Source organism: Quercus lobata, chromosome 8 (genome assembly GCF_001633185.2).
Source record: "Quercus lobata isolate SW786 chromosome 8, ValleyOak3.0 Primary Assembly, whole genome shotgun sequence".
Classification (NCBI taxonomy): domain Eukaryota; kingdom Viridiplantae; phylum Streptophyta; class Magnoliopsida; order Fagales; family Fagaceae; genus Quercus; species Quercus lobata.
In genome coordinates, this window is record NC_044911.1 from 51,277,382 (window position 1) to 51,328,031 (window position 50,650).

The following is a 50,650-nucleotide window of genomic DNA, read 5'->3' on the forward strand; positions in this document are numbered from 1 at the left end:
TACCCTAAATTCTCCTATAAAAATAAAATTATATCATATCCAATCTAGCACCTAATTCCAAACACAAAAAGTTAAGAAAAATAAACTTTTAGAACGAAAAAAAAATGATGAATTGTTGATATGAAGATGAAAGAAAAATATAATTTTGAGAAAAATGTAAAAACAGAGCAATTTAACATGAAAAATAAAGATTTCAATTCGGCTATATCCAAATACTCAATATTTTGTTTAATTCACCAAAACCACAAAGAAAAAAAAAATGATAGAGCAAGTTGTTATCCTTTTTTTTTTTTAACTAGATCAACACCCACATATGTATATGTGTGTGTGTATATAGTTAGCCACCACTTGCTTTATTTTTTTATTTGATTCTTATAACTGAAAATGGTAATATAACTAGGAAAATATAAAGAAAATAAAAATAAAGGATTTTTTTTTCTAATCACAAAGTTTAAGCATATAGTAGATAAGAAAACAAAATTATTAATAAGATCGTGCCTCCCCTTCCTCCACATATATACATGAATATAAATTAATTCCAAAGAGGGTGTGGAGGGATGAGGTACCTCGAGGTATTGGTGATCCATGGTTGAGTTAGAACACTTTTTGAGGTGGTTTACGTCTTCAATTAGGTATCACCACTTAGGTTTAGGTATTTTTTAAATAATTTTTATTTTATTTTATTTTTTTATTTCTTTAATGAGCGGGTCACAAGTGTGTGTTAGTTGGTCCTTTTATTTTGTTGATATCTTTGGATTAACTTAATTTTTGAGAGGGAATGATGTATATTTGAAACTCTAAACTTTTAATTTTAACTATATGTACTATTAGTGGGCTCCAGTTAGTTTAATTGATAAAATCTCTGATAGTTGTATAAGAGATCTGGGGTTCAATCCCCGCTTACATAAAAAACTGATTGATATTTTGGTCTTATGATAATGAGTTATCATTAAGAGTGGATGACATAAGTTGAAACTCTCTAAAAAAAAAAAAACTATACGTACTATTAAAAAAATATTTAACTTTACTATACATACATATTCAATCTCTTAATGGAGTTCAAGATGATTCATAAATCTATAATCAGGTGGTGATTTATTTCATACTTTTGTCTTAGAGGCATCAGTGTACTAATAAGGAGTTCGTTGTAGATAATGAGCTCAACCCGTAGAGAGAGATTGAGCGATTCATGTATCTTGCCTACTTGACAGGGTGGCCGAAGGGCACAAATAGAGGTGAGACCATGTCACTTATAGCTTGTTTTGGTATAAATTCCACTTTTTGTGTTTTGCTACTTGTTAGTTCTCTTTCCTCATTTAGAATTCCCGTGCTCTGGGCCCACCAAATTGATGCTCATCTCAATATCTTTTCGATGACATGGCTTTTGTACTAATTCGAGATCGTTTGATAATGCTTTGATCACGATTAGATAATTATTTAATCATGTGATAGGAGGAAATATGTCATTATTGTACTTTGATAATATTGTATTGTTACTCCTTTAAGACTCTGGTCATTGATAGTCATAATCTTGTTCTTAGGCTTTGGCATCCAAGAAAAAGATCAATCTTGTTCGGAGGATTTGTATAATTTATAGGTCTCCCACAAATTTTAACCAACATTATATATCCTATTATACAGCTTGCATATATATATATATATATATATATATATATATACACTATTTTTCTTTTTCTTTTTTTGAGACTATTTTTTGTTGTTGTTTCTCCTTTTTGTAGTCATATTAACTATTATAGATTATTTAAAAAAAAAAAAAATCTTCTTTAGTTTTCAATCACCATTTTTTTTTGGCACGACTTAAAAAAAAAATCCTATTATTATGGACTTGTGTAATGAAATCATCGATCAACAGTTTTTAATATAAAATGTCAGAAAAGTAAAGTATATGTAAACTACATATAATTGGAACCCACCACCAATTAAAAAAAAGAAAAAAAAAAAAAAAGATGAACTAATTAAAGCTTTCCATCTAAGCTGTTGGGAAATTTTTTGTATCTATAGTATTGCTAAAGAAAAAAATTGAGTGATAAAAGTTGTAACACAAAAATTGTCTTTCTAAACAATATTCTCTAACTTTAATTACTCTTCTCATTTATTCTTCTCCCGAAAAATTATTAGGTAATTCTAGAATATAGTAACGTGAACCATCGCGCACCCTTGGTGCGGTGGTCACTCCATAAATATATATAAATGCTTGTGGGATATGGGAGGTAAGTGTTGGGGTTCAAGTCTCTAGGATGGAGCTTTACATACATATACACTTAGATTAAGTTAGAGTAGAAATTCTATTTTATATATATATAAAAATATATATATATATATATATAGTAACGTGATGCTTTCATTTATTCTTCTCCCGAAAAAATTATTAGATAATTCTATAATACAGTAACATGATACTTTCTTCTTTTATATTTATGATAGTTCATATCATGAATTTAATTAGTGAGATCGGCCATAAGTATAAGAGAATAAGTATCACGTTACCATATTCTGAAAGTACTTTACTTTCTTTCCATCCACAATTTTTTTCTTTTTCTTCTCTCTCTTAGGGGAATTTTGACAAGCATGCCCCCATAAATCTAATATATATTAAGGCGATAGGTGGATTCATACAATAAAACAAGTAGTTTCCATGGCTGTTTAATTACTGAGCTTCCCCTTGAACGGCCTCGGCTTTTCTCTCCTCTTGCTGCCCCCCCCCCCCTAAAAAACCTTCCTTTTTTAAACTCTCTTTTCCTCTTTCCTCCTCCATTACCCCTCTCTCAACCAAAATAGTTATCCAATTCTTGGATCATAAACTTGTTGCACTTCAAACATGCCATTAATGCTTCCTAGTAAGCTTCCCTCACCAGCAAACGAAACAAATAATGAAAATGATAAAAAAAAAGCTCTGGTTTTTGATTCATCGGTTCTTCAATATGAATCGAACATACCATCACATTTCATATGGCCTGACCATGAAAAACCATGCGCTGAGTTGCCAGAACTTCTAGTTCCCCCTATAGACTTGAAGGCCTTCCTCTCTGGAGACCCACTAGCAGTCTCAAATGCTTCTCGGCTAGTCAACGAGGCATGCAAGAAGCACGGGTTCTTTCTAGTTACAAATCATGGCGTAGATTCAAGTCTATTACTTAAAGCACACGAGTACACGGACAACTTTTTTGGCATAAAACTCTCAGAAAAGCAAAGAGCTCAAAGAAAGCATGGTGAACACTGTGGTTACGCTAGTAGCTTTACTGGCAGGTTCTCCTCCAAGCTTCCATGGAAGGAGACACTTTCTTTCCGATATTGTGACAGTGATCACTCCTCCAAAATTGTCCAAGACTATTTATTGAATGTGATGGGAGAAGATTTCAGACAGTTCGGGTAAGAAAAAGAAAAAAAAAAAGAATTATATTATATAGAATACAAGAACATGTTTGATTCGTTATCAAAAATGTTTTCTCGATTTCAATTATGGTTTTCATTTCCCAGGAAAAGTGAAAAGCATCTTGCACTTTTCTTGGACCCATTTTCACATCATGAGTTTTCATGACTTTTTTTTTTTACTCTAATTACAACTAAATACATTTTCTACGTATCTATTATCCCATGAGTTTTCCTCATCTATGGGAACAAGCAGAGGGGTACAGATGATTTTTATTCGGTTAATTAAGTTATCTACCTATTTTGCTTTTTCGTTAAACTATCGGTTTGTTTTGTTTTAGGAGGGTGTACCAGGAATATTGTGAAGCCATGAGTACTCTATCTCTGGAGATCATGGAGCTTCTGGGAATGAGTCTTGGAGTTGGCCAAAAGTACTTCAGAGAATACTTTGAAGGACATGATTCAATAATGAGATTGAACTATTACCCACTATGCCAAAAGCCAGATCTAACCCTAGGAACGGGTCCACATTGCGATCCCACATCTTTAACAGTCCTTCACGAAGATCAAGTTGGCGGACTTCAAGTGTTCGTAGATGACAAATGGCACTATATTGGTCCCAACCCAGATGCTTTTGTTGTCAACATTGGTGACACATTTATGGTGAGATTATCAAGTTAATTTTTGAAGTTAAATTACATATAGTTTGCATGTTCCATGAAAAATTAAATTTTGTGATGCCTGTGTTTTGCATGCATCAAGAACATGTTGTGAGTTAATAGGAGCGAATCAAGAGAACAGCGATGGTAAAAAGTTTGGGTATATAAAGTCGCTCTTAGTTGACTACTTTTGATTATGTGATTCATGTTCCCTAGCCTTTCATTTTTAATAAAAAATTCTCCACCTAAGGGCCAGTTTGTACGTACCACATACTTTCATAACCGAAAGGTTATAAATATCATTTTGTTCCAAAATAGATTAGATGCTTCTTGTTTTTTTTCTGGATTGTCCCAATATATATGCATTTCTAAAAATGAAAGGATTTATCTATTTATCTTTTCATATTATCATCAAATATAGATGCACCCTTTTTTACCCACCTAAGGGTATTTTAGGAAGATTGTTATTTATAAAAACAGGTAAAAATTCTCATCTATATATATATATATATGTGTGTGTGTGTAAAAAAAAATGTATGAAAGATGTGAAATAAATTGTGTGAGAAAATCATTACCGATCTTATAATTTCTATTAAAAAATAAAATGACAATCTATGTGTATTGCAACTTTGAGCCTTGACAACTTAAAAGTTGAGATAGGGAGTAATAAAGGTTAAATGTGCAAACTTTCAGGCCCTTTCAAATGGGATTTACAAGAGTTGCTTGCACAGAGCAGTGGTAAACAACAGAAGTGTTAGGAAATCTCTTGCGTTCTTTTTATGCCCAAGGAGGGACCAAGTTGTGACTCCACCAGGAAGCTTGGTCAATGCTGAAAATCCAAGAGCATATCCAGACTTTACATGGCCGACTTTTCTCGAATTCACGCAGAAACATTACCGGGCCGACATGAAAACCCTTGATGCTTTCTCAAACTGGCTTCAACAGAATCATCATCACAAGGGTATCCAAGAAAACACAAAATGATAATTTTGAACTGTCCGTTACCCATTATGTTGACATGAATGGGCAGAGAGTGAGAAGTGAAGGATTTGGTGTTTTTTGGTGGGACTGTGAGGAAAAAGGTAACAGAAACACCAAAAAGGAGGCCTTTTTTTGGAATTAGCTTCTAGTGTGGTAGTGTTGGAAAGAATCATCAATCATGTATTGTGAACTAAGCAAATTATAGGAATAAAGAGCTTATAATGGGCTCCACATGCATGTTAAATTTTCGTTGTGTCAAAACAACTACGTATATATGTATGTTAAATGCGACCTAATAGGTGCATTTTTGTTGTATTACAATTTCCTTCACTTCATGCTAATTAAAATCTAACAAATTGTACGGATATAGTTCCTTTTAAGGGCATTTTTGCAATTCAATTTATGTATATTTTATTTTTTTAGTCTCTTGTACAGAGAGAATTAAAGTTAAAAATCTTCATTCCCACTTATTATAACTATTGAATAATAATAATAAAATCTCTCAAAAAGAACATTAGGGCTACCTTTTCAACCCATGAAAGGATAAGCCCGTTTCATTTGCATGGACTTAATTAATTTAATACAACAAAATATGTTCAAGTGATATATATATATATATATATATATATATATTGTGTTAGCATATTTGACTTTGAAATTTGCATAACTTTCCATTTTCCGTACAAAAGAAAAGGGAATAAATAAAAAGGTGCTTCAAGAACCAACAGGGGACTATTATTTGTTCTTCCAACCACAGTCACTTATCTTCACAGCTAAGATAATCTCCATCAAGGCCACAATGAAATTTTTATTTGATTAAATTAAGAGGAAAACAAAAATTGGTAATAATGGACCTGCAAATACTAGTTTAATAAGAAAAGACAGGCTCTATTGATGTTACAACTCAACATTTATACATTCGAATAGGATTATATACAACCTTTATGCAACACTATTGGTCTTCTTCATGCACTTACCTCAAGTTGCTATTCTGCTTTGATTGTGAGGGGGATAAAAGTGCCATCAACTTGCAGCTAAAATTTATCAAAAAAAAAATGAAAACTTACAACGGAAGGCTTTATTTACTAACTTGCAGCTTCAGTTAGTTTCAATCAAAAGAAACTAATTATTATTATTTTATAATAAATGAATATAATATATATTAGTGGATGCCTTATACTGTGAGGTTTTAATAAACTGTACATAAAACTTGAAAATTTAAAACTGATCAAATAAGCCAAGTGATACATAGATTAATGCTTAGTTTAGCTTAAAAAAATTAAGATAATTTATCTACTTATACTAGACACACATCCTCAGAAGTAGCCCTTTATGATCATTAATTGGATGAAACCTTGTAAAAGTAACCCTTAAATTTTTAGTTGAATTTTGTCTTCTGGCTAAGAGAGAGAGAGAGAGAGAGATGCTATGTTTTGAAAGCAAACTGGCTTTTTCTACAAATAAAGTTGCTTGAAGATTAAATGGTCCAAAAACCAAATCAATCAACATCATAAACAGAAATCTTCAACCGTGTAAAAACTAAAAACTTCACGTTTCATCTTTTCACGTGGAAATAAAAGCTTATGAGTTCATTGCTATTCTTGATCAAATTAAATATTGTTTTCTAGTCCACCAACTTGGGTCCCCAAAGGCCCAAACTCATCAACAAGTTCCTTTTATAGACACTCTCCCAACACTTCTTATAGTAAAATATTTTTCATGTTGTTATTAAAAGAATATATATAAGAGTTTTTCCAGAATTATGATCAAGGTCTAAAAGCCTGTCTTAATATTTCAATTTTTGAAACGCTCAAATATCGACATAAACAATTGGATTTTAAGTTTAACTAGCAATATAGAGTTAAAACAATCAAGAACAAAAGTCAATTTGGTAGGTATGATTAGTACTCCAAATATATAGGAAGATCTCATATATGACAGATTGATAGTTAATTTTCATATTTGTTGATCGACTCCAATAACAAGCTAGTTTTTCTGTTTCTGTTAAATTTATCATATATGCTCCTCGTTTGTATACTATTTTTTTCACCTATACAGCTATACTATCTTTTGTATTCTGTCCTAAGTTTAATTAATATAGTTTTTTTAGTTTGGTATGCACACCATGTTTGCCTTCTGTGGCTAATTAAAGATGAGATAGGCTACTACCGCGCATCCTTGGCGTGATGGACTGATAGTCACTCTATAAGTACAAAGTTCTTGTAAAGTGTAGGAAGTAAGGGTCGGAATTCAAGTATTTATAAAGGAGTTTTACACACATGTATATTTAGATTAGGTTAGAGTAGAAGAGAGTAGAATTTCTAATTTATATATATATAATAAATAAATAAATAAATAAATAAATAAATAAAGAAAAGAGAAGAAGGAAGATGAGATAGGTTTAGTCTGGCAGTGTCAACTTGCTGTACTAGAATCAAGTGGAAGAGTATCTGACCAACCCCTCTAAAAAGAAATGGTGAAAGAGTGTAGATACGACACTAATTGTTTAATGAAAGGTTACTTTCAGTAATAAACTTGGCAGAGATCGGTCCAAAACTCGTGCATACTGGATCCGTTGAGATATGGACATGAGATAACTTTTTCATATCTCAACGGATATAATACATAAGAGCATTGGACACAAGCAGATTCCACAATACACTTCTCATAACACAAATATCCACGTCTTTGTCATGACTCATGCAGAATTATCATCAACTTACTATGAAATGATTACCTTGTATTGGTTAAAGTTATCCTAATATAATATTGATGTCAAGAAGCAACGAAAAAAATAAGAGACTGCACCTTGATTAATGGTCCCATCACTTGAAAATTAACATTTTATTTGTCTTAATTGGACAAGAAGCTGATTTGTTTTCAGAAAACAGTTCTAACAAGAATGCGACTCCTATGACCTTGAGAATATACTATAATATAAGTTTGGCATTGCTTTATCACTCACATGAACCGCCAATCCACAAAAGTCACTGCAACTTCCATGTGTCTTTTTCATCCGACTAGGCAAACTTTGTTTTATTTAGAGAGAAAATGATGGATTTAGCCTATCACTAATTAGAGGCAGCTTCGTCAGTTTTCTCTCTGATAATGACCCAAATGTTAAAAACCAGGAAGTGATAACACCATGATTGAAAAGCAACATAAAAAATAAGTAAGAAGCATCGTTCAAGAATTCACCTATATAACTTTGGACCTGCTCCGATTGTTTTAATTGAAAATCTTGTATAAAGGTAGGTTTTTTTTTTTTTTTTTTTTTTTTTTTTTTTTGTATTTTATAGTGTTTAATAGCATCATAAATTATATTTAGAGATTGTGGGTTCTAGTTATCTCAACTGGTAAAGTCTCTTATGGTTATATAAGAGATTTGGAGTTCATAAGGAGCGGATCACGCCATATAAATTGAAACTCTCTTTAAAAAAATATATATATATATATATATATATTTTTTTTTTACAGATTGTTTTCTGCAGTTTTTTTTTTTTTTAAACAACTTTATCTTATAATAAGCTAAATAAGGGAAGTTATGAAATTGTTTTTCAATTCATTTAAGGTTACTACCAAACATAAGAAAATAAGATAGTTTTATAGGAAATATTTTTTGAAAAATGACTCATAAAGATGTGCATGCTTTACATCATCGCTGGAACAAGCAGAGTCAGAAGATGTACATGTGTCACATAATTATGAATGAATTTCATAAAGAGCAAATATGTACATCAAATGCTTAAAGATTTTATTCTGAATGCCACAGCAATTTCTTATTGCCTCGCGACATAATCAGAAATGGCTAAAGATAATCCGAACCGCTCGCATTGTGCATATATATTTAATCGATAGCGATTTTCACAAAGGTTTTTATTTTTTATCCCTGAAACAGCAGAATGACTAAACTACTCTAATGGCTGTCCAATTAGATTGGCACTGGCTTGATTCAACTTTTTTCTTTTATAGGACCAGGGCTTGATAGAAACTCTAATAAAATTTATAATAAGCTAAATAAGGGAAGTTATGAAATTGTTTTTCAATTCATTTAAGGTTACTACCAAACATAAGAAAATAAGATAGTTTTATAGGAAATATTTTTTGAAAAATGACTCATAAAGATGTGCATGCTTTACATCATCGCTGGAACAAGCAGAGTCAGAAGATGTACATGTGTCACATAATTATGAATGAATTTCATAAAGAGCAAATATGTACATCAAATGCTTAAAGATTTTATTCTGAATGCCACAGCAATTTCTTATTGCCTCGCGACATAATCAGAAATGGCTAAAGATAATCCGAACCGCTCGCATTGTGCATATATATTTAATCGATAGCGATTTTCACAAAGGTTTTTATTTTTTATCCCTGAAACAGCAGAATGACTAAACTACTCTAATGGCTGTCCAATTAGATTGGCACTGGCTTGATTCAACTTTTTTCTTTTATAGGACCAGGGCTTGATAGAAACTCTAATAAAATTTAAATAGGTACGGTAATATAGTCTTTATTTATTTGTTTGTTTTTTTTTTTTTTTTAATGAGAAAACATAGTCTTTAAAGTGTACACACACACTTGCATGCCAAACAGCCAAAGGATCTCTTGACCTAGTGGACTGGCGCCTCCAGCTTCTCCCAAAGGAATTTGACTTCTCAGAGCAAATTAAAGTCGTATCTATATATCTGTACTTGAATTACTTGGCCTTTCGATCGTTTCGTTAAGCAGAGTATGAAAGAGGACAAAACTCACTTTATAAAACTATATATTTATATCTATATATAGATATAACATATGTTATGATAATAACAATAACAATAATTACTTCTCTCGGAATTTAAAGGAATGAAACTTTTTCCCAAAATTTAAAGGGAATGACACTTTCCTTATTTGAGATTTGAAGAAATTCGACAAATTAATTAGTCACTCAGTTAACAACAGTAACAGAATATTCCAAGTTTAAGAAAAAAAAAAAATTGATCAAGCCCTAATTACCATGGTTAGTGAAAGCTTTTTGGATTAAATATTTCAATTCCTTTTCTCCAAAATTCTATATTAAAAAAAAATGAAAATTTATTTTGCACAATCCCAGTACTAGTAGCAAGCAACTCCAAGCAGGTATGGTGAACAACTGCTTTGGGTTTAAAGTTTATACACTAGTGTAATTTTTTTTTTTTTTTTTTGGTTTATTCCATTAGGAATTAGCGGGTGTTTTATGCTTTTTTTTTTCCCGACTTATTTAATAAATTTGAGTATTTTCTCTGATTTTTCTATTTTTTTCAAAAGCTTCATTCGGTTACTGTTCACCATAAATGCCTAGAGTTGCTTATTACTCGTGTTGTGCAAATAATTTACTAGTAGAAGTATTTTTTGTGGGTAAGTTTGTTGATAAGGAATGGTAATATTTAGCCCAAAAAACTCTTATGGATCATATATAACTATAGGGCTTGGTCAAGGAATGTTTTCAAATTTTGGAATATTTAGTTATTAATTTACAATAGAATGATTAATTAATGCGTAGATTTTCTTCAAATCGCAAGGAAATGGAATGTTATTTCCCTTAAGTTTTGGAGTGAAGTATCATTCCTTCAAATATTATGGAAGATTTTTGTAATATATCTTAATAATAATAATAATAATAAAATAAAAAAATAAATATTCTTTAATTTTCAAAGTTATAAAGAGTATTAAATTATTATATGTTACTCAAAACCAATTATAACTCACCCTTTTATAGGATTAAATGAATCCAACAATAAACAAATTCTATGTATAGTCTTTTTTACAATTCTCTTATTTGGAGTTTTTCTTAATATATTAATTAAAAGAGATGGGTTCAAGTTACACCTGGTGTAACTCTAAAGAGTTACATCTTTTTTAAATTATTGAATTTAAGTAGATCCAACGGTCAAATAAAGGCCTTAATTAATGCTAATATTTTGATTAAGATCTTATTAATTATCCCTCATTTATTATATTTTATATCTATCTCTAAACCCAAAAAAAGTGTTATATTTGACTCTCTCTCTACGTTTCTCTCACTGTCTATCATAACAAACCTTGAAGCCTGTTTATCCATAGATTCTTCAATACCCTATGAAATTTCAGATAGAGATGTAGAGTTCTTGTCACTCACAAGACCACTGACATAGCTTACAGTCACTCCAAAATTAGCACCAAAACTTCCAAAATTCAACTTGGTTATTTCAGACTCTCCATGGATGCTAAAGTTGGTTGTTGCTGCCTGTATTCCTTGAATTGGTAAGTCAGTCCGTATGTAATCTAGGGTAGATGATTTTTATTCTTATTTGGGGCATGTGTACTTTTAAATAAGAGTTTGTTGATTTGGTTATCTAATTAATTTAAAAAATAATAATAATAAAAGAAAAGAAAAAAGAAGAGTTTGCTTATTTGTAAGCTAAGTTATGGTTGTAATAATTATCTGATGTTTTCTGAACATTGTATATGTGTTTTGCTACTTGAAAACTATAGATTTTGTCATTTTCTGTCTCTATTGCCTAGTTGATTCTCTTTTGAATGAATTATTGCCATTGTAGGCATGTGTTTTTGTCAATCTTCTTGTTGGAGGAGTTACATCTTCCACAACGTCAGCTTGTTATTCTTCTAAACCATATCCATGTCCCTGAGTTTGAAAGAACCAAGTTGAGTTTTGGAAGTTTTGATGCTGATTTTGGAGTGACTACAAGCTGTGTTAGTGGTCCTGAGAGTGACAAGAGCTCTACATCTCTATCTGAAATTTCACAGGGTATTGAAGAATCTGTGGATGAAGAGGCTTCAAGATTTGCTATGATAGACAGTGAGAGAAACGTTGAGAGAGAGAGTCAGAAGTAACACTTTTTTAGGGTTTAAAGATAGGTATAAAATATAATAAATGAGGGATAATTAATGCAATCTTAATCAAAATATTAGCATTAATGAGGGTCTTTTTTTATCATTGGATCTATTTAAATCCAATGATTTAAAAAATGTGTAACTTGAACCTATCTCTAATTAAAAATATGCATTATATAAATACTTTTTCATGAAATTTATTGCACATTGTAAGGATTAGCGACTAGTAATAATAAAAGAGTAAGACTTAGGTACAGTATTTATGTGATGTTCCTTAGGTTCTCATCTTAAGATTCTGTCATATGGCTTTTTTTTCATGAGATGAAAATGTATTTTTTAGTTAAGTCTCCACATGGTAAAATCTTAAAATGAGAACTTAAAGAACAACACATAAAGTACTGTACATGAGTTTTGTCCATAATGAAAATAGAATCTTTTGAACTTTTCTTTAAATCCTCCTTATGATACTTGTAAGGACTCAATTTGTAACGACCACAAAATGATATTGAGTTCGTATATTAAAAGGCCCAAACAATATAATTTGTAGAGCGTTGGTTTGAAAGGTTAGGCCTTAGTCACTGGACGGTGGTTAGCCGTGGTGTTCATACAAAAGTAAGCCATGTTTGCTCGAGGAGTCATTCTCCTCGATACGGTCTGGGAGGCTCTAATTCTTGGCCTTTTTTCCCAGCCCCTTCTCTGGATTGCTTACTTCTCTTTTTATATTAGCTTGTATCCCTTATCCAACGTCCATGTGTAAGTTCGACTTTCCAGGACTGATACTTGTCCCATCAGCCCATATTCAAAGTGGTTGGGGGTGGTTGTAAAAACTGAAGAGCATAGTTGTGTCAGGTGCAGAGTATTCAATGGCAGTAATGGTAGCTTTCCCTTTGTCATTGGTCGCCATACTGTCCAGCGGTCATTTCTCTATCAACATAGATATTTTAGATTTTTCCCAAAACTATTCCTATATCGTTCTTGCCCTTTCTTTCTAGAGGGCCTCGGGGATGCCAAGGACAGAATCATCCTCGGCTATGTATCAAGATTACTTGGACTTTTATTATACGTCCTCGGCTATATCCCTCTTCGGCTCGGGCCTTGGGCCCCAATGTAAAAATGGGCCAGGGTCACAACTTATTGGGCCTCACAATAGCCTCTCAAAATCCTGCTGCCCCACCTCTTGGTCGATTTGGAGGATTTTACTGATGTCGGGCCTGTATCATGGCTTACCCAGCTTTGTCCCTCATTAATGTCAGTGTCTCTTCGTCTGCCTAGAAAATACGCCGGGTTACGAGACATTCTTTTAGATTTATTCACGATGCGCTTCTGCCGTTCCCGTGTACGAGGCGCGTCTTTAATAACTTTCCCTTACGAGGCCAATCAAATCTGACGGTTGTAGATAACGTTGGGGAGTTGAATGGACATTATCTTGTTTGCAGCTCTTCTTAGAAATCTGTATGGATTAAATGCCACTGAACTTACCTTCCATATAAGAAACAAGACAAGAGAGTACTTCCTTTGCACAGTGACCCTTTAAATTTTCTAAAGCCTTAAACCTCAAGCTATGCTCAAAGTTTTCCTTACCAGCACAATCAAAACTTCGAGCGTGACATGTCTGGGGTAAAAGTGGGGGTGAAGGAACCACATCCTTTCCAGAAGCACCGTGCCCCTCCGAATCTTAAGATGGCTCGGTCAGGGCAGGGTAGACAGAGACTCAAGATATTTCTCATCTTCCTTCAGCCAAAATCCGAAGCAGGTGTTAATCGCATCAAGCTTTTGATGCAACTGAGCTGGGGTTGCTCATCATCAGTGCCATCCGCTCTCCTTCGAGCATAGCTAATATGGCACCAGCGTGTTAGGAGTCAGGGCTGACGCAAGGACTTAGTATCCCTGCTTCTTCCTCTCTTCCTTCACTGGTGTCTCCTTTTGCCTCCTTTTCTTCTTCTTTCTCATCACTAGATCCATCTTGGTGCTTTTACTTCTTCCTCTTCTTCTCCTCATCCATCAAAGGAGGTCACCCTCTTATACATAATCGCCACTGGAGCAGAGTTTAGAAAGATCTGTCGTTTCATTGTACCTTTTTAGTTTTGCTTTTGTAATTAGCTTCTTGTATAGGATTGTTTAAGCCCCTTATTGTACGCTGTACTACCTCTTTACATTAATAAAAGTTGACATTATTTTATTCTATGTATTCTTTATTCTCTGCAATAGTTATGCTATGAATGGATGTGCCATTATATGACTTTTTATTATTATTATTCAGAACGATACTTAGGGCCGAAACTCCTGTTAAGGAAAAGATATCTTTATGAACTTATTAAAACTATTCGGCGCAATAATGCCGACCTGAAAAAACGATACTTAGGGCCGAGGCCCTTGTTAAGAAAAAGACATTATTCCGAGGTTATTAAAACTATACGGCACAATAATGCCGACCTGGAAAGATGATACTTAGGGCCGAGGCCCTTGCTAAGAAAAAGATATTATTCCGAGCTTATAGAAATTATCCGGCATAATAATGCCAACCTGAAAAAAAAGGTTACATACCCAAGATTAGCCAAGATGATAACTGAATGCTCGGCACTATGTAGGAGGTAACCATCCGAGGAGGGGTAACCCAAAATGAGCTGCCCATGCGGGTCGCTAAGTACTTGGGTGCTTTGCCACCTTCTTAATATCCTCCCTAGCTTTAGCCATTTTTGGCATCCGGTTCGAGGATTGAAGTACGATCGTACTGAGCTTAAACGCTCATTTGCATCAGTTCCCTTAAAAACTGAGGATCCGAGGACAGGTCGGGATCTTCATTCCGTCTAGGACTTAATCCGACTTTTAGTATATAATCATCCCGTTGGTCTGAGCAATCTAGAATTCTCCTTAAGTGGTTGATTTCTTCGTAGGTTTGAGTCCGAGGACCATGCAATACCTTGGTTCTGTCCAAAACTTGATTTTTAAAGTAGTTGGTTTCCCCATAAATTTGAGTCCGAGGACCATGCAATACCTTGGTTCTGTCCAAAACTTGATTTTTTAAGTAGTTGGTTTCCCCATAAGTTTGAGTCCGAAGACCATGCAATACCTTGGTTTTGTCCAAAAATTGATTTTTTAAGTAGTTGGTTTCCCCATAGGTTTGAGTCCGAGGACCATGCAATACCTTGGTTCTGTCCAAAACTCGATTTTTTAAGTAGTTGGTTTCCCCATAGGTTTGAGTCCGAGGACCATGCAATACCTTGGTTCTGTCCAAAACTCGATTTTTTAAGTAGTTGGTTTCCCCATAGGTTTGAGTCCGAGAACCATGCAATATCTTGGTTCTGTCCAAAAGTTGATTTTTAAGTAGTTGGTTTCCCCATAGGTTTGAGTCCAAGGACCATGCAATACCTTGGTTCTGTTCAAAACTTGATTTTTTAAGTAGTTGGTTTCCCCATAGGTTTGAGTCCGAGGACCATGCAATACCTTGGTTTTGTCCAAAACTTGATTTTTTAAGTTTGGGGAGATTAGCCCCTCGGCCAAGGTGTGGGACATTGGTTTGGTGGGAATTAGCCCCTCGGCCAAGCCCCTAAAACCATCCGTTCTACTAGCGCTTCGAAGCGTAGCCCCTAATGAAAAAGCATAGCCCCTAATGGAACTTTGTGCTAGAGCACTATAACGGGCCATTGTAAGTGACAGGGAGACTTTCTCGACCCACCGCCTGTGCCAACACACAAGCCTTCCTCACAGATGGCGTCAATTGTAAAGACTCAATTTGTAATGACCACAAAATGATATTGGGTTCGTACGTTAAAAGGCCCAAACAATATAATTTGTAGAGTGTGGGTTTGAAAGGCTAGGCCTTGGTCACCGAACGGTGGTTAGTCGTGGTGTTCATACAAAAGTAAGCCATGTTCGCTCAAGGAGTCATTCTCCTCGATATGGTCTGGAAGGCTCTAGTTCTTGGCCTTTTTTCCCAGCCCCTTCTCTGGGTTGCTTACTTCTCTTTTTATATTAGCTTGTATCCCTTATCCAACGTCCACGTGTAGGTTCGACTTTCCAAGACTGATACTTGTCCCATCAGCCCATACCCAAAGTGGTTGGGGGTGGTTGTAAAAGCTGAAGAGTATGGTTCTGTCAGGTGCAGAGTATTCAATGGCAGTAATGGCAGCTTTCCCTTTTTCCTTGGTCATCATATTGTCCAGCGGTCCTTTCTCTATTAACATAGATATTTTAGGTTTTTCCCAAAACTGTTCCTATATCGTTCTTGCTCTTTCTTTCTAGAGGGCCTCGGGGATGCCGAGGACAGAATCATCCTCGGCTATGTATCAAGATTACTTGGACTTTTATTATATGTCTTCGCTATATCCCTCCTCGGCTCGGGCTTTGGGCCCCAATGTAAAAATGGGCCAAGGTCACAAATTATTGGGCCCCACACCAATCATCACTATATGTAAAATAGGCAGTAACTCGTGTATTGCATGAGAAACTTGAACAAATTTTTTTTTTCATTTTATATTCGCTAAATATGGAATTTAATAACTATATTACTTATTAATTAGCATTTATTATAATTGAGTTTATATATCAAACTTTCTATTCCACAATTTAAAGAAAGTATAATGTGACAAGATTTTATTGAAGGGGGTAAGTATAGGAAGTTTTCTTGGTATCCTTATAGAATTTTAACTTGTTATATGTCAGTTCACACACCAATCAGAACTTATTGTTGTATTAGACTAAAATGATTGAACACTAATATTTTTTTATTTAATTGGTTTTTAGTTTTCAAAGATATATAAAGATTGTTGGAGGTAAACCCGTTAGAATTCACCAATATTCTATTAGTTCTATTAGTCTAAAGCAACTCATCCTAAACATATACTAAAAACTCATCGCTAGCTAAATTATTTATTCTCTTATATTTATTTACAAGGCCATGTTCAAGTTACATACAGTATTACCCATTAGAATTCACCATTATTCTATTATTTCACCTCCATCACCTTGAACCTGAATTGGTTGAGAGAGAACCCACAACATATTTTAAAACCCTTGAACCAAAGTGGTATAATGCTAGCAAAAATTTTACCAAAAACAAAAATGAAAATAATATTAGCAAAATTACACTAAGGAGAACAGAATCTATCAAGCAGCTGTAGGTATTACTTCTGCTAGAAAATTTAGTCACACTTCAAAATCAATGGGTAATGCACATCAGTAAAATATATAGAGAATTGTGTGTACATGTATCATTTTATGAATTATAAATTTTTTTTCCCTACATATTAGTTAGAACTGTGCATGATGCACCGTGCTATATTCTAGTCATAGAAAGGTCCCATCTGCTCATGTTAAGAATTAGTCTCAAAATTGGTTGCGACACCCAACTACCCAAGCGTAGCATGTGAACCTAGAATTGTCACTCAAGTAAATAGTATATACATTATGGTGCAAAAAATATAAGATTCATAAACTCTCTGCATTTAGAAAATGTCTCACATCAATGCGTTCCTATAGAAAATGCCAAACCTCTTTCTATGATGAGAGTCACATTCAGTTCTAATCAAGTTGACAGCTGAACCATGTTAAGTATGAAGTATGAACAGATTAGTGTCGTGGGTATTCATATTTGCTTTTGTAAACAAAGGCTAAAAAGCCACAAGCTGCGTATCTAATTGAAACTGGTTTTCTATAAATTTCCCTTAACCCCGCAAAGTCAGATATTGCCAATATTGCAATAGTATAAAGATGGAGAGCTTCCCACGTGGTACTCTCTTAATAAATTTCTCTTTATAATGATTAATGAACATAACTGTCCTAAGATTTTTTTTTTTTTTTTTTTTTTTTTTTTGGGGTGGCAACTAGAAGTTATTAAAAGCCATACATTTGTCAATATGTGAACGAAACAAAACATCAAATTAATACGAACATATAACAAAATAAGATGTCTATGTAGTATCTAAAGAGCACCAAGTTTATAAATTTAAAACTATCCAAATTTATAAGCATTTAAAAATATTTTATTTTTTCAAATTTTCAAATTTATTAATAATTATATGATGGTTCTTTATCAAAATTTCAAAACTATCAGCACTGAAATCTGCAAAAAGCTACAAACCCTGGGCAGCCATACCTACCAATATGAATCAACAAAAATGACTAACATATGCTAAATTTGCAATACATTGAAGTTTGAGATTCAAAACTTAATGAGAAATTCAAATTCATGTGAAGTCTAAACTACACCTTAGAGACTTGTTTTCATGACATATTGGCAAAAAATAAAACAAGAAAAAAAAGAGACCTAATTATCAAATGCATACTAGATATTTATTGCACTCTTTTTAAAAAAAAAAAATTATTACTTATCAATATAACTATAACTATATATAATATAAATATATATTCAAAAATGTAAAAAGTTTACTCATATAGTAGAACATATATTTTTTTATAAAACGTGAGATGTATATATAAATTTTCTGGAAATGTAGATGTAAAAGAAAGATTAGTGAAGCCGTGAATTAATCCAAATACTGTAATTCTTTAGTTGTTTTTGTGGGATCCTCGGCAACAACCGGCCATTAGCCTTTATCAAAAACCATGAATATATATATATATATATATATATATATTTATATATATGAAATCATTGAAGATATTTTTTTAGTAGAAGATCGATAAATACATACCTATAACGTTGCTAGGTATGGTAGGTAGAAGAAGAGGATTTGTCTTGAGAATTTGGGGATGGTGAATTTGACCACACCAAGAAAAATGTATAAAAGTTTCATTGGATAGAATTTAAAATTGTATTGAAATTAGATTTTTAATCAATTTAAGAATTATAAGAAAGGGCTAATTATTGATGGTGGTGGGAAGAAAAAGTTGATAAGAATTGTGGGAGGAGGAAGCCCGAAGAGAGGGAATCACCAAGTGGAATCCACCCGAGGGGCAATTGGGCCAAAGTTATTCATTAAATCAGGCTCAACTCAATCAGGACTATTAAGTTAGGGAAATAGAGGAGGACAATCCACCCGAGGAGCTTGAAGAGCAGACACTTCTCGGGAGGCCAGAGGCAAGCCACCAAGGCCATAAGGTTCAAGGCCGAGGAGAGGATCCTAGTGAAGTACAGGAAAGGACAGGAGGAAACTTCCAAATCAAGCATTCAACACCTCCACATTCGATACACTATACTAACTCAGCTTGCCGCATTAATGGCAAAATGACCCTTGAACTGTGCCCCCATAGCCTACAGCCTACTCTACCACCACCTGCAAGGCAAGGATTAGACAGATATCTTAGGAAAGGTTGATAGCCCTCTAAATGGAAGGCTGAGATGCAATCCAAACAACTATATATAGGAAGGGAGGTCCTTCTTGAGGGAGGATCAGAAAAAGTTCAAAGAGAGAAAGTAATCATTGTGAAACCAAGAAGTGTATTTCTAAAGAACCCTTGCTTCTCAACTAGCCCAAGGAAGAACTTAAATAAGAATTTCTCTCTCCCTGTTATAATTCTTTACATAAATTGTTATCCTTGCCACTTTTTTTTCTCTAATTACAAAATTGTGGCTACAAGAACTTGGCCAACCACTTTTACAAATTAGTTGTATTAGGCCTCCATCCTAACCCAGACTCATCCAAGTTGGGCCAGGTCGCTAGTTTTCCCCCTTACAGGAATAATAAAGGTGGGGCTTTATTAAAAAAAACATTTAAAAGAAGAAGAGATGCGTATTAAAACAAGTTGTTACATTTCTACGTAATACAGTAGTCGAAATAAAATAAAAAGGAACAAAAATCGATAAACTTCAGTTATAGATATAACCCTTAATAGAAAAAGAAAAAAAGTGATAGAAAAAAAATGTTGAAAATTTTCACAATGTGATATAGTAACCAAAAGAAATTAAAATTAAAATTAAAAAAAAAAAAAAAAAGCAAAGGAAAGGAAAAAAAATGATAAAATTCATTAATAAATTAACCTTAATAGAAAAAAAAAAATGTTGATAATAACAACAATTAAGTTTGTGTCATTCTAAAAAATTGATAAGGCATTAGAGGAAAGCTTGACAACTAAATAATAATTTGGCACTAATAGTTTTTAAGCCCAACTTTTATTATATAATATATGATATTTATCATTATTTGTAATTTCAATTTTTATTTTTATTTATAGCTATATTTGTATTTTTTTTTCTTTTTTGTAAGCTATATTTGTAAATTTAATTCTTCTATTGTTTATTATTTTTACTTTTATTTTCCTAGGGCTCTCAATTTCAACATGTAGTTTAAGAAAAACCAATTCACTTTTGCTCTCAATTTTACTTTGTGCTCGATTGTCTCATTTCTCTATGAGAATTGTAGTCCAACGGTTAGAAACGGGCCTTGGGAAATTAAATGAGAATTTGGATGTCGAAACAGGCCTGGGGCAGAGCCGCAAATAGAATGTTTTAACATTGGGTTTGGTCGAGTTCAACCTCATATGGGCTTTGTTAGGTTGAATCTGATTGGAGTTATTATAAATATGAATTGGGCTTCAGTTTAAATTGTCATTCTATTGCTAGTGCTTACCAAAGAGACATGACCAAAATAGAGCCTACATAGGCTATAATAACATTTAAGGGCCGAAGTACCTATTGACCGTAATAAAACTTACCAAAGTTCCTAATGCTTATTATTCTATTAGGCTTAAGTGATAGTCCAATGATAATAATATTTTTTATTGCATCCTAGCTATCCGTTTGTGTATATATTATATCTCTTTCAATTGATTTTAGTCTTTCATCAATTTTTTCCTTTAAACTATTATACTTCTTGTTTGTTTCTACTTTTACTACACTATCACTATTTGTCTTTTCTTTTAAATTACCATTATTATTGTTTTTCCTAACTTTGTTGACTTTTCCTATCTCATCCTTTATTTTAAGTTTCCTACATAGAGATTCTTTAAAAGCACTATTTTCTTTTAACATGTCATTTCTTATAACTTTCCCTACATCTTCTTTTGTCTTTAACTTTCTACATATCTTTTCACTATTCTGTCTTTCAGTTATTTCTTTTGTTTTGTCTTGTATTATAGTATTAGTCTTTTCTTGTTCTATCTCTTCTTTTAACTTCCTACGTGGAGATTCTTCAAAAGTACCATTTTCTTTCTTTTAACACTTCTTTTACTCTTTTTTCATTATTTATCTTTATTATGCTTTTATATTACTGTTGTGCTCTCTTCTAGATAGTTAATGGTATCAAAGTCATGGATGGTAGATGTATGAGTTTTATTTCTTTGCAATTAAGAAGTTATTAGGAATTTTATTACTGCATAACCACTACTTGCTCCTTGTTAACGTTGGTCAGCCTAAAGACTCTTTGGCAAATCATAGTTTCGCGTTGGTCAGCCCGTGATGTTAAGCCAACGGACAGGCGTTGTTTGGGTGGTTCCGCAATGGAGTTTCCCGGGGAGGTGGTCCCAATAGCAAGGATACTAGTGGTTAGTAATAGTTCCGCTAGTAATTATTAATTGCTTGGAAATAGAATAAATACATTTATTAGCTCATCATCTGTTTGCTTGTTCACACTTAGGTTAGACACACACTAATTTGAAACATGGACTATGATGATATAGATTATGATGAAGGTTATAGCATGAAAGATATAGATTATAATTGGTCAAATAGTGATATGGATTATGGTTCGAACCTATGTCAAACAAAAATTTACCATTCGACAATATATTTGTCCTTAGGAAAGTAACTTATGAACAAAAATTGTATAATATTATAAGATAGATAATCGAAATATGTGAATTATATAGAAAGGAAAATTCTAGCCTTCAGCACCTAAGGGCATAGAATCATCTCTTCCGAGAGTCTTTTTAATAGGTTTCAGGGATTATGTTAGGGTGCAATTACATCCCCAACAATCCTTAACTCATAATAAAACATTCAAGATCAAAATGTCAACTCATGAAATAATTTCTCTCCTAATACGTTCTGCATCAATTTCTTCTTACTTTCTTTCCAAATACGTGATCTAATTGAATCATGATCTAATTGAAATAGATTTTTAGGAACATCAAGCTCATTCTCAAACACATCCGAACCAGCACCTCCAACCTATCATTGCACTAGATTAAAGCCATTCCTTCTCATCGAATATAGCCCAACATCCTCTTTTAACAATGATTTATACCTTCTCAGGCTTCCCTAGTGCTGAAAATATATTGTTATAATGCCTTGTTTGGCCATATAATGTACAATACATGAAAATAGCTACATTATCTGCCATATTTAGGTAAAGGCTATAGTTTGTTGAAATGTTGCCATCTTTTGTTTTGTCCATAACCGCTCGATACATGGAATTAAAATTACGAGAATGTCTCCCTCACGAGACATACAAATGTCCCCCAACTTTAGGTACATGCATAGATTAATAAGTCACATTTATAGCAACAGCATAAAAGAGAGTGCTACATGAAAAATTGGCAATGATCCTTAGAATTTATTCCAAGAAATTTTACAGGCAATATGATGAGAATAGATTAAACATAAAGAGCTAGAGCATAATGATCAACTATTATGCTTCTTTGAAACAAATCATACTTACCTGTAGATGGTAAAAGTTTAACAAACTATGCAAGACTTAGACACCAAATAATGTTTTTAGTGAGTTTTCCACTCCATTCTTCCCCCATTTGGAACCATCAATGATCAAGTTCAATAAATATGTGTGAGAGAGAGAGAGAGAGAGAGAGAGAGAGAGAGAGAGAGAGCAGAATTCCAGTACTACAAACAATAATAAAGTGTCAAATTAATCAGTGGTATTACAAGAATTTTTTTTTTTTTTTTGGAGAAGAGTATTACAACAATATTTATATTTAGGTCCTGGCCGCATACAGGTTGAATAATTGTTTTATGGAGGCACGCACACTGACAATTGTGCTGTTTGTGAACCCTCAATAGATATAATGTGTAGCTAGAAGAGTGCTCTCTTTTTTAGTACTGCATTAGCCTATTCTACATTACCATAGCTTGCAACTCAGGCCCTAGTCATAGTCATCCCTGCCCTACCACTGACTTATTCACCATACCTATCCTTATATCCTGCATCCAGCGAATAAAGTATCAATCACCAAAAGGGATCAAACAAGCTTGGAATTTGAGATCCATTTAACATTTAACAACATGTTTCTGCATTAATCAGGATGCGGAAGACAGACAACAAAAAAAATAATATTAAGTACGATAACTGATTTGATGAATTCATTTATCTTTGTATCAGAAGAAGCAGAGAAATCGGTTATGTTGAAATAATCTTACACTAAACATGACATGTTATACAAAACTTAACAATTAGAAAAGTTCACAGTGCCCATAAAGAGCACCATATTCAGAACTTGTACACTAAGTTATCCAACTCAAAGAATATACTCTCATCCGGAATTTCACTTCCACGAAATTAGAGCCTTAATCAAAATCTTTCATAAAAAGATGGAGAAACTTACCAGCAAGTGAAATCCATAACTCATTCATTCATGACTAGAGAAAGCAATGGTTTCTTTGAAAAGAAAGCTTCCAAATTCCCAATCATTAAATCACACAAATCCTTAAAAGATTCTGTTGTAAAGACAGCCATGTGCGGTGCCAACACAACATTATCCAATTCAAAGAGCTCTTTAGGAACATCAGGCTCATTCTCAAACACATCCAAGCCAGCACCTCCAATCTCCCCTTGTACCAAACACTGCACCAATTCCTTCTCATGAATAATAGCTCCACGACCAATATTGACAATGACTCCCTCCTTCCCCAATGCTAATAAAACTTCCCTATTAATCATGTGCCTGGTTTGCTCAGTCAATCCACAACATATAATTAGGACATCACTATTAGCCGCTAGTTCACACACATTTGTATAGAAAGGGTATGACACAAAGTCCTTCCTCTTCCTCGAGTTATATGAGATGTTGCAACCAAAGGCCTCAAGCCTTTTTGCCACTTGAAAGCCAATGCTTCCCAATCCAACAATCCCAATTCGCTTCCCTCCTAACTGCAGTAACCAATCATCACCATTACACAGGATAAAACATAACATAAAAATCAAAACATAAATAAAGCAATTCAATTGCAAGAAGTAGATTGTATTCTGTAAATAAATTTTGACCCTGAAAGTTTGGGATTATTTTTATTCTAGTAATTTGAGATTTTTTCCATTTTGGCTCACAATTCTATTTCAAAATGTTCCTTCCATCCATGTCTGTGATTAATCTAACCGTTAAGAGAAAAAAAATTAAAATTAATAATAAAGAAATGATGTCAGTCACAAAGTTTAATTGAGTCTAGATTGTATATCATAAACATACCATCACACTAAAAGTACTGTAATTGACAGAGGAAATCCAAGAAAAGCAAAGAGAGAGTTCAAAAGTTAGAGAGTAAGACCTTAGACCCAAGTGGGTAATCTCCCTTAGTAGCCCAAAGCCCATGTCTGACATACCGATCAGAAGCAGAGATCTTTCTGAACACATCGATCAAAAGGCCCACAGCTAAGTCCGCAACATCCTCAGAAAACACTTCTCCAGCATTGGCTATAGAGATTCCACGGTTCCGGCACTCGGTGAGGTCGATGTGGTTGAGGCCGGCACTGGTGGTGACGACGAGCCTGAGCGATGGGAGAAGCCGTAAAATGTCGGCGGAGATGGGAGGGCCAGTGCCAGAGCAGAGCATGGCCTGAACCGAGTGTGCGTGGTTGGTCAAGAATTCGTGTCGAGGAAGTGGTGACTCCCAAGCTTTTAGGAGGTGGAATTTTTTGGAGAAAAGGTCCTTGAAATAGTTGAAAACAGGTGGAGGGTGCAGAACTATGACTTTAGGGAGGTCATGGGATTGGATTTCTGGTGGTGGTGGTGGTGGTGGAGTTGTAGCCTGATCTGAAGCCATCGACTGTGGATTTTTGTCAGTATGAGAGAGAGGTGACACTAGAGGAAGCGAGAGAGAATCACTTTTGGTTTGGCAAATGAACGTGATTTGAGGGATTCGTTTAATCACCGAAAATCGTGAAAAAAGAAAAAGAAAATAAGACGCGCTTGGTAGGAAATTTTATTTAGGAGTTCTTGTTATGTTTCTTATTTTAGGAAGTTTGAATTCTGAATTTAGGGAACTTTTATCGATTTTTAGTTTTAAAAAATAACATTAGTTAATGATACTTTTATAAATATTTTAAAAACAGTAGATTACATTAATTAGATTATATGTCATTATTTTTTTTTAAATACACATTTATACTAAATATACAATTATGTTTTTTTTCACTTTGAAAAGATTTTATTAAAAATATGATATCAAACACATTTTTACTTTCTTATAGTTTGTCTACTAAAGCATTTAACTTGAAGTATTTGAATTCATGAGTTTGAGTCATGACTTTTAAGTTGTGGTGGGTAAAGGCCTCTTTACCACTTCTATTTTTTTTCTTTGGTAGTCATTGGTTCACTTTGCTTTTTCTATCTATAGTTGTTTTTTTATGTCTCCGTCAAAACTCAAAAGTCATTGTCACCATTTTTACTTCTGGGTTTGGTTAATATATGCTCTTAAGGCACATATTTAATTATTTATTTATGAAAATATTTTTTTGGAAATTGATAAAATTATCAAAAAAGTTGGTAATTTTTTTTCATTTTTTCATAAAAAATTTCATAAAATGGTTTACTAATAAATGCTCTAATGACACATATTAATAAAACCTTTTACTTTTTAGATTCTAGTGTTGTCATAGCACATGTCATGTCAACCTCTTATAAAGGAAAATGCAGGAACACAAAAAGTTCTACCATTTTTGCAATAACTCACCACATGGTGTGTTATGAATGGTAAAGGTTAAATGGTAGATCCACACTTCCACCACTTATAACTTATCATATGACGAGTTGTAATAAAAGTTGTGAAATTTTATGTGTCTTTAGCATTACTCTTTAATAAATGGGTTATGTTAGAGGAATTTGACTTACCTCAACTACTTTTTTTATCTGAAATTACCTTTTATTTTAATGAGAAACTATCATATAATCTACTAACTAAATAAAATATAAAGATTAAAATCCATTGCCACATCATTCTACCTCAAGTTAAAACTAACTACATGTCCAATTGAAAAAGTACTAAAGGTAAGCTAAACCCATGTTAAGGTTGAGAAATTTTTGTACAATTATTAAATGGGTCCAGTCAAGCAGGACAATCCAATAAATTTGGAGGCCTAAGACAATATATTCAAATGAACATTTTTGTTATCACTTAAATAATATTTAATCAGTGTTTACTATTTAATATCATAATTTTTTCAATAAAAAAAAATCCATTCTTTTTTATTTTTTAATATGCTTTTTTTTTTTTTTTGGTGGAAAAATGCTAAAGTTATAGTAAATTTTTCTACAAATGTACACTTCAAGAAAATAATAAAGAAGTATTTGAATAAATGATATTAGGGATATTGTACATTTTACAAATATATCACCAATCACAAAAGGTAATTCAAAAATGCATTTAATAGGTTGTTGAGCATGAAGTCCACAAATTATATTAAATGTCACATCAATTTGTAAAGACTTATGAAGTAAAATTTATAGTATTTCTAACATTTTTCTATCTGAATTATTTTTTGTAATTAGTAACAGGTATATTTGTAAGACATATTTATTTAAAGTTGTTTTATCCCTAGCATTACTAAATTCTTTGGAACTTCTCAAAAATAGAAGAAAAATTGTAAAACTTTTTTTTTTTCTATATCTCCCAAAAAAAAAAAAAAATCAATTTTTACCCCAAAGTTTTGGGGCCTTTCTCTAGTAGGGGGCACAGGCGATGGCCTAGGCCTAGGGCCAACCCTAGAGTCAAGGTTTGACCTATATAGTTGAATAAATTTACCTTGCAAAAATTATCTCATGTGCCCACTACATAGAGCAAGCCCATGTGGATCCTATAGGAGTGGAATTCATACCCTTGTGAGAAGCTTAGTCTATGAAACAGGTAAATGAAATATTTTCTCCTTATCTTGATACAAGATGAATATAATTTATTTATTATTTATTTTTTTACACATTACATGAATACAAGTTGAAAAACAAATTCCTACCCTTACTTGCACAAGTGGTATGGTTAATAAGCTTTTGACATGCACAAGTGGTAACTATAAGCTTTTGGCATGCACAAGTGGTGTAGTTAATGAACTTTTTGCCAAAAACTTTGTTACCCAACTAGTATTTCTTAGTATTTCCAATAAAAGATGTTTAGGGTTCAAACCACCATCTCCTAACTATTGAATTAATAATAATAACATCTTCTTTTCTTTTCGTGAAATATCTACAGTATAATTAGTTTTATGAAATTATGGTGCAGTATAATGTCAAAGTGGAATTTGTACTAAGAAAACGAAAAACAAATACAGCTCCGCAGTTGGCAGTTCATACCAGCGGTAAAGTCATGCATCAGAAATTTAACTTTGGGGCAAAAATTGTGGGAATTTGCACTAATTGAACATAAAATCAAAAACTTAATGGCTACGAAATTTGAAATCAAAATATACAGATAAGAAATTAATAGTTGACTTATTTTTAAAGTCTGTAAATATGCTTATAAATACTTACCTAATTTTTTCCAAATATTTTGCCCAATTCCAAATTAAACTGCATCAGCATGTACCTCAACAAGGAATTTAACTCCTTTCATCCATATACATATATATTGAAAGAACCGTATTATACCATTATAAGATAAGATAAGATTCATACCAATTTAGAGAATCAATTTTGATGTTGAAGAGAATCAATTCCAAAGAAGCAGGATGACATGCATGTTCATATATTCATGACTGGAGAAAGTAACGGTTTATTCGAGAAGAAAGCTTCCAAATTCCCTTTCACATGTTCACACATTGCTGCTAATGTTTCTGGCGTACGGACAGCCCTATGTGGTGATAACACAACATTATCCATGGTTAAAAGCTCTCTTGGAACATGAGGCTCATTCTCAAACACATCCAACCCAGCTCCTGCCAGCTCTCGTTGCACCAAGCACTGCACTAACTCCTTCTCATCTATTATAGGCCCGCGTCCTATATTAATGACGACTCCTTCCTTTCCCAATGCTAACATGACATCCTTATTAATCATGTGGCGTGTTTGCTCGGTTAAACCACAACATATAATTAGCACATCGATATCAGCTGCGAGTTCAAGAACATTGGAGTAATAAGGGTATGAAACAAATGGCTTCTTGTTCCTTGATGTGTACATGATTCTGCAACCAAAGGCCTGGAGCCTTTTTGCAACTTCTTGGCCAATGCTTCCTAAACCAACTATCCCAACTCGCTTGCTGCACAACTGGAATTACCAATCACTAACATTAAACAGAAATAGAGAAAGAAGCATTGTAACAAGTGATTTCAGCAATGGTGATGTTATACTTGCACAAGCACAACATTTTAACATTAGAACAGTTGTCATTGGTGACAAATGTCAATCATAGGAACAACATGCAGAATCATTATTGTTTCTTTACCACTATTTTTAAGGCTCCATTTACATGGCAAGCTCTTATTCTCGTAAATTATTTTCTCAAAAAATGAAATCTAATCACTATCACTGATTCCTCAGCATAAAGCATTTTCCACTTTTTAATTTATGGTTTAAATTAAATGCAGAGCATAATTAAAATCGGATGCAGACAATATCCTATGCTATGCATGTGCCATTTCACCTGCGTCTTGAGGCAATTGAATCCAGAATCTCATCCCTACAAATAACTTAACTACTTTATTTGAGTCCATTGATATGCAGAAATTCTCAGGATAAGCATTAATAAAGTGGAAGCCACAACCCACAACTAGCAAAAACTTAAGGGTAGCTCAAAGCCGCAAACACCATAATTTCTTATACTTTTTGTGGTGAAAGGTGAAAGATATATCAAACATTGAATCATCCAAGAAATAAATAGAAATTTATTATTATAGTTGCAAGGAGTTTTCAATGAAAATATTTGATTTAATTTATCCCAAAAGAGAGAGAGACTCAACTTGCAGGCTTGCAGCAGACTCACAAACTTTAAATGACGTGACAGTAGATACATCTTTGGATTTCTATAATATTTAATCTGAACTATAAATCAAGAAAAAAAAATTTTGAACTATGAAATAGATCCATTTCAAACGGACAGGATCCTAACACTTAAAATTGCATAATTTTTCACTTCTATATAAGTTATATGTTTCAAGAGTCAAGACTATGAAAAGACAACATTCAAAAAGTGAATCAGAATTATTTTTCCCATTCAAAATCAAGTATATAAAAAGTACCCTATGCCAGTCACTCTACACCTGAAATTAGTATCCCACAAAAAGTATAGTTCCTAGTGATCAATGCAAGATGATGAAACAGAGGTGATTACCTTAGAGCCAAGAGGAAACTCTGCTTTTGTATCCCAAAGTCCCTTCCTCACATAGCGGTCAGCAGCTGATATCTTCCTCAACACATCAATCAATAATCCTACTGCCATATCAGCTACATCTTCGGAGTACACATCCCCAGCACTGGCTATAGCGATGCCCCGCCTCTGGAACTCCGGCAAGTCGATGTGATTAAGGCCAGCACTGGTGGTTACCACAAGCTGCAGTGAGGGGATCAGCTGGAGGATATTTCTGGTGAGCGGATAGCGGCCAGGAGTGAGGAGGGCTTTGACTGATTGTGCATGGATGCTCAAGAATTGGTCTAGAGGAAGTGGTGACTCCCATGCTTTCAACAATTGGAAGTCATTCAAGAACTGGTCTCCATATAATTTCATGATTGGCGGTGGTTCAAGGACTAGGACTTGTGAGAGCTCTTTTGACCGGTGGTCATGATTTCCCAGATGATTAGGAGTTGCCATTGCTATTTTGGGAATTCTAAGATCTGGAATTGAAGGAAGATGAGAGTAAGTTCCACCAACCACAACTCGTCCATGCGAGTTGTGACACCAAAATTATCCTAATTTATATTCATTTATAAATGAAAAAGTTGTCATATGACAAACATAACACTGCACGCAATAATTAACACTTATTGCCATGGATGTTTTGTAATTTTTTTTTTTTAGTTTTGTATTTAGTAATAGCTTGTGATGTTTTGTGATATTTTTTATAGTTTTGTCTTTAGTGTTTTTGTCAGTTAGTGTTTTTTAAAACATTAAAGTTAAGTAAATAATTAAAGAGATTATTTGCAACTTTAAAATTTATTGGTTAGTTGTTGAATGTTTGTGTGCATAGTATTTGTCTATTGTGCGTAATAATTGTAGATTGTTGACTATATAATAACATAATAATTTCAAATTATATTTTATTTGTAGATTATGAAAAAGTTAACTACCATATTTGATTTTTTCAAAAGAAAAGCTTTAAATGATTTAGAAGCTAATACTAGTGGTGCAACATTGTCAACCACTAATGTTGAGGAAAATCCTGATGTCCCAATTGAGGAAAATCTCAATGTCCCAATTGATGAAAATCCTGATGAACCTGTTGAGGAAAATCTTGATGTCCCTGTTGAGGAAAATTCTTAAACAAAATTTTGAAATGTTGATATGAGTTCGTTGCAATTAGAATGTGATCTTGGATTGTATAGACAAATATATACTTATCATGTTGATCAACGAGATGAGATCTAGCGACGTTACATTAAGTTGGGTCCATACCAACCTTGTTTTAAAAAAATTTTAAAAACTGAGAAGGGTCGAAACTTTCAAGGTTCTTTGTAATGATTGCTTTAAGTTATGGCTTGAATATTCTCCTAAAAAGGATGCTGCTTTTTGTCTACCATGCTTTCTCTTTCATAAGCCAACTAGGCATGACGGACAAAATGCATTCATAGTTAACAGATTTAAGAGTTGGAAGAAAATTAGAAATGGTGAAAGTTGTTCTTTTAGTCTTCATATGGGGAAAGATCTTAACTCCACTAATAGATTTTCCCATAAAGTGTGTCAAGATTTGATGAACCAGTCTCAACACATAGACATCTTGCCTTGCAAGCTATTACTTTTAGAGGTCAAGATGAAAGCTCTACTTCAACCAATCGGGGAAACTTTCTTATGACATTGGATTTGATGGTGGGCTATAATAATAATACTGTTGAAATAATGGCGAAAGCTCCAAAAAATGCCACCTACACATAGACATGGCAATACGGGTCAGAATTTTCTGACCCAACCCGACCTAACCTGAAAAATACCTAACCCGAACCCGATTTTTTTGACTCGAAGTAAAAATGGGTTGACCCGTGATCCGACCCGAATTTTTTTTGCGGGTCAACCCGACCCAACCCGGATAACTAGTGACCCGACTCGTTAAAAAAAATTCACTAAAAAAAATTTAAATTACGTCTTGATACTAAATGCATAAAACACAAAGTATCAAAACTAATAATAGAAAATGACTATTTAATTCGTCAAAATCAATAAAAGCTAGCAAGCCTAGGTTTTTTTTTTTTTTTTTTTTTTGAGAAGCTAGTTGCTAGCCTAGCTTCAGTGCTTGCCAAATCAATTCCCATCAGACAAGACAAAAGGTCCTCCACATGTTACACAACAGTCAACACAAAGGCAAGGTTGTCAAGTGACTCAAGAGTCAAGACAAGTAGACCACCACTAAAAAAAAATAATTAAAAAAAAAAAAAAAACTCATTCAGCTAAGCAATGTTACAATGCACAAACAAATCAAGCAATGTTACAATGCACAAAGCCACAAATGGCAAACATGAAAAAGTTGAGTCAAACCAAACCAGTGAACCACAAAGCTTCATTTCCCAGTTCAGCAGTACTGAATCTGTTACCAACGTTAAGTAGATTGAGATTAATGTGTAATTCTTATAAATATTAACTTATTCTTCTTTACTTAATATGTTATTTTTATTTTTAAATATTTTTTTGTTTAGTTTATCTTTCTAAGTAATCTAACTTTACTATTATTTTAAATGCAACAAGAACATGTGCACTTAAGAAGACCGATAACTTGCTACTTTGCTAGCTTACTTGTTTTGTTTGTTTTAATATATATCTCTTTTTGAAGATGTAAACTTGTAATTATATGCATTTTGACAGTGAACTATTAACATTGAAGACTTTTTCTATCATGAATTTATGACTATAAATAATTTTTATCATGCTCAAAACTATCAGAATTGGAAGGATATTAACAAGTGGCATTAAGTGCAATTCATTTGCTTGATTGATTTTATTCATTCTCTCTAAACAAATTGTCATTGATTTGTTTTTGTAATTGAAGAAAAAAACAAAAAGCTTGTTTGAAAAATACAAGTAAACCCGACCTGACTCGACCCGCAACCCGTTTAAAAATGACTCGTTTTGACTCGCGACCCGTTTGACCCGCAAACTCGATTGACCCAACCCGCCCGTTTTGCCACGTCTACCTACACATTACCTCAGATTCAAAAAGAAATTCTACATGTTATTTTAACCAAAGTGAAGAAGACAATTAGGGAAGAAATTGGCGATGCAAAGTTTTGCATATTGGTTGATGAAGCTCGTGATGAGTCCATGAAAGAGCAAATGGCCGTGGTTTTAAGATATGTTGATATAGATGGCTTTGTGCAAGAACGATTTTATGGGGTTGTTCATGTTGTTAACACTGCAGCAGTGACCCTTAAAAATGAGATATATTATTTGTTCTCTAATCATTGCTTAGATATCCAAAACATTTAAGGGCAAGGATATGATAGTGCAAGCAACATGCGGGGTGAGTGGAATGGATTACAAGCTTTGATTTTGAATGATTGTCCATATGCTTACTACATTCATTGTTTTGCACACCGCTTACAATTGGCATTTGTAGGAGCATCAAAAGCAATTGTCCTTCTTAATAGATTTTTCACTAAATTGATTTTGGTTATCAATAATATTCGTGCTTCATGTAAACATATTAAGCAATTAAAAATTGCTAGAGCTTCTGACATTGCATATTTAATTGATATTGAAGAGCTTGAGATTGAGAAAAGACTTAATCAGATGATCACTTTACAGTGACTTGGAGATACTCGTTGGGGTTCGCATTATAAATCGGTTTCTAACTTGATAAAGTTGTTTAGCCCAACATGTGAAGTTCTACTGAAAATCATGGATGAAGGAAATTCTTTACAAAAAGTAGAAGCAGAGTCCACTTATGAGGTATGAATTTCATTTGAATTTGTCTTCATTTTGCATTTTGTTAATGAAACTATGGGGATCACTGATAAACTTTGTCAAGTTTTGCAAAACCAATCACAAGACATTTTAAATGCTACGCATTTAGTTTCATCCACTAAAAAACTTATTCAACAATTTAGAGATGAGAAATGGGATGACTTACTAGCTACTGTGATATCATTTTGTAAGGATCATGGTATAGATGTTCCTGATATGAATGTTCGTTATGTTACAAGATTTGGTCGATCTCGTCATCAACAAGAGGACTTTAGAAATGAGCATTATTATAAAGTAGATATTTTTAATGCATGAATAGATTCTCAATTACAGGAACTAAATCATCGATTTAGTGAGCATGCCATGGAGTTACTCACGCTTAGCTTAGCTCTAGACCTTCGAGAGGCATATGAATTTTTTCGAACCAGTAATATTTGTTCATTGGTAGATAATTTTTATCCAATAGATTTCCCAGATGATGAAAAAAATGATTTGAAAAAGGATCTTAATCTTTATAAGTATGATGTAGTTTAGCATTCAGGGTTCAAGAATTTGAAAAATATTTCTAAATTGTGCCAATGAATGGTGAGAACTAGAAAATTAGAATACTATCTACTTATTTATAGAGTGGTCAAGCTTGTACTTACTCTTCCCGTTTCTACTGCAACTGCAGAGCGAGCATTTTCAGCTATGAATGTTATCAAAACTGACCTTCACAACAAAATGGAAGATGAGTTTTTGTCAGACGCTATGATATTATTCATTGAAAGGGACATTGCTGTGACAATTAGTATGGATTCAATCATAGATGATTTCAAAATTTTAAAAAGATGGCAAGTTCCATTTTCATAAATAATTGCATTGTAATATCTTAAAAAACAATAATTTTGTGTATTTTTCTTTGTTGATGGTTTATTAAATGGATGTTTATTTGGAGTTTCAAATTTTTTTATTTTTTATTTTTTTTGTTTATACTTCTGCCCCCTAACTCCAAGTTCTGACTCCATCCCTAATCTAATTTATAATTATTTACAATTTGCTATCTAAGATTTGTTGTAAAAATATTAAAAAAATGTTGTGAATGTAACATTACTCATTCTCTGGGTTGTCACTACCTAAGCATTGTGTACGCCAAAGCCTTGGCTGCATGCCCACGCAGGGCATGCCAGGGCCTTGGCTGCGTGCCCACATTGGGCTGCCATGGCCTAGGCAGCGTGCACTCCATAGCCTTGGCTGCATGATTAATGAAAGAAAAAATGCAATAGTTAACAGATGGTGTTACCAAAATATATATAGCTTTATTTTTAAGAGAAAATCAGTTTGCCCAAAACACACAGCTTTCGACAGAACCTTTTGAAAACAATGAAAAAACTACCCGCAAACAAAATCCATTCAATCATTCATGACTGGAGATATTAGGGGTTTATTTGAAAAGGATGCTTCCAAATTAGCCACCAAAAGTTCACATAAAGCCTTGGAAGATTCAGAAGTAAGGGATGCTTGGTGGGGTGACAGCACAACATTATCCAATGCAAAGAGCTCTTTAGGAACATCAGGCTCATTCTCAAACACATCCAAGCCAGCACCTCCTATCTCACCTTGCACCAAACACCACACCATTACCTTCTCATCGAGAATAACCCCTCTTCCAACATTGATTAGGACTCCCTTTTTACCCAATGCCAACATGACTTCCTTGTTAATCATGTGGCGGGTTTGATCATTTAATTCACAACAAATGACAAGGGCATCACTGTTGGCTGCAAGCTCAACAACATTGGAATAGAAAGGGTATGAAACAAATGGTTTTTCCTTCCTTGAGTTGTACAAAATTATACACCCAAATGCCTCAAGCCTTTTCGCAACTTCTAAGCCAATGCTTCCCAGTCCAACAATCCCAACTCGCTTGCCTCCCAACTGGAATCATCAATTATATCATTAAATATTAGATTATATAATTAAAAGGAATCATATAATCATTAATAAGTTGTTAATTTTTACAGATTTGTAAGTGCTAAAAAAAATTATAAATAATTGCTTCAACTTTCAACATGCACAGCAAATTATGATTTTGTAGCCTCCAATATATATCTCTTTCCAAACCCAACACCCAAAAAATCATTTTTAATTTTACTTTTTCATAATTCAATAGTTATGATAATATGGGATTTAAACCGTCAAGTAGTTATAAGTAACGCTTTTGGCCCAAAAAATAAATTTAGAATTACAATAGAAAATTTTCAAATTTTACCATGAAAATTTTATAGACAATAATCTCACTAATAGTAAAAAAAGTAATTTAACATTTATTTGTACTACCAATCATCATAATTTGTAGGAAGTCAAACAATTTTCATAAAATAAATAAATCGTGTAGAGAATAAAAAGAAAGATACTTATAAAAATAAAAAGAGTAAAAAGAAAGATGACCTTGGAACCAAGAGGATAATCGCCTGTGCTAGCCCAAAGGCCTTGCCTAACATACCGATCAGCAGCCGAAATCTTTCTAAGCAAATCAATCAACAAGCCCACGGCCACATCGGCCACATCTTCAGAATTCAAGTTCCCAGCATTAGCTACACGGATTCCACGGCTGCGGCACTCGTCCAAGTCAATGTGATTGAGGCCTGCGCTGGGTGTGACGATGAGGCGCAGCGAGGGAAGCAAACAGTGGACACAAGCGGTGACTGGGTAGCTGACGGTGGAGAGCATGGCTTGGACAGAGTTTGCATGGGTGGTCAAGAACTGGTCTAGAGGAAGTGGCGACTCCCATGCTTTCAAGAACTGGAACTTGTGGGAGTACTGAGATTGGAAGTTTGAGAAGGATAGAGGTGGGCGGATGACCAATACTTGGGGTAAGTCTTGAGGTTGGTGATGAAGATGAGCATGAGCATGAACATCATCACCATCATTATGTGCCATATATATGTATTTTTGTAGGATTTTGATCCTCTGTAGTCTGTGTGATTGATCTTGATCTTGCCTAATTTATATTTCAAAGGGTAATTTGCTTTTACTTTACAGAACCCAAAAAATATACTAAACAATAAAAAGCACTATTCATTAAATTAATCAATCAAAAGAGAATAACCTTACCGTTATTCTCTTTTGATATCTCCCCATCTGATGTGATTTCTTCTTTTGTGCATTGTGATGTAAATGGGGAGAGCTTTTGTAGTCTTATTGCCACTAATTTAGCCATTTTGGTATAGTTTAATGAAATTTCCCTTTAACCAAATAAAATAAAATAAAATAAATAACCTTAACGTTGTTTGCTGGGCGCTTCTTCTTTTTTTTTTTCTTTTTTTTCCGTAGTATCTTGGTCACTTAAAAACGATACTATGCATTGAAAATTTTTTCCTTCTCACATGGGTTGGATTCCTTATGCATTGGACCATATATATATATATATAAAAAGTCAACTTCCATATAAGAGGGAAGAAACATACATTGATGCACGGTATACCTCCTTAAAAACCCCAACCATCTTATCCCTCCATGTTTGAAGATGTTAATGGGCCAGTTTCCCTCAGGCCTCTGCCTCCTTTTGTAATAAAGTCTCACTTTTACTTACCCAAAATAACAATAATAATAATAATAATAATACAACAAAACTACTAGCCTACTACACGAGAAATTATTGGTTCCTTCGGGAGGACCTCTAGCCAGCCAATAGAAAAGTGTCACGTGGCCATTTTTTTATATTCAACTCCACATCAGCACTAACCCATTACCTTAACTCTAGTTAGCAACTAAAACCAAGGTTAAAACTAAAACGAACTTAGCAACCCAAACCTTCTCACCGTGTTAACCCAAAATCAATTTTGCAGCATCAACAACAACATTCAAATGCAAAACCATGAAACCCAACAACTAAAAGCCTCACAATTACAATCTAGAGTTAAAAACTAGGACTTAGGATATTAACCTCCCCACATTACAAATTCAAAAAAACTTAAAACATCTGTATGCCTTCATCTCATCAACCACATCCCTATTAAGATCGAATGGGCATGAGTCTTAAAACCAAAACCCAAAATTCCCATGACCACCAAATTCGATACCAAAATCGATCAGAGCTTGTGGGCTTTGGGTCCTATCTTTGCTTCTTAGCAAAGATGCTGGTTGAGAGAGATTTCAACCTTATCGGGATGAAGGTAGACCTTGTCGTGAAAGAGAAGAATGACGCTGGCTTCGTCGAGAACCTGAGCGAAAGCGGCGGCCTCTTCGTTCGATCAAGCATTGCCCATCCTCTCGCACGCTTGAATGAGCTCAGAGTATCCAATAACCTCTTTGCCTTCCATACCAAGCTTTCTCTTCAACGCTTCCATGTTCACCAATCTCATCAGCCTTCTCACCTCCGTGAACGACATCGCACTATTTTTATCTCTGTCTTTATCATTATTGTTGTCGTTGTTGTCGCTGTCGCTGATGTAGTAGCCACGGTTTAACACTTCTTTGAATTTCAATTTCATACAGAAAGAGGGGGAATTTCTTCTCTAGAGAGATATTGGGGAAATGGAGCTAGAGGGTCTGAGGGAGAGAGAAAGAAAGAGGCAGATGTGTTTGAGAGAAATTTTGATTTTGGCTTTGATTTTGTGTTTTTGGCTGTGGGTAGGTGGATCTGAGTTTTAACCTTGGTTTGGTTAGTGCAATGGGTATATGTTACTTGTGTCTCACATATACCCGTTGCAGGGTGTAACTTCTCCTACTACACAAGCTGCAATGCAACATAATAATTAAAGTGTATTGATTCTCTCACACATGATATTAATGTACATTATGTAAATATCACTCATTTCATAATTTAAATGTGGATAATACAGACGTTGTGTGTGAGAAGAATTACCGATTATTTAATCATCCATGACCTGAGAAAGTAAGAGTTTGTTGGAGAAGAATGCTTCCAAATTCCCTACCGCAATTTCACGCATACTCGTGAGGGTCTCATGAGTAAATGCATCTCTATGTAGCGACAACACGACATTATCGAAGGCAAAGAGCTCTTTAGGAACATTAGGCTCATTCTCAAATACATCCAAACCAGCACCTCCAATGTCGCCCTGCACCAAACACTGCACCATTTCCTTCTCATCAATAATAGCTCCTCGTCCAACGTTGATGATGACTCCCTCTTTTCCCAATGCCAATAAGACCTCCTTGTTAATCAGGTGGTGGGTTTGATCACTTAAGCAGTTAAGCCACCACAAATGACAAGGGCATCGCTGTTAGCTGAGAGTTCAACAACATTGGAATAGAAAGGGTATGAAAATGACTGTTTCTGCTTCCTTGAGTTGTACGAGATACTGCAGCCAAAGGCCTCAAGCCTTTTAGCAACTTCTTGGCCAATGCTCCAACAATCCCAATTCGTTTGCCTTTCAACTGTAATCATCAACATTTATTCTTGCATTAGACTACGTACAGATATATATCAATAATCGGAAAGGTGATTGACATTATACTATGCACATCCCTAACACTGGCCCATTGCAAGCCAAAATCATAAGAAACGCAAAGCAAGGTTTCCAATGTGATCTTTTCATGATTTGTTTGTATTACAGACGTAATAGGAAATAAAATATAGTCCTTCTATTGGATTACTTGTAATACTAGCCGCATTACGTGTGTGTTTAAAGGGTGTTATTATTATTATTATTATAATAAAAATAACATTTTTATTGTCAGCAGTTTTAGTTTAAGTATAAAATGAGTAGATTTCATTTAAGTCAAATTGGTAAAATCTCTTGTTATTAAATAAAGGATTTGGTTTCCACTAACACTAAAAACCAATTGGTCCTATCAAAAAAAAAAAAAAAAACCAATTGGTATTTCAATGTTTTTTTATACCCAACGGCATGCCACCATTACCTTTAAACTGTCTTGGTCACTTCATTCACTTTTGAGTGTTAACAAATGCTTAGTTACTTTATTAATTACAAGTACCATGCATTCAAATATGAACTGTTAACAAATTAAGGAACAACTTGTGTTTTTGTGTTTATCAACCCGCTTTGACCTAGCGCTTTCCCCGCTTAAGAACTAAACTGTTTAAAGACATAAATCATCACTACACCTAGGGGTGGAACCACAAGTATTCTACTTCCAAAAAAAAAAAAATTATATATATAAACATGTGAGGAATTTGGCTTAAAAAAAAAAAAAAAAAAAAAAAAAAAAAAAAAAAAAAAAAAGGAGGATAACACCCTCCCCTGCCCCCAAAAGAAAGTCTCATGATTGTCTTAAAAAAAGAATTAAGTAATAGGTTTAGAACAGTGGCGGAGCCAGGAATTTAGGCCAGAGGGGGCAAGATTAAAAGAGAAGATTAAAAGTAAAAAACTAATCTAAAAAAATTTAAACGTGAATATTAAGAGTATGTAATATACTTGTGAATATTTAAAAGTGACTCAATGACTTGAATGTTTTTAAAAACTCACCTTGAATGCTTTTAAAAACTCAACAGAAACTCTAATAGCTTATTTGAAAGGAGGGAGAGTAGAAGAGAGTAAAGTAGAGGGAGCGATAGTAAGTTAAATTATCTTATTTGGATTTTTTTTAAGGGAGGAGGGGGAAGGACTTGGAGGGATTCTATCTACTTCTAACCCCTCATTTTTAATTCCCCAAAATTAGAGAAATTTAGAGTGAGAGTAGAGTATAGAAATGTTTGACCAAATGAATTACTAAATTTAACTTTACCATATTAACAAAATTACAAACTATGAAAAAACTAATTAATTTCTTTCCCTTGTTTAATTTTAAAAACATACAAAAAAAAATTTTATTTTTTATTTCTTATGGAAGGTGTGCTTTATACTGTATTATATATACACTGTTTTTTTCAGAGTTCTATTAGTATTAGGCTGCTGTGATTCCTATTCCGTATAGGCATATAGCATTAGCAGTAGGTTTTTTATTTTTTAATCATTACTAGATGGGACCCATAGTTTTATATTAGAGTTATAGTAGTCTTAGAGTTTATTAGTTAAGGCCGTGAGTTCTGAAACATGTAGCAGTAAATAGAAAAGTTTTTTTGTCTTTTGTGTAGAGGGGCAAAGAATACATTTCAATGCAATGTACTGTCATTATTAGTAAAAACTTTGGGAAGTTCAGGGGGGGCACCTGCCCCCCCTCGCCCCCCCTCCCTCCGCCCCTGGTTTAGAAACAAGTTATTTTTGTTTACTAAATTTCATTTTTATTGGTAATTTATATTGAAATTGAAATTATTAAGAATTTCATACCAGATATGCATGATAATAGTTAAAATGTACTAAGAAATATCATTACCAAGATATAGCTTTGATAAGAGGTAAGATAGAAGGTTTTTATTTATTTTTTATTATATATATATATATATATATATATATATAATAAAACATACTTGCATCTTAACATAGATTCGATTCTGGCTTGGACTCCACTAAAAAAGGGGAAGTGAACGCTTACCGAACATGCATGTCTGACTCCCTTCGTTTGTTTGAAGTAAAATATTTTCTGAAATATTTTTTCTCATTTTCAAGTGTTTGTTTGCAAGTAAGATATGGTCAAACTTGTAAAATATTTTCTATTGACCATGAAATCCTTTATAAAAAGTTGTAAAATGTTTACTGTGGGGCCCAACAATTTTTGGGCCAGCTCCATTTATTCGTTGGAGCCCCAAAGGTCCAAGCCGAGGAAGGTTATGGTCCAGGCACGGTAATGCAAGTACAAAATAGCATTGGGATACAGCCGAGAATGATTCAGTCCTCGGCCTGTCCAAAGTCTCCTAGGAAGAAAGGGCAAAAATGGTATAGAAACAACTTGGGAAAAAATCTAAAATATTTGTGCCAATAGAAAAGGGTATGCTGGAAAGTGTAACGACCGGAGAAAGCTGCCCTTACTGCCATTCAATATTCTGCACCTGACAGAGCCATACTCTCCAGCCTTTTCAACCACCCCCAACCACTCTGAGTATGGGCTGATGGGACAAGTATCAGTTTTGGAATGTCGGCCCTACACGTGGACGAAGGATAAAAAAACACAGGCTAGTATAAAAGGAAAAGTAAGTAATTCGTAGAAGGGGCTGGGAAAAATGGTCAAAAATCAGAACCTCCTAGCCCGCCTCCAGGAGAAAGACTCCAGGGGCGAAGATAACTTAACCATGTATGGATATCACGAAAAACCCACCGCCTGGTGACTAAGGCCTAACCTTTCAAATCCACGCTCAACAAATGATATTGTTTGGACCTTTTTACGTGCGAACCCATCACTGCTACGGTTCGTTACGAAATCGTGTCCTTACAATTGACGCCGTCTGTGGGGAAGGCTTGTGTGTTGGCATAGGCGGTAGGTCGAGAGAGTTCCTTTGTCATTTCTAACTGACGGTTATAGAGTTCTAGTGTCAAGTTCCGCCAGGGGCTATAATTCCTGACTAGGGGCTACGCTTGGTAGCGTCAACCGCATAGATGGTTCTAGGGGCTTGGCCGAGTAGCTAATTCCCCTAAAGCCAAGGTTCCACACTTGGATGAGAAAACTGAGTTTTGGACAGAACCAAGGTATTGTATGGTCCTCGGACTCAAACCTATGGGGAAACCAACTACTTGGATGAGAAAACTGAGTTTTGGACAGAACCAAGGTATTGCATGGTCCTCGGACTCAAACCTATGGGGAAACCAACTACTTGGATGAGAAAACTGAGTTTTGGACAGAACCAAGGTATTGTATGGTCCTCGGACTCAAACCTATGGGGAAACCAACTACTTGGATGAGAAAACTGAGTTTTGGACAGAACCAAGGTATTGTATGGTCCTCGAACTCAAACCTATGGGGAAACCAACTACTTGGATGAGAAAACTGAGTTTTGGACAGAACCAAGGTATTGTATGGTCCTCGGACTCAAACCTATGGGGAAACCAACTACTTGGATGAGAAAACTGAGTTTTGGACAGAACCAAGGTATTGTATGGTCCTCGGACTCAAACCTATGGGGAAACCAACTACTTGGATGAGAAAACTGAGTTTTGGACAGAACCAAGGTATTGTATGGTCCTCGGACTCAAACCTATGGGGAATCCAACTACTTGGATGAGAAAACTGAGTTTTGGACAGAACCAAGGTATTGTATGGTCCTCGGACTCAAACCTATGGGGAAACCAACTACTTGGATGAGAAAACTGAGTTTTGGACAGAATCAAGGTATTGTATGGTCCTCGGACTCAAACCTATGGGGAAACCAACTACTTGGATGAGAAAACTGAGTTTTGGACAGAACCAAGGTATTGTATGGTCCTCGGACTCAAACCTATGGGGAATCCAACTACTTGGATGAGAAAACTGAGTTTTGGACAGAACCAAGGTATTGTATGGTCCTCGGATCAAACCTATGGGGAAACCAACTACTTGGATGAGAAAACTGAGTTTTGGACAGAACCAAGGTATTGTATGGTCCTCGGACTCAAACCTATGGGGAATCCAACTACTTGGATGAGAAAACTGAGTTTTGGACAGAACCAAGGTATTGTATGGTCCTCGGACTCAAACCTATGGGGAAACCAACTACTTGGATGAGAAAACTGAGTTTTGGCCAGAATCAAGGTATTGTATGGTCCTCGGACTCAAACCTATGGGGAATCCAACTACTTGGATGAGAAAATTGAGTTTTGGACAGAATCAAGGTATTGTATGGTCCTCAGACTCAAACCTATGAGGAAACCAACTACTTGGATGAGAAAACTGAGTTTTGGACAGAACCAAGGTATTGTATGGTCCTCAGACTCAAACCTATGAGGAAACCAACTACTTGGATGAGAAAACTGAGTTTTGGACAGAACCAAGGTATTGTATGGTCCTCGGACTCAAACCTATGGGGAAACCAACTACTTGGATGAGAAAACCGAGTTTTGGACAGAACCAAGGTATTGTATGGTCCTCAGACTCAAACCTATGGGGAATCCAACTACTTGGATGAGAAAACTGAGTTTTGGACAGAACCAAGGTATTGTATGGTCCTCGGACTCAAACCTATGGGAAACCAACTACTTGGATGAGAAAACTGAGTTTTGGACAGAACCAAGGTATTGTATGGTCCTCGGACTCAAACCTATGGGGAACCAACTACTTGGATGAGAAAACTGAGTTTTGGACAGAACCAAGGTATTGTATGGTCCTCGGACTCAAACCTATGGGGAATCCAACTACTTGGATGAGAAAACTGAGTTTTGGACAGAACCAAGGTATTGTATGGTCCTCGGACTCAAACCTATGGGGAAACCAACTACTTGGATGAGAAAACTGAGTTTTGGACAGAACCAAGGTATTGTATGGTCCTCGGACTCAAACCTATGGGGAAACCAACTACTTGGATGAGAAAACTGAGTTTTGGACAGAACCAAGGTATTGTATGGTCCTCAGACTCAAACCTATGGGGAATCCAACTACTTGGATGAGAAAACTGAGTTTTGGACAGAACCAAGGTATTGTATGGTCCTCGGACTCAAACCTATGGGGAAACCAACTACTTGGATGAGAAAACTGAGTTTTGGACAGAACCAAGGTATTGTATGGTCCTCGGACTCAAACCTATGGGGAAACCAACTACTTGGATGAGAAAACTGAGTTTTGGACAGAACCAAGGTATTGTATGGTCCTCGGACTCAAACCTATGGGGAATCCAACTACTTGGATGAGAAAACTGAGTTTTGGACAGAACCAAGGTATTGTATGGTCCTCGGATTCAAACCTATGGGGAAACCAACTACTTGGATGAGAAAACCGAGTTTTGGACAGAACCAAGGTATTGTATGGTCCTCGGACTCAAACCTATGGGGAAACCAACTACTTGGATGAGAAAACTGAGTTTTGGACAGAACCAAGGTATTGTATGGTCCTCGGACTCAAACCTATGGGGAAACCAACTACTTGGATGAGAAAACTGAGTTTTGGACAGAACCAAGGTATTGTATGGTCCTCGGACTCAAACCTATGGGGAATCCAACTACTTGGATGAGAAAACTGAGTTTTGGACAGAACCAAGGTATTGTATGGTCCTCGGACTCAAACCTATGGGGAATCCAACTACATGGATGAGAAAACTGAGTTTTGGACAGAACCAAGGTATTGTATGGTCCTCGGACAAACCTATAGGGAAACCAACTACTTGGATGAGAAAACTGAGTTTTGGACAGAACCAAGGTATTGTATGGTCCTCGGTCTCAAACCTATGGGGAAACCAACTACTTGGATGAGAAAACTGAGTTTTGGACAGAACCAAGATATTGTATGGTCCTCAGACTCAAACCTATGGGGAATCCAACTACTTGGACGAGAAAACTGAGTTTTGGACAGAACCAAGGTATTGTATGGTCCTCGGACTCAAACCTATGGGGAAACCAACTACTTGGATGAGAAAACTGAGTTTTGGACAGAACCAAGGTATTGTATGGTCCTCGGACTCAAACCTATGGGGAATCCAACTACTTGGATGAGAAAACTGAGTTTTGGATAGAACCAAGGTATTGTATGGTTCTCGGACTCAAACCTATGGGGAAACCAACTACTTGGATGAGAAAACTGAGTTTTGGACAGAACCAAGGTATTGTATGGTCCTCGGATCAAACCTATGGGGAAACCAACTACTTGGATGAGAGTTTTGGACAGAACCAAGGTATTGTATGGTCCTCGGACTCAAACCTATGGGGAATCCAACTACTTGGATGAGAAAACTGAGTTTTGGACAGAACCAAGGTATTGTATGGTCCTCAGACTCAAACCTATGGGGAAACCAACTACTTGGATGAGAAAACTGAGTTTTGGACAGAACCAAGGTATTGTATGGTCCTCGGACTCAAACCTATGGGGAAACCAACTACTTGGATGAGAAAACCGAGTTTTGGACAGAACCAAGGTATTGTATGGTCCTCAGACTCAAACCTATGGGGAATCCAACTACTTGGATGAGAAAACTGAGTTTTGGACAGAACCAAGGTATTGTATGGTCCTCGGACTCAAACCTATGGGGAAACCAACTACTTGGATGAGAAAACTGAGTTTTGGACAGAACCAAGGTATTGTATGGTCCTCGGACTCAAACCTATGGGGAATCCAACTACTTGGATGAGAAAACTGAGTTTTGGACAGAACCAAGGTATTGTATGGTCCTCGGACTCAAACCTATGGGGAATCCAACTACATGGATGAGAAAACTGAGTTTTGGACAGAACCAAGGTATTGTATGGTCCTCGGACTCAAACCTATAGGGAAACCAACTACTTGGATGAGAAAACTGAGTTTTGGACAGAATCAAGGTATTGTATGGTCCTCGGTCTCAAACCTATGGGGAATCCAACTACTGGATGAGAAAATGAGTTTTGGACAGAACAAGGTATTGTATGGTCCTCGGACTCAAACCTATGGGGAAACCAACTACTTGGATGAGAAAACTGAGTTTTGGACAGAACCAAGGTATTGTATGGTCCTCGGATTCAAACCTATTGGGGAAACCAACTACTTGGATGAGAAAACCGAGTTTTGGACAGAACCAAGGTATTGTATGGTCCTCGGACTCAAACCTATGGGGAATCCAACTACTTGGATGAGAAAACTGAGTTTTGGACAGAACCAAGGTATTGTATGGTCCTCGGACTCAAACCTATGGGGAAACCAACTACTTGGATGAGAAAACTGAGTTTTGGACAGAACAAGGTATTGTATGGTCCTCGGACTCAAACCTATGGGGAATCCAACTACTTGGATGAGAAAACTGAGTTTTGGACAGAACCAAGATATTGTATGGTCCTCAGACTCAAACCTATGGGGAATCCAACTACTTGGACGAGAAAACTGAGTTTTGGACAGAACCAAGGTATTGTATGGTCCTCGGACTCAAACCTATGGGGAAACCAACTACTTGGATGAGAAAACTGAGTTTTGGACAGAACCAAGGTATTGTATGGTCCTCGGACTCAAACCTATGGGGAAACCAACTACTTGGATAAGAAAACTGAGTTTTGGACAGAACCAAGGTATTGTATGGTCCTCGGACTCAAACCTATGGGGAATCCAACTACTTGGATGAGAAAACTAAGTTTTGGACAGAACCAAGGTATTGTATGGTCCTCGGATTCAAACCTATGGGGAAACCAACTACTTGGATGAGAAAACCGAGTTTTGGACAGAACCAAGGTATTGTATGGTCCTCAGACTCAAACCTATGGGGAATCCAACTACTTGGATGAGAAAACTGAGTTTTGGACAGAACCAAGGTATTGTATGGTCCTCGGACTCAAACCTATGGGGAAACCAACTACTTGGATGAGAAAACTGAGTTTTGGACAGAACCAAGGTATTGTATGGTCCTCGGACTCAAACCTATGGGGAATCCAACTACTTGGATGAGAAAACTGAGTTTTGGACAGAACCAAGGTATTGTATGGTCCTCGGACTCAAACCTATGGGGAAACCAACTACTTGGATGAGAAAACTGAGTTTTGGACAGAACCAAGGTATTGTATGGTCCTCGGACTCAAACCTATGGGGAATCCAACTACTTGGATGAGAAAACTGAGTTTTGGACAGAACCAAGGTATTGTATGGTTCTCGGACTCAAACCTATGGGGAAACCAACTACTTGGATGAGAAAACTGAGTTTTGGACAGAATCAAGGTATTGTATGGTCCTCGGACTCAAACCTATGGGGAATCCAACTACTTGGATGAGAAAACTGAGTTTTGGACAGAACCAAGGTATTGTATGGTCCTCAGACTCAAACCTATGGGGAAACCAACTACTTGGATGAGAAAACTGAGTTTTGGACAGAACCAAGGTATTGTATGGTCCTCGGACTCAAACCTATGGGGAAACCAACTACTTGGATGAGAAAACTGAGTTTTGGACAGAACCAAGGTATTGTATGGTCCTCGGACTCAAACCTATGGGGAATCCAACTACTTGGATGAGAAAACGAGTTATGGAGCGAGAACCAAGGTAATATGTAAGGTCCCGGACTCCAACCTATGGGGAAACCAACTACTTGGAGAATGAGAAAACTAGTTGGACACAACCAAGGTAATTCGTATGGTCCCTCGGACTCAAACCTATGAGGAATCCGAACTACTTGGATGAGAAAACTGAGTTTTGGACAGAACCAAGGTATTGTATGGTCCTCGGACTCAAACCTATGGGGAATCCAACTACTTGGATGAGAAAACTGAGTTTTGGACAGAACCAAGGTATTGTATGGTCCTCGGACTCAAACCTATGGGGAATCCAACTACTTGGATGAGAAAACTGAGTTTTGGACAGAACCAAGGTATTGTATGGTGCTCGGACACAAACCTATGAGGAAACCAACTACTTGGATGAGAAAACTGAGTTTTTGACAGAACCAAGGTATTGTATGGTCCTCGGACTCAAACCTATGGGGAATTCAACTACTTGGATGAGAAAACTGAGTTTTGGACAGAACCAAGGTATTGTATGGTCCTCGGACTCAAACCTATGGGGAAACCAACTACTTGGATAAGAAAACTGAGTTTTGGACAGAACCAAGGTATTGTATGGTCCTCGGACCCAAACCTATGGGGAATCCAACTACTTGGATGAGAAAACTGAGTTTTGGACAGAACCAAGGTATTGTTGTCTCGTAACTCAATACCCTATGGGGAAACCAACTACTTGATGAAGGAAACTGAGTTTGAAACAAAACCAAGGTAATGTATGGTCCTCGGACTCAAACCATGGAACCGACTACTTGGAGGAGAAACTGAAGTTTATGGGACAGAACCAAGGTATTGTATGGTCCTCGGACTCAAACCTATGGGGAAACCAACTATTTGGATGAGAAAACTGAGTTTTGGACAGAACCAAGGTATTGTATGGTCCTCGGACTCAAACCTATGGGGAATCCAACTACATGGATGAGAAAACTGAGGTTTGGACAGAACCAACGTATTGTATCGTCCTCGGACTCAAACCTATAGGGAAACCAACTACTTGGATGAGAAAACTGAGTTTTGGACAGAACCAAGGTATTGTATGGTCCTCAGACTCAAACCTATGAGGAATCCAACTACTTGGATGAGAAAACTGAGTTTTGGACAGAACTAAGGTATTGTATGGTCCTCTGTCTCAAACCTATGGGGAAACCAACTACTTGGATGAGAAAACTGAGTTTTGGACAGAACCAAGATATTGTATGGTCCTCGGACTCAAACCTATGGGGAATCCAACTACTTGGATGAGAAAACTGAGTTTTGGACAGAACCAAGGTATTGTGTGGTCCTCAGACTCAAACCTATGTGGAAACCAACTACTTGGATGAGAAAACTGAGTTTTGGACAGAACCAAGGTATTGCATGGTCCTCGGACTCAAACCTATGGGGAAACCAACTACTTGGATGAGAAAACTGAGTTTTGGACAGAACCAAGGTATTGTATGTTCCTCGGACTCAAAACCTATGGGGAAACCAAATACTTGGATGAGGAAAACTGAGTTTTGGACAGAACCAAGGTATTGTTATGGTCCTCGGACTCAAACCTATGGGGAATCCAACTAACCTTGGATGAGAAAACTGAGTTTGGACATAACCAAGGTATTGTATGGTCCTCGGACTCAAACCTATGGGGAATCCAACTTACTGGATGAGAAAAACTGAGTTTTGGAAACAAGAAACAACGTATTGTATCGTCCTCGGACTCAAACCTATAGGGAAACCAACTACTTGGATGAGAAAAACTGAGTTGGACAGAATTCAAGGTATTGGTATTGTCCTCGGTCTCAAACCTATGGGGAGGAAACCAAACTACTTGGATTGAGAAAAACTGAGTTTTGGACCAGAACCAAGATATTGATGGTCCTCGGACTCAAACCTATAGGGAAACCAACTACTTGGATGAGAAAACTGAGTTTTGGACAGAACCAAGGTATTGTATGGTCCTCGGACTCAAACCTATGGGGAATCCAACTACTTGGATGAGAAAACTGAGTTTTGGACAGAACCAAGGTATTGTATGGTCCTCGGACTCAAACCTATGGGGAATCCAACTACATGGATGAGAAAACTGAGTTTTGGACAGAAACAACGTATTGTATCGTCCTCGGACTCAAACCTATAGGGAAACCAACTACTTGGATGAGAAAACTGAGTTTTGGACAGAATCAAGGTATTGTATGGTCCTCGGTCTCAAACCTATGGGGAAACCAACTACTTGGATGAGAAAACTGAGTTTTGGACAGAACCAAGATATTGTATGGTCCTCAGACTCAAACCTATGGGGAATCCAACTACTTGGACGAGAAAACTGAGTTTTGGACAGAACCAAGGTATTGTATGGTCCTCGGACTCAAACCTATGGGGAAACCAACTACTTGGATGAGAAAACTGAGTTTTGGACAGAACCAAGGTATTGTATGGTCCTCGGACTCAAACCTATGGGGAAACCAACTACTTGGATAAGAAAACTGAGTTTTGGACAGAACCAAGGTATTATGGTCCTCGGAATGCAAACCTATGGGGAAACCAACTACTTGGATGAGAAAACTGAGTTTTGGACAGAACCCAAAGTATTGTATGGTCCCTCGGGACTCAAAAACCTATGGCGGAATCCAACTACTGGGATTGAAGAAAACTGAGTTTGGAAGAACCAAGGTATTGTTATGGTTCTCGGACTCCAAACCTATGGGGAAACCAACTACTTGGATGAGAAAACTGAGTTTTGGACAGAACCAAGGTATTGTATGGTCCTCGGACTCAAACCTATGGGGAAACCAACTATTTGGATGAGAAAACTGAGTTTTGGACAGAATCAAGGTATTGTATGGTCCTCAGACTCAAACCTATGGGGAATCCAACTACTTGGATGAGAAAATTGAGTTTTGGACAGAACTAAGGTATTGTATGGTCCTCGGACTCAAACCTATGAGGAAACCAACTACTTGGATGAGAAAACTGAGTTTTGGACAGAACCAAGGTATTGTATGGTCCTCGGACTCAAACCTATGGGGAATCCAACTACTTGGATGAGAAAACTGAGTTTTGGACAGAATCAAGGTATTGTATGGTCCTCGGACTCAAACCTATGGGGAAACCAACTACTTGGATGAGAAAACTGAGTTTTGGACAGACCCAAGGTATTGTATGGTCCTCGGACTCAAACCTATGGGGAATCCGACTACTTGGATGAGAAAACTGAGTTTTGGACAGAACCAAGGTATTGTGTGGTCCTCAGACTCAAACCTATGGGGAAACCAACTACTTGGATGAGAAAACTGAGTTTTGGACAAAACCAAGGTATTGTATGGTCCTCGGACTCAAACCTAAGGGGAATCCAACTACTTGGATGAGAAAACTGAGTTTTGGACAGAACCAAGGTATTGTATGGTCCTCGGACTCAACCCTATGAGGAAACCAACTACTTGGATGAGAAAACTGAGTTTTTGACAGAACCAAGGTATTGTATGTCCTCGGACCCAAACCTATGGGGATCCAACTACTTGGATGAGAAAACTGAGTTATTGGACAGAACCAAGGTATTGTATGGTCCCTGGACTCAAACCTATGGGGTCCAACTTTCTTGGATGAGAAAAAAACTGGGTTTTGACAGAACCAAGGTTTGTATGGTCCTCGGACTCAATACCCTATTG

The 50,650-nt window shown here is 35.6% G+C and overlaps 4 protein-coding genes and 1 pseudogene across 4 annotated transcripts; 1 reads left to right on the forward strand and 4 right to left on the reverse strand.

Moving 5' to 3' along the window:
- Positions 1 to 2,659: 2,659 nt before the first annotated feature.
- LOC115954767 (gibberellin 20 oxidase 1-like) lies at positions 2,660 to 5,395 on the forward strand. Its single transcript, XM_031072699.1, is given in 4 exon segments — positions 2,660 to 3,390; positions 3,732 to 4,053; positions 4,743 to 5,024; positions 5,026 to 5,395. Coding segments are annotated over 4 exon segments (1,302 nt in total). The 5' UTR covers positions 2,660 to 2,839; the 3' UTR covers positions 5,173 to 5,395.
- Positions 5,396 to 22,621: 17,226 nt separating this feature from the next.
- LOC115958439 (glyoxylate/hydroxypyruvate reductase HPR3-like) lies at positions 22,622 to 24,950 on the reverse strand. Its single transcript, XM_031076852.1, has 3 exons — positions 24,277 to 24,950; positions 23,340 to 23,884; positions 22,622 to 22,938 (listed from the first exon to the last, which is right to left on the reverse strand). Exons 1-2 carry the CDS (start codon positions 24,769 to 24,771, stop codon positions 23,360 to 23,362), a joined length of 1,020 nt encoding a protein of 339 aa, XP_030932712.1. The 5' UTR covers positions 24,772 to 24,950; the 3' UTR covers positions 22,622 to 22,938; positions 23,340 to 23,359.
- Positions 24,951 to 27,353: 2,403 nt separating this feature from the next.
- LOC115958513 (glyoxylate/hydroxypyruvate reductase HPR3-like) lies at positions 27,354 to 29,859 on the reverse strand. The gene is made up of 2 exons (XM_031076925.1): positions 29,266 to 29,859; positions 27,354 to 28,202 (listed from the first exon to the last, which is right to left on the reverse strand). Exons 1-2 carry the CDS (start codon positions 29,740 to 29,742, stop codon positions 27,678 to 27,680), a joined length of 1,002 nt encoding a protein of 333 aa, XP_030932785.1. The 5' UTR covers positions 29,743 to 29,859; the 3' UTR covers positions 27,354 to 27,677.
- A 4,568-nt stretch (positions 29,860 to 34,427) lies between these two features.
- On the reverse strand, positions 34,428 to 35,961 carry LOC115954769 (glyoxylate/hydroxypyruvate reductase HPR3-like). The gene is made up of 2 exons (XM_031072700.1): positions 35,470 to 35,961; positions 34,428 to 34,956 (listed from the first exon to the last, which is right to left on the reverse strand). The coding sequence occupies exons 1-2, from the start codon at positions 35,959 to 35,961 to the stop codon at positions 34,432 to 34,434; spliced, it is 1,017 nt and encodes a 338-aa protein (XP_030928560.1). The 3' UTR covers positions 34,428 to 34,431.
- A 1,934-nt stretch (positions 35,962 to 37,895) lies between these two features.
- LOC115954739 overlaps positions 37,896 to 50,650 on the reverse strand; it is a 21,188-nt pseudogene continuing 8,433 nt past the window's right edge.

Bases quoted from the DNA above. Each gene is read 5' to 3' on its own strand.
- LOC115958439 (XM_031076852.1), bottom strand. From the start codon at position 24,771: ATGGCTTCAGATCAGGCTACAACTCCACCACCACCACCACCACCAGAA. The intron at 23,885-24,276 runs GTCTTACTCTCT...TGGTTACTGCAG, and splicing joins ATTACCCACTTGGGTCTAAG to TTAGGAGGGAAGCGAATTGG.
- LOC115958513 (XM_031076925.1), bottom strand. From the start codon at position 29,742: ATGGCAACTCCTAATCATCTGGGAAATCATGACCACCGGTCAAAAGAG. The intron at 28,203-29,265 runs GTAATCACCTCT...TGGTAATTCCAG, and splicing joins AGTTTCCTCTTGGCTCTAAG to TTGTGCAGCAAGCGAGTTGG.
- LOC115954769 (XM_031072700.1), bottom strand. From the start codon at position 35,961: ATGGCACATAATGATGGTGATGATGTTCATGCTCATGCTCATCTTCAT. The intron at 34,957-35,469 runs GTCATCTTTCTT...TGATGATTCCAG, and splicing joins ATTATCCTCTTGGTTCCAAG to TTGGGAGGCAAGCGAGTTGG.